The 72,089-nt window shown below is 37.6% G+C and overlaps 2 protein-coding genes across 3 annotated transcripts; both read right to left on the bottom strand.

The window, feature by feature from the left end:
• Window positions 1-1,599: 1,599 nt before the first annotated feature.
• IFT57 (intraflagellar transport 57) lies at window positions 1,600-54,354 on the bottom strand. 2 transcript variants are annotated; one of them, XM_028110626.2, is made up of 11 exons: window positions 53,921-54,353; window positions 51,075-51,237; window positions 50,155-50,273; window positions 47,625-47,715; window positions 42,980-43,048; window positions 26,641-26,763; window positions 7,357-7,428; window positions 6,227-6,358; window positions 4,808-4,870; window positions 2,871-2,937; window positions 1,600-1,875 (listed from the first exon to the last, which is right to left on the bottom strand). In XM_028110626.2, the coding sequence occupies exons 1-11, from the start codon at window positions 54,130-54,132 to the stop codon at window positions 1,697-1,699; spliced, it is 1,290 nt and encodes a 429-aa protein (XP_027966427.1). In that variant the 5' UTR covers window positions 54,133-54,353; the 3' UTR covers window positions 1,600-1,696. The 2 variants fall into 2 exon arrangements, with proteins under 2 accessions (XP_027966427.1, XP_087880530.1); XM_088024404.1 differs by lacking the exon at window positions 6,227-6,358 and having other exon boundaries at window positions 53,921-54,354.
• A 15,275-nt stretch (window positions 54,355-69,629) lies between these two features.
• On the bottom strand, window positions 69,630-70,172 carry LOC114214800 (prefoldin subunit 5). The gene has a single exon (XM_088026474.1). The coding sequence runs from the start codon at window positions 70,160-70,162 to the stop codon at window positions 69,698-69,700; it is 465 nt and encodes a 154-aa protein (XP_087882600.1). The 5' UTR covers window positions 70,163-70,172; the 3' UTR covers window positions 69,630-69,697.
• Between the last annotated feature and the right edge of the window lie 1,917 nt (window positions 70,173-72,089).

The following is a 72,089-nucleotide window of genomic DNA, read 5'->3' on the forward strand; positions in this document are numbered from 1 at the left end:
TCAAGCAGCTCAGTCCATGAGAGAGGGTAGGAGAAAATAGATAATTACCATGAAGTGCAATAAATTCTGTATTAGAGGTATTCAGTGTTCTATGGGAACGGGGGGGCGGGGGGGCAGCTACCTAAGCCAAACCAAGTAAACTAGATTGCTTTGGAGAAGAAAATAAAAATAGGTCGCCCACATTACTTGCTGGAAGAGTTCTTAGATTACTGCATGTTTACACAAAGTGAAGAGTGTGCTTTTCTTCTGAGCAAAAGTACACTTTATGGAGAGCTCTAATTTATCTAGAAGAGTTCTCTGCATTGATTGAATTCATTAAAAATCTGCAACCATGACAGTATCTAGGCAGGAAAGTTCCAAGGGAATCAGTGTTCACTTGTGAGACCCAAGTTGGGGTTTCCCCTCTTTCTTCCAGGCCCCACTCAATGGCCATAAAATAAGGGCAGTGAAAGTTTGGATTTTTTTCAACTGCCTATATCCCAAACTAAATGAACTGACTTATTTGCCATTACATTTATTGTCACCCTCTTGAGCGAGAGAACAGTTTACACATCCTGATTTTCTTTTATCTAAACTTAAATTCAAGCAGAGTATGAAGGAGAAAAGAAGATTTGTGTGCATGTGTCATCTACAAAGTAAAGACAGAGGCAGAAAATTGGGGGGAGAAAATATTAGGATAAAAATTGAGAAAGGGATTTTATTATTTTTGTTGTCATATATATAGTGTTCTTATCAAAATTTACCTCTAGATTTTTCTTCTTTTTAAAACATAAATGCGGGCTATCTTCTGGTTTGTGCTCTCTTTGCCAGTCTTCCTCAGTTGTTAAGTCTGGTCACTCTAATATTGCTTACTTCACCAATTTACAAGTCCCAGACTAGAAAGCTGCTCAGTACAATGTGCAAGTAAAGATCACCAGAACCAGGAGCCTGATCTTCACATGTCTTGCTATCTCCCGTTCTGCTGCTTTAGTACAGCCAATACCGCAGAAAAAAGTAGAACCGAGACATATATATGCCTTTTTTGTCACTACAGAGTCAAACATGACTGAAATGTTTGTTTGCTTATTAGGTGGCCTTAGATCAGAGAAGATATAAAATCATTCTGGTCATGAAATACTCCTGATAAATAATAAACTTCAAATGTTAATAAGGACACTGAAGTTTTCTCATATGCTTTTTAAAAGAAATGTAATTTTAGGTAACCATAAAGCTGAGGCAAAGGTAGTTTGGGTTCTTAGAAAGAATCCCCAGTCCTCATTAGGGGCTGCCGGGTGCAGAAGGACTTGTGCTCACTGCAGAGGTGGATCAAACTGAAGGTGCCAGGCTTGTGTCAAAGGTCCGTGTCGCTTGTGAGACCCAGCAGCAGGAGTCCCTGCAGAAAACATGGGTCATACACACTGGCTTCCACAAGGAACAACAAGGAAAATATGCCACTGAGTGGGGGTTTTAACATCTGTAATGATTAGTGAAAGCTTCTTTGAAAGTGAGAGTTTTTAATTACTTTATTATATATTAGATTCAATTTAAAGGCTTTAACCATCCGTAAACACCATGATACAATATGTATGTGTATATACGTAAAAAAATACCCACCGAACATGCTTTAAGAGGTATAATTGTGTTTTGAAATCTTGCCACATGAAATATACTTTGATATAAAAAAACAACTAATCAGAAGCATGAAAAACAGTATGTTTTAATAAGAGCCTATTGCAGATTCTGGAATGATTGTTGCATGCATGTCCCTAGTCATGTTGGACTTCTCCTTCAGTTTCGACTGGAGTAATGTGTGTTCCACAACACCAATTCTGATGTCCATCTGAACGGTTTCTTGCTTCAGCTTTGTTAAGCTCTGTTTAATCTTTACCAAGGGAGCTGCAAAATGAAAATAACATGCAATAAAAATGTTCATTTGGAGTATCAGTGTATTACAGAATTGTATGACATTCTCCTCACTTTGTCTTAAGCCAAAAATAGGGTTGAAAACACAGCCAACAACATACTGACATTCACAGAGTTTTGCTGTGGTACCTGAGATTTAGGGTGGGAAATGACACAGCGTTTGATACTGAGGTTGAATTTCCTTCCTTTTCTCGGGGAAGAGTTACTAAAGGGGTATTTAAGGATGTCTTTAATAAATTTTATGGGCTAGAATATTTGTCTGAAGGAAAGGGGATACAATGTGAGAAAAGAAGGAAGAAAGAATTACCTGAGAGGTAGAGATAATGGGCTCATTCAAACATACTGCAAAACCTTTAAACGTCCTCTTTTGAACGATCACTCAGTATGTATCATCAGAACTCTGGAAAATCTTTCTAGAACGCAGAAGGGCCTTAGGCAGTGAACTAGGGCCCTGCCAAAGTAACTAGCTCATGATGGAGCATGATTACTAGAGAATTAGTAATTCTTCTCTATTTGACCCCTCTGCCCGGTCAGGCCCACGGGGGGAAGAGAAAGAAAAACAAAGGTCATCCCATCGCTGTCTTCGTGCCATTTGGGCACACACTTAGTGCTCTTTTGCACATAAAATGGAATAATGAAGCTCCTTTGATGAAAACAGAAAATATTATTTTTTGAAAATTGGAATAACAAAGTGTATATTTAAGTATTTCCCACGCTATCTCTGAATCGACTCAGTTTGAATCAAAAAATCCTAAATAAGGGTAAAAAAAGTATGACTCTCCTAAGCTGACTGATAAGGAAAACAGTACATGGATTATCAGACATCATTTTTGCACCATGTACCTACCTCTCCTCAAATTCATTTTAAAAAGCAGACTCCCGATTTATTAATAGTATTTTGTTAAATAGATTTCTTGAGAAATACTCTCCTCTTGCTCATTTTCCCCTTAGGAGAAGTGTGTACTCACCGCCATCAGTCATGCTGCTGCCTTTTTCTTCCATTTCTTGCTTTACCTTCTCTAGTTCTTCTGTCACCTTTAATTAAAAAAAAAAAAAAAAGTTTTCATGAGCTCTGGATTTTAATAAACTTTCACAATTATTGAATGATGTATTAAGAAAATTTAGACATAATACATCTGTAAAGGAATGCAAAAATATTAGGAGTGTTCTGGATGTAATCTGAATAATAAGATAAAGTAGGCAGATACTCAAAGCTTTTTATCTTCTGAGAGTGTTCCTAACATTAAACTTCACCAAATGATGTTCTCAGGCTGTCACATGACAATGAAAAAAACGATCTAAGTTGTGGTTTTAGGACCCCAGACACGCAAACCTTGCAGTTACCTCCTAGCAGCTACCGTGCCAGTCCTTTCTGGTTTTTTTAGAGAAGGGTGAGCGGGGGTGGGGGTGGGGAGGGGCAGACGGGGAGGGAGAGAATCTTAATCAGATTCCACGCCTGACACCGGGCCCCATCTCACCACCCCGCGATCATGACCTGAGCCGAAATCCAGAGGAGGCCGCTCTACCGACGGAGCCACCCAGGCGCCCCCAACCATGCCAGTCTTTAATAATGAGTCATTAGTTAAAACCATATACACATCTTGAGAAGATTTTGGATTTCTAAGGCTTACTAGGTATCTTTCTTAATATTATAGTTTTATAAGAAAGACGCCATCTTTTCCTCTATAGGACGCTAAAAATAATGTTTATACCATATGGCTGTATATAAAAATATTCCAACTGCTCTATCCAAACCATGAACTCCAGGAGGCATATTGTGCTGTCACATTGGCTCCTGTCTGTACTCTACGTCATACTCAAAATTATACTACTACAGCCTCTATTAGCAAAATTCCAACCTAGCATGTTATCTTTAAAAAATCAAAAACTTTTTATATGACCTAGAACTAAGCCATAATTATTGTAACTTAGTAGGCTTTATTTTTATCATGCTGGTGAGTAAAAACTTCCTTGGGAATAAAGTGCTCATCCAAGTAAAGCAAATTAATTTTTTTTAGGCACCTGCAATGTTCCAACTGGGGATAACTGCCTCCTCCAAAAGAACTAAATGGGTCCCTGGACCCCCTTCAAGTGTTAATTTAGCTAACGTAAGTGAGCACTTTACTTCTACGTAACATTCTATTTGCCTAGAAGCACCACAGGGTTAGGGTCTAAATATTTCTGAAGTTATACTTCCAGTATTCTAAAATAACTATGCCTCAAATAATCTCTATAAAAGCTTAATTCTATTATATAGAAAAAGTCTGGGACAATTACCGGAGATAATCTTGTACATTGGCTATGGACCATGTTGTAAGATTCTTTTTTTCTCTCAGCTCTTCAGTAAAAAGTTGGAATATATATTAGATCTTACCCTCTTGCCTGATGATGAAAATCAATACAACAATATATGCAAATATTTCAGAAGTTCCCAGAGAGAAAGAGTTACAAGCCACTTCCAGTTTGTGGACAGAGAAATACTCAGGCTCACATACATCAGCAGCAATCACGAAAAACAAATCTTACATCTTACAGACTCACGTTAAAATTTGTATAAGACATTTAAGCCAGGGCTTTACCTACTCTTCTATATATTAATCATAATTATTAGGTTTTTAAAAAGATTAAGGAAGATTATAAATGTGCTAATATTATCAGCAGGTTCTATGTTGAATTTAATAAAACAACTTCAGGCATTTTATGGAAACAAACAGTATATAAATACATAATTGGGTCATTGATAAGAAAACGAGCGATTTTCTCGGAAGGAAAAGGACGGAAAGCCACGGCAAGCGGTTCCTGAAGTCAGCAACGCCTGGCTGTAGCTGTATGGAAGCGCCCGCGGCTCTGCACGGCCCGGGCTCAGCCGACACTGAGGGAGCAAGAACAAGAACACAGTGTGTACCTCAGACAGGAGCCTGGTCCTTTCCGTCACCCCGCCGTTACCCTGCTGGTAGCGCTCCCTCGCCTAAGGGAGAAAACATTGCGTTTAATGACAAATTCAAAACAGAAGCAGATTACTTAAATGTGACCTCTTTGTGTGTGCAGTTTCTGCATATCATTTTATGACAACCCCCCTCCTCATTTGTGAATATATTTGTGAAAGTGACATTTAACTGTAGCTGTTTTATGTCCCTAACAGGCACCATGTATTTAAACGAAGGCACAATAAAATGATAAACTACCTTAGCCTTCATAGACTGACTGTGTAACTCACACAGGCATGGTTCACAATAAAAACTGTCCTCAGCTGTTCCTACAGTTTAGGAGAGTAGCTCTTGGTTGATCTAATTTGCATGCTATGCAGAGAAAACCAGTTCTAAAAAATCAATCATAATAGAGCATCAGGATGAGCAATTAATAAGGATTAACAAATGGGTATGACAGTACGGAATATGTTCTTGGAAACTAATTTAACAATTATTTAATATCAATGTTTGACAGATACACAGTGGCTTTCATCAGACTTTTACAGCATTTTGGAAAGTAAAAACATCCACGAGTAGATGTGTACATGAGGGAATAATTTGTTAAATAAATGACATAATAAAAAAGTGAAGATTATTTTCTGTTTGGTCTTTGAGAACTTCTGGAAGTACAGAGGTATCTCAAGTTTATTTCCATTTTTTTCCGTTCTTGCAACCTTGTTCGCTAAAAGAAAAAAAGGTCTTTAAGTGACATTTGCAAGTGTTCTTACTAGTCTTCCTCAGCATCAGGAGAGAGGGGGCATAACTCCCAAGGAAAGCCTTTGGATCCCTACGGGGGTACAAAGAACTGCTGCTTTCAAAGGCTGAAGGCTTTATTTTTTTTGGTTGAAATTCTAAAACCTTTTTGAAAGGATTAAAAAATTTGTGCATTAAATTAATTAAACTGCTTGTCTTTGAACGTGTCTTGCTTTCATATTCCTTATTATGTGGCTGTAAGCCATTAAGGCAATGATGTCTTTTCCCTCTGACACATGTAAATGCATACTATTCTTTTTCCTCCTACTCATAGGGTAAATTAACAGCAGCCTTAGAAACAAAACCAGGTGTCCTGACACTCTGTTCCTGTTCTAAGCAATGTTCCCCAACAATACAGGCCTTCATTTATTTAAATCAAAAGAAGAAATGCATTTCAAGACTTCTAGAGGATAATTTCTATTACGTGTAACATGGAGATGGCAAGTTCTACCGCCTCACGTGGCTTCCTCAAGTGGGCAGAGAATCCATGTGTTGCTGTTTGTGAAAAGCACTTCATGATTCTCAAATGCAAAGTGCTGTGTCATGTTTGGGAATCAGGGTCATTAACTGAAATAAATCCCTGGATATTATTCCTAAGTTACCTCACTCAGTTGGGCTTGAGCTGCACGATATTCTTGAACCAAGTGCTCAAGCTGGTTGTTGATGTACTTTTCTCGGCTGCCGATCTTTTCCAGAGTCCTACTAATTTCATTATGAAGTTTATCCAAAAATCCCTAGAAATTCCATAGGATTTTAGTAGGTAAAAGAATTCACAAATCTATTTTTCAAAAATAGTCTAAAACGGGCTAAATCTCCTTCAGTTCATCCCACAAATTCTCAACCACTTGTGAAAAAGAAGATAGCTTGAAATTTTCAATAGCAAAAGAAGTCTGTAATGAGAAATATTTTAGTCACACTTGGCAGAATGTTAAAATAAAAAAAGCACCTGGTAGTGTTAGTCAATTCATTCGTCCTTATGCAGATCCAAATTGTATGTGAGTAGAATTTGCTTTATATAAAGTTCGCAATCAAAGTAGGTAACGGAATAACATGACTTTCTTGTAGTACTGTTCAAAGATGACTAGAATGTTCCCATTGGAAGTCATTAAATTTATAGCTCTAGCCTGGGACCTGTAACTTCTCATTCCAACTTTGCTTCCTTGTGGCATCCTCCAAAAAGTCCTTATTTCTGTCAGAGCAGCAAGCTTGGGGAAGCTGTAGGTTCTAAGCCTTGCTGGCCTGGTACTCTTTTATCCCTTGGGATTCAGAAAGAAAAGAATGATGAAATGTTTCTCTAATATATAACATGTAATGTATTAGAGAAACATAATATATATAGATACATTAGATTATCTATCTATATATATATTAGAGAAATACTTCATCATTCTTCCTTTTCTGAATATATTGTATAATGGTATATATATTGTATATATATTATACAATATAATGTATACAATTTGTATATTGTATAATTTGTATATATACTGTATAGTTGTATAGTATATTAGAGACATATCTCTCTCTCTATATTAGGTATATATTATACTGCTTTGATTAGAAAGTTACCTTTCTTTAAAGTGTTAGGGCTGTTGAAATATAATATGGTACATTCAATCTGTACGTTCCTCAAAGGCAAGGATTGCATCTTTTTTTTTTTCCATGTTCTCCTTTAACAGGTGTTCAACAGATGGGTAAATGGACATTGATCCACCTGAAATAATTCACATACCTTGGTCTCCTTTAGAGCAGATTCTATTCCACTTTTGTGTTGGTGCATTTGGTCAACGTGGATTCTCCAATCCTATAGGCATAAGAGCATATAGGAACAAGTAAAATATACATTTCCTTCTTTCCTCTACTTTTCTGAAGTTGTATCCTTTATTTTAATTACTTTGGTTGCTGCCCTATTTCAGGTAGGGAAGTCCTATATATAGCTTGCAATCAGATTATAAAGAAATATGTGTAGAGCATGTTAGGATTAAAGGTTCTAAATAAATGTAGATTATTTTATGTGTTCACAGAGTGATGTCTGACAATTTGAATATAAATTATTCCTGTACTGCTGGTGGTTAATATTTATGACTTCCCATCAAAATGAAAAAAAAAATCTAATTACTAGAAAAGAAATACTTGTTTAAATAGTAACAATTGCCAGAAGCAACTCTGGAATCAAGTATCATATATCAAGTATTAGTTTGTCCCCTGAAAATTAAGATGGGGCCCTTGTTTTTGGAAGACTTCTCCTTCTTAAAAAAGGAAATCTATATGGATTATTAGAGTTCATATATTTTGAGATACATCGCATTCCTATTAGGCTGACCCAAATCAGTGTGCATATTTGAAATCTATGCCAACATTTTAATTTCTTACAAGATATCTTCAAAATCTTTTGGTTTACATTACTAAAGATAACAATTTTAAGACTGGAGAAATACGCATGATGAGAAAAAATATTATGGTAAGTTGAAGTGATGGAACCAGGATATTCCTCAATTATACATATCTGTTTGCATACCCTGATGCAAAGTATTGCTATCTACACTATTCTGTGAAGACAAAAATATAATGTGAATTGTCCTCTTCTACCGATTTCTTAACTTTGAAACATGGGCTAGTGACTATAGGGGAAAAAAAATCCTGGGGTACATCACGCATACCGATGATAAGATTACAATAAGGAACCTCAAAGAGCATCTAGTCTCACCTTTATCATTTCACAGATAAGCAAAAAGAGGCCCAGTGACAGAAAGGGGCGTACCCAAAGCCACTCGGGTAGTGGTGCACCTGGATCAGAAGCCAAACGTATTATTTCCCACAGAATATATTTTGGCAGGTCCGAGTTAATAAAAGGAGCAACCTGCTACTCGACACCAGTGAAGGTGCTAGAGCAGAGAACAAATCAGCACTTCCCTTTGTCCATAAGCATTTTTCTGTCTCATGAGCAAAAAATATCTCGAATATGAGAGCTGGGAAGGACCTTAAAGATCATCTACTCATCCATTTAACAGTCATCTGGTGCAACGTTTTCATTTTACAGTTGAGGGGACTGTTCATCACCCGTGACTATGACTAGACAGATTTGGCAAGGAAACAGGCCTCTCCCAACTCAGCCAGTCAACACTGGAACAGGGAGGAGAGCTGACTGGCTGGCCTGCTGCAACTGGAGCAACTATGGTTAAGCCCCAAAATGGAAACCTGTTTAAGCCCAAGCAAGCATCCTTATGAAAGAAAATGAACCTAATAGGTATCATTATATTAGTAATTTTTCCAAAACAGTACTCGTCCGGCCTGATTCCAAAAAAAATTTCATAAGCTTAATAAACACCAAGTACTTCTACACTCTCTGTGCCTGTAGATATACGCATGTATAAACACACACATATATACGTACATATACTTTATATAGATAGCATTTTATTTATAGTAATCGGTGTTTTAATATAGTTTGTGTTCTGCTTTTTTCTACCCAGCATTATCTTTTACCCAGCAAATGTAAAAACTCTATTTTTTTCATGTTCTGATAAAGTATTTTGAGAGAATTAAACATGCCTGACTCATCTATGTATAACTTACATTGATGTTAAACTCCGAGGAGCTGGCACTGCAGTGCAAGCTTGAAGCATGAGTGGCATTTCAACAGGCTGGAAAGGAGTGGGAGAGGAAGGGTATTTTAGGCTGAGGGAGTAACAGGAACAAGAAAAAAACCGGAAAATATATAGGGAACAAGAGCCCAGGCTGGCTGGAATATAAAACACAAAGTTCTTGGGGTGGGGTGGAGTGGGGCAGAGGCGGGGCGGGGCGGGGTGGGGTGGGGCAGGGTGGAGGATGAATCATGAAGAAGCAAAGCTGGAGAGGTAGGTTAAGTTAGACGGAGGGCTTTCACTGAGGAATGTGCATTTTATCATGTGGACAATGGAGAGCTATTCAAGATTTTTGGTTTCAGTTTTAGGACAAGTTTGTGTTTTGAGAAAGTTAACAGAGAAGGCCTAGAAGGCCAGGAAGAATTAGAAAGGCAAGAGACTGAAGGCAGGTAGGCAACCAGTTACGAGGCTGTGTAATGGTCCACGTGGTACATGAGCAGGGTTTGCGGTAGAGCAGTGCCTGTGAGAATGAAAGAGAAGGCATGGGCTCAAGGGACATCGGGGCCACCGAACTCGCAGGACTCGAGGACTAAGGGCAAGTGCAGGCTGGCTGAAGTGGAGGTGGGGTAGCAGAGAGAAGGTGTCTTTAAGGTTTCTAGGCTTAGGAACTAAGATATTAGTATCATCACAGGGTGAGAAGAACAGATTTTAGGGAGCCAGAAATACTGAGGAATTTAGTTTGGAACTTTTTCATATGATAACCCACTGGGACATATTTACGTATTCTTACTGCCTTTTAAAGTGGAAAGCTAATAATGATTTATAATTATCTGCCACATAAACCTGAGTGTTTGTTTTATTAAAATCTAGATGGACACATTTCCTGATGTACAGTTATAAAAAAAAAAAAGGCTTAAAACGTTCTAACCTTTTAACCCAGCAATTTCACCTCTAGAAGTTATTCTCAAGGAAACATGCGGGGATACACACAAAGATGAATGTACAAGTTCTTGGTAAAACAGCTCTCTAAATATTTAACAGTAGAGGACAGTTTAAACTAATTTTGTAATATCCATTTCACCACTAAAAATAATGCAGTATGATATCATTTTTATAAAGCTCACAATGAAGCACAGCTCAGTGATCCATTGTTTGGAGATATACACATATACAAAAACACGAAAACAAAAAAGGAAGGGGGGGAGAGAAGAAGGAAGAAGCGGAGGAAGAGGAAGAGGAAGCAGCAGCAGTGGCTAATGGCAATATATGATACGCAAACGTGAGGACAGTGGTTCCCCACGGGAGGCCAAGGACAGCAGCAGAATTACACAGGTAATTTCAAGGGCACGTAATGGTCTAGTTCTCAAGTCAAGTAGTGGGTTCACGAGTGTTTGTTTTATTATTGGGCTTCATAAATATATATGTATTGCATATCGAAATGTTAAATTCATGTTTTCAATAAAAACTTACCCAGCAAAAATGCACGTGAACAACATATAGTAAAGTGGAAAAACATTCCCCAAGGAATACATTATTATTGGTCCAATTTAGTAAAATCTAACATTTGTGTATATTTGTATGTGTATGCATATATTAAGCCAGGAATTTGGATACCGATGTTTAGAATTTCTTCTTTATTCTTCCAAAATTTTCCAAATTTCCTACAAGACAATTTTTAATCATCACTTTAATCATCAGGGGGGAAAAAAGTCAAAAACCTTCTGGATGCCCAAGCAGTTCTTGAAAGGGGTTTAATACAGTTACAGCAGAAAATATAAGTGATCATACTTGTAACATTTTAAAAACATGAATATAAAAAGGCAAAATACATAGCTTTTAAAAAACTACAATGGAGATGGTTAAAAAGTTTACAAAGGTTTGTGGTAAGAATGAAGAAGTGATAAAGGACTTGATCCCCAAAATAAGAGTAAAAGGAACTGTCCAACAATGCTAGCAATCCTTATATTGGTAGAGAATCCATTAGGTTACAATGCACTTTTACACACCGTTCCTTATTTGAGACTCAGAAAGGTTTGGAGTGCTAAGTCGATTTCGCATCCCTTCTTTTTCACTTCTACCCTTCCCTGTAAGAGGGTTATGTGATTTGCAGGCCAGCTGTGGGAGGAGTATACTTCCCTGCTCCATCGATGCTGGCCTTGGCCATGGGATTCTCTCTGGCCAGTGGAATAGCAGCAGACATGGCCTAGGCCAGGCCTGTGCACACGCTGTAAGAGGCCTCCATCAGCCCGCTTTCCCTTTCTCCCAGCCATGATAATAGGCATGCCCCACACAGGGGTTATACTTTCAACCTGGGTCTGGGAATAAGGAACATGGATCACAGCAGGCGTAGAGCCGCAGCTGAATCACACATCAGCAGACCTGTGTCCTGAGTGAGAGTAAATGTGTTGTTACTATGATTATAAACCACTGTGATTTGGGCTTGTTTTCAATACAGGAAAACTGTCTATGTATACATATTGTATAGGAGGAAAACGAAGAATCAAGTAAGTTAAATGACCTTTCTCAAGTTTCATGTCTGGAAAATGGAAAGCACTCCCAAACCAGTGCATTTTCCACATACCATAGACCGCTTTTCTTTATGATAAATGAACTACCACAGAGTACATAAGGTAAACCAAATTTTTTTTTTGTTACATATCAAGTGAGACTGCATGGGCCTCTGGAGTTTACTGGTCACCTGTTCCAAAGTGCTCTAAGTGTGTTCACTAAGCTCATTTCTCCTCTCTGTTGAAGTTGAGTTTTTCACTAATCCAGCACATTTCCTCTCTCTGAGGAAATGAGAAGACTAATAATGATGCAGTGTATCATTTCTTTAGACTTTCTATTTTTAAAAATCCCTTCATACAAAATCTCATATAATTCTGTCACTTTTGAGGTAGCCAGCAAAGGTACTCCTCCCCACTCCAAATTCTTTAGTGCCAAATTATATCTCTCCCTTTTTCAAAAACTGAAGAATTGTGATGCCATATCTGCAGATGGTGGTTCACAGCATACCATAAAATCAAAATGTAGGAGATCCAGCTGCAGCCGTTAGGGTGACCAGCAAGACTACATGGATCCCTGGGTTTTACTTCAACAGCACAACCCCTGAATGATTAACTTTACATATGATGCATAGACACTTGGTTGTCTGGATCTCAAACTCAATACTCCAAGCTCCTCTCTGAAATTGCTGCGGAGAGAGAGACCGAAACACGAGCTAGGATGGCAAATGGAACTTTTATCTGTGTATACGTTTCACTAATTTACAACTTGTAAAATGTCACACTCTCAGTTTTTTTCCCAAGTTTGAGCTTCTTTATGTGTGGAGAGGCAGAGAGCCAAAGGACTCTTCATAGAACAAAGCTAAGGAAGGCACCTTGGTGTATGCTGGGATGTTTTTTCTCGGCCCAGGAAAAGTCCCGGCCAGAGGACAGATGAGTCTCATAGTCCATGGACCTAGTGGCACCTTTGCTCCAGCCCCCAAGAACGGGAGCAGGGCCCCAAGGCTCGGATGTATTTTGAATTGCTCTCTATCACAAAAATGTTACTTCTGCCATCTACCCTCCCTTTTCCCTCTATTCTTACTGGTTCTCCCCCAACTGTGTTATGAATAATTACTAATGGAATCTTAATTTAATGTTCTGTTTTTGCAGTTGTGTTTTAGCGAATATGACAATATTTACGAGGGTTTTTATGGGCTCCCTGCATTTAAGGGGCCTCACTGCATTTTTCTCATCAGGCCTCTGTTCTACCCCTGAATTCACTTTCTCTGTGGATTTTCAAGATTACTCTGGGGAGGAAATCTTGTGCCTCCATTTCACCGATTGGGTAACAAATTGAGGTGGTATGATTTTTACCATGTCAATTACAAAAAGCCAAATGTCCTTTCTCTCACTTACAGATCTTCCATTACACCAACCTGCTTCTTTCATTTTCTTGCTTTGCTACCCAATTTCAATAAGGAATACAAGAAACTGACAACTTTCAATTCAAGTTTGCACATTAAATAAATGTTTCTTAGCTCAGTTGTTTTGCTAAAGCTTAGATGCTACAGGAGGTTTGCTGCTTCTAATCTGCTGTGGATGAATAGTCTGTTTAACCAACCTTGTTAGAATAATCTCTGAAACAACTATATGTAAATTCCAAAGAAGGATTTATCAGACTCTCCTATAAATAAAATGCATGAGATTTAGTACATAGTTTTTTGTGATTTCTATTTTGGCTACTTAGAAACCTTTTCTATTTCCTTCCTTGGTATAGAGTAGTTCCCCAATAGTCACATCCATTCTGAGATCCTCTTACATCTAATGATAGCTTCAGTGTTAACATTCAAGGAATGTCTAGTATGTGTCAGGCACTATGTTAAGCCCTATCCAAACATCATCACATTCAATTCTTTTAAAAACTCTCATTAGATGAGGAAATTGAGACGTAGCTCCTTTAAAGTAGACTGCCCAAGTTTACAGGCAAGTCAGCAGTAGAGCGCAAACTGGCAGAGACCACGATATCGTGACTTATCATTTCCCTGATGAAATGCAGTGAAGTATAACTAAAAATTTTAAGGGGGTAATGGTTAAAGGAGACTTTAGTTTCATCTGTAATATTTGAATATTTCCAAGAATATATTTATATATTGTATAATTAAAAAATGAATTTAAAACAGTTTTAGGATAAACACATGCAATTAAAAACTTTCTCACAAAGAAATATCCAGACCCCAGATGGCTTCATCAGTGAATTTTCTCAAATATTTAAGGAATAACAACAACTTTATACAAATACCAGAGAACAGAAAAGAAAAAAAAAAAAGAGAGCAATGGCCAACTTGTTTTATGAGGCCTAGACAACATTACACTAAAACCTGACAAAGACACCTAAAAAACAAGAAAAATTACAAATCAGTGTCTTTTGTAAACATAGATATAAAAATTCTCAACAAAATACCAGCAAATCAAATCCAGTAATATATAAAAAGGATAATATATCATAATTAAGTTGCATTTATTCCAAAATGCAAGGTTAGTTTAATACTCAAAAATCAATCAATATAATCCACCATAGCAAGAGAGGGAAAAAAAGAGGAAATAAATCATATGATCCTCTTAATAGATGAAGAAAAAAAATCATTTGAAAAAAATGTAACATCCATTCGTAGTAAGTCTTAGCAAACCAGGAACAAAAAGGAAGCTCCTTAACCTAGTAAAGGATATTTATAAGTCATAAAGTTAACATCATACTTAGTGGTAAAACTGAAATATTGAAAGCTTTCTCCCTGCTAATACCACTTATATCCAACATACACTAGAGTTCTTAACCACTGTGTAAGGCAACATAAAAGAAATAAAAGGGATAAGCCTTGTAAAGAAAGAAAGAAGATTGATGTTATTTGCAGATGATATAATTATATACACTGAGAATGCAAAACAACTTATAGGCCTATTGTTAGAATGAATAAGTGAATTTAGCATGTTTCCTGGAGATGTGTGTTTGCATATACACAGAATTGTATATTTTTTTAAGATTTTATTTATTTGAAGGAGAGAGAGAGAGAGAGAGAATCTCCAGCACGGAACCCAATGCGGGGTTCGATCCTATGACCCTGAGATCATGACCTGAACTAAAATCAAGAGTCAGACGCTCAACTGACTGAGCTACCAGGTGCCCCCATAATTATTTTTATATACCAGCAATAAACAGAAAATAAAATCTAAAAAGATACCATTTTCAGTAGTATGAAAGAACAACAAATAGACTAGTGCAATAAAACAGTGTCCAAATACAGACCCACACATACATGCTCATTTTTTTATGACAAAGCAGTGCACTGGTGAAAAGATAACCTTTTCAATAAACTGGGTCAGCTGCATACACACACGCACATATGTATACCAAATAAATCTTGAGTTCTACCTCACACCATACATAAGAATCAATGCTAGATGAATCAGAACTCAATGCAAAAAGTAAAGCAATAAAGCTTCAAAAAGAAAACATAGGAGAATAACTTCATAGCACTGCGGTAAGCAAAAATTCTTAAATAAAACATAAATATTAGCCATATTCCCTTCTCCCCAAAAAAGATCATTTTGAGTATATTAAAATTAGGCCACTGTTTATCATAATATACCAATAAGAGTGAAAAGAAAAGCTAAAGAGTACATATTTGCAATACATATACCTGACAAAGGACTCATATCCAGAGTATATAAAAATAATTTCTATAAATTAAAAGAAAAAGCAGATAACCCAATAGCAAAAGACAAGAGGATATCCAAATGTCGAACATATGTAAAGGAGTTCAACTTCAGCAGTCGTCAGGGAAATGCAAATTAAAATGGCAATGAGACCATAGCATATCTATTATGACAAAAATTAAAAAGATTCAATACTTAATGTTGATAAAGATGCGGAGCAACTGGAACTTTCATACCCTGCTGGGTGGAGTATAAATTTGTATAACCACCTTCAAACACTATTTGGCAGGGTCTCCTAAAGCTGAACATATACATACCCTAAGACCTAGCAATTCCACCCTAGTAGAAATTCCGGTAGAAATGTGTACAGATGTTCACCAAAAGACATTTACAAGAATTTTCAAAGCAGTATTATTTATAATACTTTAAACAATTCACATAAGTCCAGATGTAGGCTACTCTGGAAGGGCATGACCCGGGCTAGGAAGCTCTCTGCCATCAAAGGAGCAGACAGCTAGGGGTTGTCTACTGACCACACTCTGTGGCTGGGCAGCTGGACAGTTCATCTCTGTTTCAACCACAGGGAGAGAGACTTAGTTGTTAAAATTATAACTATAGCTGCAGTGTTAGAGAGGTAGGGCCAAATGTGAGCGGCAGTCCAAAAGTGATCAGTCTCAAGATTTCAGTGTGGAATACTGATGTTCCTGTAACATGTTTAATACCCCATCCATGGTCAATGATAAAATTCTTTGGAAATCTGATGGCAGGGCATCAGGTTAAGTGAAAAAAGTAGAGAAGACAGCTTGATAGAAGTGGCTGCATATGTCTTCAGTTCACTGTAGCAAATGTTGCTGGGACAGGTCGATAATTCATCATGCTTTCAATGCAAGGAGAAGAGCAGCGGATTTCCCTCCTCCACCCACAACACTCCTTTCCCTAATAATAGAACATTATCTATATTCTCTTTTTGCCACTTTGCACAAGAGGTTTTGCAATCTCTTCTTCTTGTTCTAATTGTTAATTTGTAGCTTCACCATGGCTCACATTTGTACACGTTTGTGTGTATGTGTGTGAGAGAGAGAGGAGAGAGGTGAGAGAGATTGTTCATCAAGCATTTTTTTCATGAGACTGAATTACTTTCTGAATGAAAAATGCCCATCAGGTTGTGAGGTAATTACAGAATGTCACTTTCTGAATTTTTTAATGTGACCTTTTTCTTTCATTGCCAGCAGCTTAAAGTCTTTTGTGGTACACACTTGTGGTGTGAAAACAGGATTTTTCTTTGTAAGCATTCAAAGAACTGAATATATGACTTAGGAGGGGCTGAATATGTATGTGTGTGGTATATGTTGTATGTGTATATTTGTTGCAGGGAATATGGGAATCCACTAGTGCTGGAAATGCGAGTTTCTTCAGGAAAGTTCTTGCTTTCTAGATATTCCCCTTGTAGAGAAGAGGAAGACAGTGTGCATAGAGGGTAAGCAAAGACTGTCATAACAACCACTAGTATTCTCACACCTGCCTGTAACTGAACTGAAACTGGAGATCCATAATCTCTAAATAAAATACCTTGTTAGTTAAAGAATTACATTTCTAATTTTGTGCTCAAAAATGACCTTTACTGGGGCGCCTGGGTGGCTCAGTTGTTAAGTGTCTGCCTTCGGCTCCGGTCATGATCCCAGGGTCCTGGGATCGACCCCTGCATTGCTTCTCCCTCTCCCACTCTCCCTGCTTGTGTTCCCTCTCTCGCTGTCTCTCTCTGTCAGATAAATAAAATCTTTAAAACAAAACAAACAAAAACAAAACAAAACAAAATGATGACCTTTACTGACTACCATCTGTTACTAAAGTGTTTTCATATGTTGACTCTAACTTATTATTCGTGCTTACTCCATCCACACCCCTTTTATATGGCCACAGAAATCTCCTGAGCGAGGGTTTCTAGACTTTAGAAGGAGTTACAAGCTCAGAGAAGTGATCCCGCAAGGCAGATGGGGAGCGGGTGGGGGCCCCTCTGTGAAGGCAGGGCACTCTTAGGCCAAGTGAGAATGTAATTATTTCACAGGATGCTGAGTAACCACAATGCATAGCCGGAAGAGAGAGCCTTGACATTCCTGCTCAACTTCAAGAATCTACTAAACAAAACCTTGATCTCATGCAATACTCAAAAAACAAAAAAACTGAAAAAATAAAAAGAGCCATCTGCATATTTGAAAAATCAAGAAACATAAGTCATTACTTTGGCATAAGGAAACAATCAAATATAATGGGATAAAGGCTATGGGAGTAAAATTTGTCCACATATTAAGAAATTTAATAATAAAACACTGTGATAGTGAGAACTACTCTAATATCATTGATTGGAAAAATGAATCAAACCAATTAAAAAGTACATTTCATAGGAAGGTCTATATGACAAATGGTTTCTGTTTCAATTCATATTTTTACATTAAGTGATTTAAAGGAAACATTAAATCATACTTTGCAATAATGAAATATTTAGGCAGTCTAGAAATTTTAATTATAATCAATATATATTAATTCACTGCTCTCAATCACAAGGGTCTATTTGAGGTATATCTGCTGTGAGGCATTAGTAACTTCCCTCTGCAGTGTTTATATAACATGCGGTCTTCATTGGTTATCTCCTTAAAATCTGCTACACTGTTGATGCTCTTAGAGTTGATGGTAATCTCTAAAGCAAAAACACTTGTTCTCCTATTTCGATCTGTGATAAATGAAACCTTTCCCCGATCCAGTGGAAACATTACCACGTTCAGGGTAAATAGGAAGGAAGGCATCATCAACTATCTTTAAACAGAACATCCTGAATGTTCAACAAGACTGTGACAGAAGCAGCTAAAAATCGTTTTCAGTTGCTTAAGGATGGCTGGGTTTTTCTCCACCCCTTTGCAGTAGTTTTACATATATAATTTTAAGCACACTATTCTTTTCCACAATCCTGATATCTGTCCATGACCCATATGCTAAAAAGGAAAAAAAAAAAAAACATAGTTGACCAGCTTAAGAAAAAAAAAAACAGTGAATAAAACTTTAAGTCCACAAAATAACACCATGTTTTAAAAATAACACAAAACTCCAAAGCAATACTCTGTTTTTTGTAGTCTCCTTTAAAGAACGCTTGCCTGTAAATGTCCATCAGTGAATATTTCCCCTCATTCTTTGAGACAACGCGGCAGTTGAGTAATCATGCAGGCTGCTCTAAAAATGTATGTGTGTCTAGTTAATTTAGGCAGTTTATTTTGATAGCATTCACCTCTTTTTGATTATAGCAGGTGTTTCAAGGATAAATTTGCTGAAAATTGTATTTTGTTTAAACAACAGCAGCATGTACATTTATGGCCTTACTATATTACAAAGCATTTATTGTCTGGCAGCAATAGATACAATTACAAACATTTGTGACAGTAATTGGAGCTATTACTCCTGCATGGAGCCTCATGGAGACCAACTTATTGCCACCTGTATTTACATTTGTTACTGGTAATTGTGAAAGCTGGTTTTTTTTTTATTTGGTGCCTTATTTTTTTATTTATGTAGATATTTCTCAACAAAAGGTCTACCAGAAAATCTTAAAAAATTATAAATGTAGTTTCTCCATTACTCAAATAACAGGCAGAATCAAATTTTAATGACTAATATATACATAAGCTGTATTCTTATATCCTAGCCCATAGAATATATTATACCTCTTTGCTCATGGATGCAAGAATCTTGTCAATATAGCCTATCCAACAACCAGAGTACAAGTCTTAAGAAATGCTCTTTATTTCCAAACTATAACAATTCATAAATCCCTGCAGGTCAAAAATATTTAGAAAGCTAAATTTTGTTAATATTCTTCTTATACTGCATCCAAACACAGCAATGGCAGAAGGTCAAAAAGCAAGTTACTCTCTGCACTGTTTTGGAATGAGAAAAATACCCTCCTTCGTCTTGCTTCCAGATACAGATTTGTCTATAACAGTAAAAAGAGAAAGCCTACTATTGTAGATTTTCTGCAGGATTTGGCTTCCAATTTGAAGAGACTTAAATCTAATATAGTAATTCTGTGGTCCCTCCAGGTTCATTTAAATGGAATTCCACCTGCTGATTAATAAAGGCCTCTCTTCTGCCTCTTAGGTTTTAGCTCTCACAGTGACTAGAGAGCCCAAGGGCTCAAGACTATTGCAATGATTCCATCCTTAGCACAATGACTCTTGCAGAAAGGTTTCTTGCTGTGAACTACCCAAGGCAATACGTGTATGGTTTATTTACGTTAAAACAAAATCCAGTTTGGAGTTGAAATTTAAAGTTTAAGGTTCTTTTTACAGCTACACCCTGAGAAAGTTAGACACTGAAAAATAGGTAAGGATGTAAAAAAGCAGTTCAGTGAATCAAAGGCTTGAAATAATTAGAAGCACATGCTGTAGTACTTCCAAAGCCTTTAAAAAAATATATAATCTCTTTATCTAAATTCTTGTAATGAACCTTAAGATTTACATAATGAGTAGGAGACATTTTGGAGGAATGAAGGGGGTGTACTTAGCCAACTATCTTTTAAAACAACAAAGCAGGAAACATTTAATTATAATTTGGAAAAAAATCAATTTCAGTCATTAATCAAAATTTTAATTACAATATCCAGGGCATGAAAGCATGATAGAGCATTTGTTCATTGCATTAAACACCTCATATTAAATCATTTTAATATACAATTGTTTAGGAATAAATACTGTATAATTGAGGAAAAGGGTCTATGTAAGGTTTAGTTGAAAACTGATTTCACACTTTCTGCTCTTCCTTATTTCTGGAGAACAGGAATAAATATTATTAATGTTTACTTGGTTTCTATTATGGTAAAAACCCTTGACTTGAAAAAAAAAGAAGTCATTCTGATAAAGACTGATAAGACTGATCATTTTAAGAAGCCACTTTCCCTCGGTTCAATGGATGAAGCTGAGAGACTGAATATATGAATCCAGAACAATGTCCAGGCCATTATATAAAATAGAATTCTGACCTATTGGGATGCCTGGGTGGCTCAGTCAGTTAAGCGTCTGCCTTCGGCTCAGGTCATGATCCCAGGGTCCTGGGATCAAGTCCCACATCAGGCTCCTTGCTCAACAGGGAGTCTGTTTCTTCCTCCGCCTGCCGCTCCCCCTGCTTGTGTGCTCGCTCTCTTTCTGACAAATAAATAAATAAAATCTTAAAAAAAAAAAATTCTGACCCACAATCTGCAGCAACTAGTCCAGGAAGTCAAACCATAACCTCTGAGTGAAATTGGCCAAAAAACAGTCAGGACTTAGTAACTGCTGGCTTCCCCAGTTTTTCTCCTCACCCACCTGCTTCCAATGTACGACCAACCAGACAAAGCCACATATCCTCTCCAAACCAGACACATAGGAGGCCCTGCTTCTCGTTAGCCTGCCTCCAAATCTCCAGTCATATCTGAACATTGCTGAAGGCTTCTCCTTCTCCCACAATAGATCTTTTAAATATTCCTGCCTGCCTTTAAGTCTCTGCCAAATGCAGGTGATGGTGGCTAACTCCCTCGCTATAGCAAGCTCTAAATACACAGTCTTTGTTCCCATTTAGGTGATCTCCTTTATTTCCACGAAGTCAAATGTACGCTTGTTTTTTTAATAATAAAAAGAAAACTAAAAAAGAATAATTTTCTTTGAGAAACAGCATTATTTAGTGATTCAAAATTAGTAAAAATTACAGAAAGTGAAATCTATATGAATATGCAACCATGTCTTTTATTTCCTCAGAAATTATGGAACAGAATTCTTTGGCAGCTCAGTCTCAACTACCATTATTATTCCAGCCAGCAATTGTCAACTGGTTCACTTAAAAGTTTTAAAAAATTACTATTATGGAATTAAAGATATTTCAATCATGAAGGAAAATATTATCTTTCAATAAATGTCACCAAGTACTTCCACCCTCAATAACCACTTGTTTCTCTAAAATGACTCACTGGTGGGTGCCTGGGTGGCTCAGTTGGTTGAGTGACTGCCTTCAGCTCAGGTCATGATCCTGGGGTCCCGGGATCGAGTCCCGCATCGGGCTCCCCGCTCAGCTTCTCCCTCTGACCCTCCCCCTTCTCATGTGCTCGCTCTCTCTCATTCTTGCTCTCTCAAATGAATAAATAAGTAAAATCTTAAAAAATAAAATAAAATAAAATGACTCACTGGCGGGTTTCATTTCTTGCTATTGGTCTGTATTCTCAGATCTTAGGGTCCTTATGCTTGCCCATATTCTCACCATCAGCTGTTGCATGACTCTGTCCAGCCGGCCATTCTTCCACCAAGATCTTAGACCTCCTGGTTTGACCCCAACCTGCTGAGCTTGGCCAAGCCATCTCTGCTACCTACCACTCAGCTAAAGTTATGGCTTATAAGTTTTAAGGATGTGTGGAACTGCTCATGATGTACTACGATATTTTTAAAAACAGAGGTGTAATCTCAACTGTATACACATAAAAGCACACAGAAATAGTAGTCAACATATATTAAGCAATTCTTCTGGCACCATTCTAAGTGCTTAAGATATGTTAATTCATTTAATCCCTTTAATAACTCTTTGAGGTAGGTTTTATAATGAACTCCATTGTACAGATGAGGAAACTGAGACAGAGTGGTTGAAACTTGCACACAGGGTCCAACAGCTAGTAAGTATTAGAGCCAGGATTTGTACTCAGGCAACCTGGATTCAGAATTTGTGCTTTTAACCAGTATGTGGTATTGTCACTAGTGGAATAGGTAAGAACCTGGGTTGTAGGTTCAAATATCTGTCACTTGCTAGGCAAAAGCAAGTTACTTCACTTCACTGTGTTTCAGTCTCCACCCCTGCAATAAAAGATACCTGTATCCAACAGGGCAGTGGAAATGATGAAGTGAATTAATAATATGTGAAGTGTGTTAAGAACTGCACTCGGCACACAGTAAACACTTAGTAAATGTCAGTTATTATTACCATAACATATATACCTTTACTAGGGAAAAAAAACTGGAAAGATTTACCAAAGTGAATACTTCGAGCCTGATTACTTATGTGAGTCTGATTCTATTCCCATGTAAGACTATCATGCTGACGCTTTAAAATATTCCCTTAAATGATGGAAGTATTAGTACAGAAATTTTGTAAGCTTTTCCAGAATACTGATACAGGCACTGAATATAAGAGGGCCAGGATAGAACATAATAATATTATAACAATACTGTAATTTAACATTAACATTTATTTATTAGGCATTAATTATGTCTCAGACACTGTTGTTGGTGCTTTACAACAACTGTGTAAGGTAAGTAATATAATTAGCCCCTTTCTACAGATTAGGAGAAGGAGGGACAGAGAGGTTTAGTAGCTTGCGCTGGATCACACATCTAATAAATGGTAGAAATGTGAATTCAGGGTACCAAGGGAAGATGTATGAGACAGGCTCTACCTTCCCTTGATCTTTGTGGCTACCACAGTTCCACTAGGTTTCTGAAACTCTGGCCCAATAAATCAGGAATTGATAGTGAAACTAAATGTGGGATCACTAGCTTCTAATTCATAGCACACTGCCCATCCCTTTTCCCCCTGAATTGCTTCCATATTATTTTTATAATTAAAAACAGAAGTGTATTTTTAAAAAGAGAGAGGGGCGCCTGGGTGGCTCAGTTGGTTAAGCGTCTGCCTTCGTTCGGCTCAGGTCATGATCCCAGAGTGCTGGGATCTAGCCCTGAGTCAGGCTCCCTGCCTAGCAGGGAGCCTACTTTCCCTCTCCCTCTCCCTGCTGCTCCCCCTGCTTGTGCATGCACGCTCTCTCTCTGTCAAATAAATAAATAAAATCTTAAAAAAAAAGACTCAGATTAGGATAATTCTTGACCAGTTACAGATTTAAGTCTAGTCTGATTATAATCACAGATGTTTGCTCTTAGTTCTAAATTTCACCAGAGTACTTATGTAACACTTGTGGGCACCAACTGCTGGTCTAACAAAAAACAATAAAAAAGACATAAAAACACACAAGAAGAAAGGGAAAGAGATATAAAGAGAAAAAAAGGAGGGAAAGAACAAAAAGTGCAAGATATATAGTCACAGTGTACTAATAATACACATAGATGATTTTATTAGGTGGCACGGATATCTACTCTAACTTAGCTGTCCTCAGACTGCCCTTCTAAGGAAATGACTCCAGAGCTTTACTCACTTGGTCATAACTGAGGCATTAACTAGAATGGAATGACCCAGGATTTGGCTGGATTTATTGACTTTCTTGGCAGAACTTCTGACTGTGTTGTTTAGACACATTATTCCAAGTTAGGGTAGATCTGAGTTGGTCGCTGGGTATATCACACTCTAGAAGTAATGACCAGGAGCATTCTCTATAACCAACCCTAAAAAAGGAACTACTAATATGGTCCATGCAAGCTAACATATGATAGAAGTCCTTCAACTTGGTCGCTGGGTATATCACACTCTAGAAGTAATGACCAGGAGCATTCTCCATAACCAACCCTAAAAAAGGAGTTACTAATATGGTCCATTCAAGCTAACATATGATAAAAGTCCTTCACCTTCAGTTGTGGAACATATTATTTGTATTTTTGGCAACATACGTATTTTCCCAATTGTAATTTGTTTAAGCTAATATTAAAATTTGTTTGCATTCTTTGAAAACTGTCAACAGTAACAAGTGGTGCCAGAAAAAAGGATAAGCTAGCCCAGCAATAAAAACCTAATTACAACATTAGGGAGAATATAAAATAAAATATTAGTATATGAGAGGATCTCATCAAAGCATACATACTATAATATGCAAAAAGAACAGAAAAGATTTACTTTTTTTTTTTGAAATTACCTGCCAGGAAGCATACAAGGAATAAACTGAATTCGTGAGAAAAGAAAGCAAAACAAACATTTGATCCAGTGCTAAATAAATATGGGACTTATTTTCTACTAACACAAGAACTTATAATGGATTTTCAAGAACTTTATAATGGATTTAAATAATGGAGGCCCTTTATTACTTATTTCCCACATCTCTATGCTACTTAAAAATTAATCTAACAGTGATCAGTAAAGCACATTGATCTGAAAAAAACTCATTTTCCCTCAAACACAAAGTTGAATTCTCCGAATGTCCTAAAAAGCCTGTGTTGAGTGAAAGATCATTGTTTTGGCCAAAAGGAAAGAAGAGGGTTTGGTTTTGGTAGAGTCAGGAGTTGAGGAAGAATGTGATCTACCATGATGCAGGATAGTGAGCCTGTGAGAAACCTCATTCATGACCAGATTATTTTTATTTCTGAGGCATGAAAAACATCTCTTTATTCATTAGCCCTTTATTTTCTCAAATCAATGTATAATTTTATTTTTCTTAAGTAAAGCTGAATAAAGAATTGACCCAAAACCTGTATTTCCCATTTGATACCTCTGAAATACTTAGAGTTTGTGAAATACTAGACACAAAGGCCAAATGATCTAGAGAAGAATTCTGAAAAAGCACTGAAATATTACTTTAGGTCAGTATATTTTACCACAAAAATCTAAATTCAAAATGCTTTTCATGTAAAGAGAAAAACCTTCAAAACTTTATCTGACATTTCAGAATGTTGCTTGTAAAATCTGACTATATAATTAATTTGGCACAGTATATCCTCATAAGATCAAGGCTGGTAATACATGGCACGAGACTAAGAGGCCAACTTTCACCTACTTAATTCTTCCTCAAATCAGGAGATAATTGGCTCTCTAAGAACCCAGGATTCTGATTATTGTAGTAGAATTTGACGTGTACTTAGTTTTGTAAAACTGTATGTGTTAGAAGCTACATTTATATTCTTTCTTTATTCAGTTAGTCCTATTACGTAGAGATCAACGACCATGCTTTAAAGACACTCCTGTGTGATCCTATTAGGCTCTAAATGAGATGTTGGATTTCAAGAGTTTACTTAGCTTGAAAGTAAATAAATTAAACTTGCTTCCTTGTGGGATTAAGATGTGCCTGAGAGTTCCTCACTACATGGTTATTTTAACATGTTATTCTAACTAGAATCACAATAATAGTGATTTTTAATTTTATTAGATTTCTTCTTATAAAATTAAAGAATTAGAAATTACATTTTTACCAAAAAAAACCACATTTTTGCAAATTATGGCTTCCAGCAGAGATCAAATCAGTGAAGAAATCTGTATTAATACGTATTTACAAATGAGATATGCAAACAAAGAATTCACCCCTAATGTAGTCAAATAATGGCTATCCATAATGTTTGAGTAAATACATGGCAAACAGGCTGTAGGATTTGCCCACTTACCTTTACAGCTGCTCAGTCTAGTAAGACCTTTGCTGCCCTTATCCAATTCTAGGACTGCCCGAGGAGTCTAGGCTGCTTCTTACCCTCTCTAGGACACAGTTTTACAAGCTCAAATCCAGACATTCCGAGAATGAATTCATTTCCAAGGCACTCGGAAAACAGCAATCTTTGGGGGTAGATACAGAACCATATTTTCAGAGTAACAAGCTTCCTTAGAACCTTGTTCCATAATGCTGGTGCTCTTCTCCAGCCTCCAAGGATAAAAACCCCTTTAGTTTATTTACCAAGATGTCTCTCTAGTCCCTTCTGTGTCTTATTATAGTATTAACGAGAATGGTATTGTCTAGTCACCTATTAGTTTGTTCTGAAGTTCTCGTAAATTGTAGGTAAAAAGGAAATAGAAACTTGATTAAATGGATCAGTTCATCTGGGCCCAATCCCCAAATCTTAATGCAAATGCTTTGATTATTTGCTTACTACTTGACTTTTAATCATATATAATGAATAGATTATGTAAGGCAACTTCAAGGATGTCTTCTGTTCTGCCATCCAGCAGGGTTCCAAAACCATTTTCTAACTATGATCAGTTGGTATATAGTCATGAAATTCCAATTTTGTTCACTATTCACTTAAACAAAATATGACTTCTAAGAAAATACATCAAAATGTATTGAAAAAATGCCCCTCAATCCCAAGGAAACATGACAAGTGTTCCAAACGACTTTAAAGATCTATTGCTTTCCGTTTCCTTCTTTAATATTACACTATTGATTCATTCAACAACAATCTGCTAAATCTCTGCTAAGACTGAACACTGGAAGCTGAATCCTACCACCTTAAATCATTTGTGTAATTGAGAGTACCCCTGACCCTGAAATTGCCTTATGAAGTTCTATTTGAACAGAATGTATTCTGTCTTCTATACCTTATTGTCAGTCCTAATCGTGACTTTCAGTTGTGGTAGTACACGTTCTACTTCGAGACTCCATTCTGCAGCATCTGTTGTGGATTCCAAAATATCTTCTTGTTTGGCAGACTCGTTCATATCCTAAGAAAGGAAAGATATCACAAGATTGAGAGTTTATAAAAAGAAACAGTAAAATTTTGAGGCATTTTAGCAGGACTGCACAATTTAGATCAAGCAGGGTAGTGTCAAAATTACAGTGGCAAAAGAAGTTCTTCTCTGTCCTCCTAGCCATGTTGCAAGAAAACAAAGCACAAACCTGGTAGAATGGCAAAATTAGCATTTTTAAAAAGAAGCAAATATATGATTCAACCGTTTTGACAAAAAACAATGCTTTTGAGATATCAGAGTGAACTCAATGGGAATACTATCAAATGAACAAGCCATTTAGTTATGTTAATTGGTAACAGTAAAGGAGTACAAACATTCACACATTTGGTAAGAAAATATTGTCTCAGTTTGAATTTTCTATACTGAAATACAAACCCCAAATCTGAAAGACAAAAAAGATAAGATCCCAGAAGCCAAGGGGTCACTACTTAGGAATTTTTTATTCATAATTAAAGCAATATTTTGGTTAAGTCAAACTATAACATAGCTTTAAAATGTGATTTAATACACCTATTTGAACTCAAAAAGGGTGGGGGCCACATTTCTGCACTTAGTTTCTGCTGTTGAGTAATAAATTCAATTCATGCCTGTTTTTCAATTACAAAAGGAAAATCTTTTTTTTGTGTGTGTGTTTTTGTTTTTTCATTTTCCCAGTCTTTCACATTTTGGCATTAAGTATATATGGATCTGAAACTGTAAAGAATATACAAATTGATGATTTAAAGATAAAGCCTAACACATTAATTTTGGTAGCAATTTTTCCTTTAAGCTTCCTTGATAAATTAAAAGAAAATGTAGAAACAAAAATTTATTAATACAGAAAAAAATGAAACCTGAGAGATATAAACAGCCAAATACATATGTACATGGATTCCAGTTTGAACAAGCAATTTGTAAAAAGATGTTTTTGAGACAATCAGGGAAATCTGAATGTGGAAGATGATGTACGGAATTACTACTAATGTTATTGGTATTATAATGGCATGATGGTTATGTTTAAAAACAAGGCCTTATAAATGAGAGACAAATACTGAAATATTTACAGGTAAATGGACGTGATGTCTGAAATTTAAGATGCTACAAAGCAAAGGAAAAGGAGGGGGCCCCTAGAGGAAACACAGTTGACAAACTATTAACTGCTGAAGCTGGGTAATGTTACCTAAGAGTTCATTATCTTGTTCTCTCCACTTCTGTTTATGTTTGAAATTTCCCATAATATGAAACTTAAAAATAAAAGATTATATAAAAAAGCCCATGGTGAAATTTCATTCTCAGTGTGAATTTATGTCACTAAAAGACATTTCTTATACGAAAGCTCATTAGACTAGTCTTTCCAATCCAGCCAAAGCTAAGTAGAAGAATAACCTTATATCGGGATTTGTATTTTGGTGGGAGATTGAGGTCTTTAAGGGCTTTAAACTCCTGACTGAGTCTCTAGAGCACTGCTGGCATTAGAAAGCCTCTCTCTCCTACCTCCTAGCTCATATTAGCAAGTCCTGAACAGACTCAGAGCCCTAAAAGGAGCATATGTTGATTTTCGTTCAGAAATTCAGTGGGCTATATAGTTCTAACCACACAATTAGAGGATGGATAACTAATACATACTTTCCCATTTTACAATATATGGTCTGAATTTATTCAGGTACGTTCTACTTAAACAACCAGAAGTATAAAAAATATAAGCCTTAATATAAGTAAAATGTGGAAACCAAGTGAAAAATGCTCAAGATTCTGCTTCAAACATTAAGGTGCTCACTTTAATATAGAAACACTGTATTATTTCGAGTACTAACAGAATGCTACATGCATCTATATAAAGTGAATCAGGATAGCACAAGAGCACCATAGGAGAGGGGGGGCAGTATTCACAAAGTAGACACCTGTGATGTTTTATGAGACAAATGTGACAGCAGGAGAAGCGAGACTGAGTCTCCCAGTTGAAACCTAAAGCCACAGGGAAAGTTTTCTGTTCTGCCACTGGGACAAAGGGGCATGTCCTCTCAGCAGCAATTCTGTATGATTCTTAATAGAATGTAGATGTTCTGGTCCCTGATTTACAAGTAAGTTTCGCTTATGGAACCACCATTTGGGTGAACTGAAGTTGGGTACTGCTGATTAAATACCGAAGCCAATTCTCCTCAACTCCAACCCCTCATTCCCATTCCTTCTTTTTCCCTTCCCTACAGGAGGGGGGGAGTCCAGAATCACCAAACAAGGCTGGAAAGGGTACTCATCCGTAGTCCCACTTTCTTCAGGCCTCAACTCATAGATAGGATTGTTCAAGTTGTACATAACATACTCAAAGATTTTCCTCAAGGAAGGGCACATTTTTCTAATTTTCCCAAAGGCAAATGGGTTAGCAGTGGCCCTATCTGAATCAGACTCAGAATCTAAGTTACTAAGGTACATGGAGATCAAACACTGAATTAAGACATCCCAGTGCATAAGCTGCTATTTCGCTTATATTGGCCCTAATTTAGTAAGAACTCTTAAGTTCTTATTTGGTTCCCTTAAGCAATGATTTGTAAATTCCTATTCCCAATGTCCTAAAGTGATTTAATATAGCAGCTCAAATGACTTCACTCATTCCTAGGCCACAGTTAAGATATTGGGGGGAAATGGCCTCGTTACTAAATGAGGAAGGGCAAAAAGAGAACATTAGGCTTGGTAGAGCAGCATAAACTTAATCAAACTATACAGTCTCCTTCTGTTTCCATGTTTGCACTTCTATTTCCTAATTTCGTTCCTCAGTCAAAATTTCCTAATGCCTAATAAGTGGATACATTAACTGAGTGAGCCCTACATATGAAGTAGAAATCACTTTAAAACTATATCATGTCTTGGTTATAATAACTTGAGAAAACCTTTCCTTTCCAATTGTACCTCCATTTAACAAATGATATTTTATATGGAGATATTAGTAAAAGAGAAATAAACTGTTGTTTCCATTTAATCAAAATTTTATATCAGCATGACAAAATCCCAGTCCCTCTCTGAAACAGCATTAACTAAGATAAAGCATAGCTCCTGGGAAATTGCGTTTTCTAGCTAATGCTGCTGAAGAAACAACTAGAAGCTCAATAAGACATAAGCTATCCAGAAGTCTCATTTATAATTAATTAATTTACCAGTAAGCCATTTGTAAAGCTTCTACAACATGCAAGGTAAGAATCCAGGCACTGTGTTTGGTGTGGGAAGATAAAAGCATTTAATCCCTGCCTGCAAAGAGTTTATGGCCTATTAGGGAGAGTCTCAGGCTAGTTTATAGAGGTAATAAATGGACCAAAGGAAAAAAAATTATGAAAACTGACTCTAAGACTGCCAAAGGAAGAACTGAAGATAGTCTAAACCATCCTATAACATAAACCTGGGCTCAAATAGTAGGGCATACCACCAAAGTCCATTCAAGGAAGTAATCTCCCCTTTCCAGGTAATACTAATGGGATGGTTAAGCATCTGAAGAAATACTATATTCCGTATATCTGTTTATATATATATAATAAACACATAAAATTGGATGTATGTGTGTATATAAATGTACATATGTGTGTATATATATAAAATTGGATGTGGCCAGTCTTATAGTTACAGAGGTAGAATAAGGGAAGGCCTCATATATCAACAAGGGAGGGTAAATAAAGCCCTTTGCAGCCTCTGAGGTGTTGGGTAGCCTACAGAGTGCTGCGAAGCTGTTCTGTCACACTAGGTTAAACGCAGTACAAAATTTGATACACCTTCAAAATATCTTCACCTCTTAATTAACACTGGGGACTCCAGGTAGGCCATGACTACCAGCAGCGGAAGTAATGGATCTGATATTAACAGAGGGAGACTGGCCCATTAACAAGTATATTTTTTAAAATTTAAAATCAATTAATTAACATATAGTGTATTATTAGTTTCAGAGGTAGAGTTCAGTGATTCATCAGTCTTATGTAACACCCAGTGCTCATTACATCACATGCCTTCCTTAATGTCCATCACCCAGTTACCCCCTTCTTCACCTCCCCTCCAGCAACCCGCAGTTTGTTTCCTATGATTAAGAGTCTCTTATGGTTTATTTCCCTCTCTGATTTCATCTTGTCTTATTTTTCCCTCCCTTCCCTATGATCCTCTGTTTTGTTTCTTAAATTCCACATATGAGTGAAATCATATAACTGAATGGATAAAGAAGATGTGGTGTATGTATATATAATGGGGTATTACTCAGCCATCAAAAAATGAAATCTTGCCATTTGCAATGATGTGGATGGAACTAAAGGGTATTATGCTAAGTGAAATAAGTCAATCAAAAAGACAATTACCATTAACAAGTATTAATGCAGAAAACTGTCACAAGTGATACAGTAGAAGCACTGGTCACATTTTTGGTATACCTGATGAAATACTATCTTAAGCAAAGAATTAAAAAAAAAAAATCTCTTTGGAGCGAAACTGTTTCTAGTATGTAGTACATACTCATTATTGGAAAACTCCATAAGGGAAAGGGGACTAAACATTACTGGACAAAGCAATGCTGACTATGACTTCCTGATACCAGCAACAGTTACCTATTCATTTCAGTTCTGCTATAATAACAAAAATCTACTGCTATAGGATCTTTTGATCCCAAGGGTCCAAATCAGGTTGGGCATTTGGCTCTGGTTAAGACATTCCACTGGGAATGAAGAAGGAAGAAAGCTAGAAGTAGGGTGAAGTAGAGTTTCTAAAATTTGACTAATCATGGATACCCTACAGTACTTTCCCTTATTGCTGGAGAAATACCTTGTCTGGTAAAGGGAACATATATGGCTGCAGGGGCAGGCCCAAGAGTGAAGCTCAAGGCTCAGGCATCCATGAGAAGATGTTTCCTCAGGAATGGGGACCCTGCATCAGAAGTTACAGAGAGACCTTAAGTTCAAAAAGGAGCCTGGCCAAGTAAACATAGATCGTGAGGGCCTGGGCAGAAAATGGATTCACAGACTTTCTGGTGAAAATGGGAGAAAAAGGGAGGACCAGCAGATCCTGACACTGAACTAATGAAGCAAGAGCAAGTAGAGGCTCTTGAATCTTCAATTACCAAGCCCAAATCCCTATCTCTTATAAGAATGAGATACCACTGTCAGACTAGATACTGGAAACTGGTAAATGCTGACATTTACTAACCATAATTTAATCTTTTTATGCTGTCTCTTATTATACTAATTCTGTAATACAATGATGCTCTCAGGACTGAGAAACCTGAATTGCTTCTCGGCCTTTTGGCTAAGATCAAGTGCAGGACTGAGAAACCTGGGTATGACTGATCCTGCATTAAATGATGCCAGATAGCTATACTTTTTGCATTCTTATGTCTGCTTTTCAAGTTTTCCTGTAGCCTTTCTTGGTATCAAATGCCAGTGGTCACCTCTGGTTGTCTGCTTGATTGCCTGTAGCACCTCCTCCTCCTCCTAAACTTCTATGGGCTTAGAAACCTAGTATCCAAGTTTGTTAGAATTTAGGCAAAGTGAGAATACAGGGGAAATATGTGAGAGCTGGTGAGAATGGTGGTGGTGATGATGACGTTGGGACTCTTCATAGATTTTTTTTTTTAAGATTTTATTTGTTTATTTGAGAGAGAGAGCATGCACACATGTGAGTGGGGGGAGGGGCAGAGGAGGAGGAAGAGGGACAAACAGACTCTACACTGAGTGTGGAGCCCTACACTGGGGCTCCATCTCACCACCCTGAAATCAAGACCTCTCCCTAAACCAAGAGGTTGATGCTCAACGGACTGAGCCACCCAGGTGCCCCTTCATAGACATTTTTTTAATGGAAGTGGTTATACTTATTTTGGTTGTTCAGAGGCCTTTTTGGAATCTTCCTAATTTGATACTTAGACCCATATAGGAAGTAGGATAAGTGGCCAACAAGCTAAGTACTAAATATATATGGCATTACGATTATTTTTTAAAGATTTATTTCTTTGGGAGAACGAGCAAGTGTGGGGGGGGGGAGGCAGAGGGAGAGGTAGGGAGAGAATTTCAAGCAGACTCTGTGCTGAGCGAGGAGCCCAACTTGGGGTTCAATCCCAGGACCCTGAGATCAAGACCTGAGCCAAAATCAAGAGTCAGACCAAATGAGCCACTGAGGTGCCCCTGGCATTACTATGTATTAAACAGGGTTTCTCCTAAGGGTATCTAGAGTCCCTCTTTCTTTATCACTGATCAATAAAAAGCTAGAGGGATAAATAAGGTATTTCAATCAAGAAAAGTGTTCTCTTGAAATCCAGTGATTTTAATAAATCACACGGAAGGCACAGAGTTAAAACCTTTCATGTCCCTACAAGTCAATTCTTCTTCATGATTAAAGAAGCATAAATCATGAGTCTGATTCACTATTTTCTTTTCAAATTAGGTTTTAAATGATTTAACACTATATTACTATGAACAAAAATGTTTAATACCATACAAAAAGTATTTTCAGATTTGTTCTGAATAACTAAATTAAACCCTGGCTATAATCCATCAAAAGAAATAGATAGATGGTAACCTCTATCTTTAAATATATGAAGTTCATAAAAGTTTTCAATTCAATTTTAAGACTATCAAAAGAAATTTTATTCTGTTATAATGTGGACTAAGATTTGAATAAATTATGCTCACAAATAAAAAAAGTTAAAAAGCTCCCTAAACACAAAATCAATTTAATTTTCTAATAAGAAATCTGAAATTATTTTTGAATGAGAATTCAACTTCTAGTAATTATTCCTGTTTAATATCTCAAACACCTGTCTTTGTTTCTATTTCAGCTATTTTAATGTACATTGAGTGCTAAGGTAAAATCATCCCTGATTTTTAATTTTCTCAAGATAAAAACCAAAAGAAAGCACCCCAAGAAGTATGTATGGAAAAACTACCATAGACACTATAGTTGGTGTTACAGAGTATACCAAAGTAAGTTTAATTCTTTATGGAATGAATTTCTATAAGGCATCTTTTCTCTGAGATGGCAACCTTATGGATATACCAGTGCCCAAATACATTTGAAGAGCTCAACTCATATACCTACTGTGAGGGACATGAAAATCCAATTAACTGTCAAGATTACAGAGTCCCAAGACTCAAGGGAAAAGGGAAAGGGAAATAAATTGTCTTGAGAACGGCCATGGTGTGGTGTAAAATGTCAAGAGGGTGGGTCTGGAATCCCATCTCTGTTCAAATCCTACCTCTATCACTTATTAGCTGTTGGTCAAGTTACCCAACCTCTCTAAATCTCAGGGTTCCCATCTGTAAAATGGGGATAATGGTACCCCCCCCCTCACTGGAAGGGTTGTGGTGAGGATTAAATTATATGATGTATTTAAAAGGCTTGCACAGCACCTGGCACATAGTAAGCCCCAGTGTATTTTAGCAGTTACTATTACTATTATTATATGCCAAGCATGATACTAGATGCTTTCACCTATGTTAAAGGCCGATAATAGCACCATGAATCAAGGGAGACTTATTCCCATTTTGCAAATGAGAAAAGTGAGGTATAGAGCAGTTAGCTAATTTTCCCTATGTCTCATCATTAGTAGAGTTTAGGGCCCAGGCAATGTTATTCTAGAACACAAGCTCTTAGATACCTTACCAAATGCCTATCAATCCTTGTTATATAGGTTACAACTATGTTCCCCCAGTTTATCACTTGTCTTTTTAACTTCATGGTGTTCCCCATTCCATCCTTTTGTATATAGGCTTTAATTTTTATGCATTCAGATTTATCAGCGCTTTTCTTGTGCGGTTTTTAGTTTTCTTGCCAGGCTTTACCATGCCAATTTCAACCCATGCATATAACGCTTGTCACTCATGTTTTTGTTTTTGTACCTCATCATTTTCTAATTTGTTGATCCATGTGGGGTTTATTTGGGTGTACAATATGAGGGAATAGCCTATATTTTTTTGCCAGATGGACAGCCTGTTATTCCATCACCCTTTAACTGAACAGTCCAGTTTTCCCCACTTATTTGCACTGCTTCCTACATTAAGACCATTATATCTTTGTATGATTTTATGAACTCTGCACTACTTCATCAATCTATTTCTGTTAGTATAATTTTTTTCAGACTTACAAAAAAATTACACAAATAGTACAAAGAATTTCCATATGCCCTCATCCACATTCACCAAACACTGGCATCTTACATAACCTCAGGGCAATTATGCATAAAGTGATATAGTGTTGATAGTATAGCGCTGAGATTTGGGGATGTTTTCAAATTTTTCTTTATACTTTTTTGTGCCTTTGTTTAAAAAAAAACAAGGAATATATTTCACTTTAAAAAAGAATAAAGTATTTTCAATAAAAGCAGGTAAAAATAATAAGTTTCATTAACTTCCAGAAACTAGCTGGTATGGGTGTAAAGGCTTTAGAAATTTGAATGAGAGAGAGAAGTGTGTTTTAATGGAGATGGTGAGATCTAAGTTTAACCTTATAAGGATGTATGGAATGCAAATAGGCAGAAAAGAGACAAGCCAAGTGTTTATAGTCAGGAAAGCACCATAAGCCAAGATACTGAAATAGAAATGCACATGGCTTGTGAAAATCTTATCAAGAGCGACTAGGGGCTTAGAAAGGCAAATATCGCGGAGCAAAAAAAGAGTTAAATACTTTTTGAAAGACCTCAGAAGCTAAGCTGAGGAATATGAATTTTGTCCTCTAAGCTAAAAGGGAAGTCAAGAAGAGTTCCAAGCAAGGTAAAATTACTTTATTTACCCAAGAAATCTTTCTTTTGCACCTACTATATGCGAGGTACTATTCAATACCAAGGACAGTTAATAAAATGTTAAAAATCCTTATGAAAGAACATTCTAATTATGTTTTATGAAGATTTATGAGTTATAGACTTGTGGGTCATAGAATTGAATGGGGCTGGGGTAATTGGGAAGGTGTCACTAAAAAGGCAGAATTTGAGTTGAACTTTGAAGGCTTAAAAGTCAGGTAGAGAGATGATGAGAAGACATTTTAGATAGGAGACAAAGATGAGAACAGATACGCTCATAAGGTGTTTGAAAACCTACGAGAGGATCCATTTATCTAGAATAAAGTTATTCCAGCAGAAGAAAATAAGGTTGGCTATATGGACAACTTGTCAAATTGCTAAGAGTCTGGAAATTCAGACCAAAATATTATTGTTTTATAATCTACATAAATTGACCTATAAACAGTGAAAAGCCATCAAAAGTTACTGAACTCAGAATGACCTTTTAAAAGTCGTTTGGTAAGTAAGATAAAGAGTAGTGAAAAATACTGTGCAAAAGGTGAGGGTGGAATTGAAAGAGGAGGATCAAAGACCATTCAGGCCATTATTGTTACATAATCCAGACAGGAGATGAAGCGGACATGACCTTGAAAGACAGCTGAAGGGATACATATGAGAGAGATTTCAAAAGCAGCATCTGCAGGTCTTTGTGACCAACTAGATGTCCTGGATTAAAATGAATCATTAGACAAATATTCAAAGCACTAACACTGCTAGAGGTGGATGGGTGGGGTTGGGTGGATTTAAAGAATATAGGTTTCTGTAAGACTGAGAAAAGCGTACATTCTGGGTACCCATCTAATATATGGAATTACATAATAAATATCTGCTATTGGCATTGATTCAGGAAATATAATCTATCCATTTATATTCAAAAGTAATATGAAAAGATCATATTACTTTTCATCAAATTCCCCTTGGTCATTTCTGTAGGGGAGACCTTATATGACAGCAGATTTAGTCCAGTGGGCCTTCAGTAAGAATCCATGTGACATATTACGAAAATAAAGACATGGTATCACCAAGACTTCCTAATTTATATAAAAATGCAAGCTTCTTGATAACTTATATCCTATGTAAGCTTCTTACTCAAAAACACTCATGGCTTATATATATATGTGTGTGTATATATATATATATATATATATATAGAGAGAGAGAGAGAGAGAGAGAGAGAGAGAGAGAGATTGGGGCTTTTTCTACTCTCCTACAGCACGTAAGAATGTTGATAACATTCTAATCCCAATCCCTTAGTTCCAAACTCTAGGAAAGGTGAAAAATTATACAAAATAAGAAATGCATCAAGCTATGTGCTGTCCACAAGTTATCTTAATCTCAAAACAACCCTGTGAAGAATTGTGTCACCACTGTACAGAATAAGCAGAGTCACAGGTTAATTTACTAAGGTTAAGTGTCTAGTGATGTACAGTCCCAATAGATTCAAGGATTATTTTCCACCATGGTGTTGACGTCGAAGGTATGGACTCAGATCTGGAAAGGACCTTGAGAAGTCCTTGCTTCCTACTTCTTTTTAGGCTCACAATAAAACCAGGACAGAAATAAGGATCTTTCCCATTCCAAGTGTGGATTCAAAAGCTACACTAAAGATCAAGCAAAACTCTCTTTTACACCCAGCAAGAACTGCCATTTGAGCTTCTTCTGAGCAATGCAGAGTACATCTTTTTTTCTCTAACCTACATTTTCTATTTACCTCCAGATGTAAAACTGATGGGGTGGTACAGGTTAGTTACCAGAGAAATAAAAGCATTTACTCAGTCATAATGTGCTCCATCACACTCAGACATGTGGTGCTTTAATTGTTTCTCCTCTGAAATACCAACCGCAGACTTCTCAGTCACAACACAGGAGGACAAACAAATGTTTTAGAAAAGGAGAGGAAAACCATTTTCCTCAAGCAGGAATCAGAACAAGTGATAACCTAGGGGACAAGCTATATTGCAGAACACAACAGTACTTTTTCCCATTTTACTCAGAAATGACGTCTTGTCAAGAAGTGAAATGTAAATCCAATGTAAAATGAAGAAAATTTAAAGTATTTAAGATATCAGCCAAAGTAGATCCATCTTCTTCCCTTTTTTGATTATAATCTTGCAGACTTGCCACAATGACACTCTAAATCTGAGATGACATTTTTTTTCTAAGCCCAGATTTTTGCTTCCTTACAGCTTTTGCTTTTTAAGCTAAAAATTCTCTCATTTTTGGTACAATGAATTTTTTGCTAAGTAATTAAAAACCAATTGTGCTTAAACGTTTTGAGATAGTTGGTTTTATGCTGTCTAACTCAGAATTTGGTTTCTAAAACCTCAAATTTAGCATCTCAAAGAAGAATGGTATCTATGGCATGTTTGAAAAAACTGTTTTGAAATGAAGTGATGGACATTTAAAAATAGAACTCAGAGCGCACAGCTTCCCTCCCATCTTTTCTCCACTGGGGGAGGAGGACACATCTGCGTTACACTGCCACAACACTGCTGCTATGATTCTGAGCTTCAGAACCGAGGGGAGCTACAAAGACCACCTGTAATTACAGTGTAGCTGCCACAACCATGCAGGCACTTTACAGTTAACATACTCGAGATAGAACTAGAAATGGCCTGAACAACTGCCAAACACCTCACCACCAGTGCCTTCCTTCCCTGCTCCCACCCCTCACATCTCTGACATTCTATTGTACCCCTACCCATCAGGGGCTCTGCCCAACTGTGAGAGCTTTAATACAGCACCAGTGTCTTCCCCCATGACCACTCTCAAGGAGCCTTTGGCTAAATTTTGTATTTCAAGAATATTCAGGAATCAGAGGGACAGAGAGAATGTGGAATCTTGTGGGCTAGCCTTGAAGACTAATATTTATCCACTTTTTTCTCTTCTAAGAAAAGCTCTATCAAAATTCAAATAGCTAACCTACAAATAAAATTTTGGAAGATAAAGTAATCCCTCACTAATTGCAAAAGTTGTTTTCTTGAAAATATTATATTTGGCAAAACAGTAATTGCAGTAAGAGATAAATAAAAGGACATTAAAATGTACTTTTTAAACCTCAGAGTAAATAAATATTCTGAAGGACAACTGCTTCCAATACAAACCAGTTTCAACCCTGTAAGCATTCAACATTGACTGGAGAAACCATTTTCTTAGAATGTCATTGTCAATGTTCATGAAACACTGTTGCTATGTCATGATCCAAGCAGGCAGACACTTCAAAGTTTAGTCAGTGGGCACCTGGTAGCTCTTTACAAATTCTTCAAATTAGCAGTTACAGGATTCAAATATGTCGTGGTAGTCAGGAAGACCGACCACCAGGTCTCCTTCTAAGGAAAGACGTGCTGCCTCGCCAGCTGCTGGCTACCTTAGGCTGCCTTACCTGCAGAGGCCACCTGGCAGTATGTCCCCTCCAGTGACTGAGCCAAGCAGGCAACACTTGCTTCATCAGGTTGCCCGAAGCTTTGTCAGGCCTGAATCACAGCCAGACTTCTCCCTCAGCCCAATTTCTTCCCCCTTCCTTTCAAAATGAACATCCTGCACCCCAAACTCTGGTCTCACTGTCCACTTCCAGAGAACGTAATCTGCAACATGTCTTTTCCATGTACATTCTCTCTCGCTCCATTTACCACAAATCTCAAGAAAATTCTGTGTACGCTCATCTTCTTGCATTATTATGATACTTAAGAGCAAGCACACTTTTTTAGGATCTAGACATCAATTTATTTAATGAAAGAAAGAATATATTAGATTCCTCCTGGCATCATCCTACTTGGTACACAGAAGAGGTCATAATTATTGTTGAACAATTCTTTTCTCTATGAAGATTAAACTTACCTTGCCTATATAAAATAGCCTTCATTTAAGCATGTATTCATTCAATATTATTCAATACTGAGCACTTTCTACACACCAGGCACTGGTGAAAAAGTACTGAAGAAAGTTTCCACTCTAGAGGAGAGTGCATTCTAGTGATTGAGATAGACAACAGATAGAAATTGAGACAGATGGGCGCCTGGGTGGCTCAGTTGGTTAAGCAACTGCCTTCGGCTCAGGTCATGATCCTGGAGTCCCAGGATCGAGTCCCGCATTGGGCTCCCTGCTCAGCGGGGAGTCTGCTTCTCCCTCTGACTCTCCCCCCTCTCATGCTCTCTCTCTCTCTCTCATTCTCTCTCTCAAACAAATAAATAAAATCTTTAAAAAAAAAACAAAAAAAAAAACAAACAAAAAACAAACAAAAAAAAAGAAATTGAGACAGATGATAGATATTAATACATTGCCAGGGTCTGTAAAGAAAAATAAAGCAAGGTGAGAGAATAGAGAATGATTGGAGAAGCATCTGTTGTTTCAAAACCACAGGTAGAGAGGGATTGCTGTAATCCATAAATGGCTGGGGAGGCATAGTCACATCTACATTTTGTATATCAATTTCCTAGATCGTACATAACATTTTTGTTCTAGTGAAAAACTCATTGCATGCAACTTTGCTAAAATAATATTTCCTCTGCATTGTGAGTCCACCTGCTGCATGAAACATAAAATCTTCAATCTATGTTACTAACCTATATAGCAGTTCTGTCTTGGGGAAAGAGCAATCTAAGCCATCATAAGCTAGAGTCAGATACAGCTGTCTCAGGCAGATGGCTTCAGTGGGCAACACCATAAGCCTGCCAGATTTTTTAAAATATGAAAGGGTTTTCTCCCTCATTAGTACTTCACGGCTGACCATCTACAAACACCTGGTGTTCAGACTTCTTCCTCTTGTGAAAACGCAACCATATATAGTCTTAGCTCAAAGGGGTTTATGTTATATAATCTTTGTCCAAAGGATCTAATACCTAGAAAATCTATAAAGGCACAGGTAGGGGAAAACTTACATAGTTCAATTAAGGTGAAAAATTGAAATCAGAACCTACAGGAACTTAAGAGTAGTGGTAGAGGCAAATTAAATTACTTTAAGTCCTTCCCAATTCTCAAACTACATTGTCCAGAGGGAATCTCAGGTGGCCTTTAGAGGTCTCTATTTATACCATCAATGGAAGAATAAATAACACAAATGACAGTTTTGTTCTGAGAATAACTGCATATTCATCTCTTTTGTTTTCTTCCCTTATACTTTAGGAGAACTTTGCTGTCATTTTCAACACATATAGGAACACTGAGCACCCTAGTATCCTTGCTTAACATAGGAATCAAACCATACCTACCCTGCTGAAGTTTAGAGCAAACTTAGTTCAAATTCAGCTACTGTAGTTTTATTAAGTTTTTTAAAAGAGTATATTGTCCCAAGGTTATAAATTTCAGTTTTTGTATCTGTAAAAGGGAGATAACAACATCTACCCAAATACTTTACAAGGTCAGTAAAGGATGTGTTTTAAAGTACAATTGACCCTTGAGCAATGTGGGAGTTAGGGGTGTGGACCCCCAATAACCGAAAACCTGGATATAACTTTTGACTCCCCCAAAATTTAACTTATTTTTTTAATTAAAAAAAATTTTTTTTGAGAGAGAGAGAGTGTGCGTGTGCAAGTTGGGGGTGGGCAGAGGAAGAAGGAGAGGGAGACTCTCAAGAAGACTTCCCACTGAGCACAGAGCCCAATGTAGGGCTCACTCTCATGACCCCGAGATCATGACCTGAGTCAAAATCAAGTGTCAGATGCTCTCAACTGACTGATCCATCCAGGCGCCCTTCAAAAACTTAACTTCTAATAGCCTACCATTGACTGGAAGCCTTTCTGATTAATTAATACATATTTTGTATGCTATATGTATTATATATTGTATTCTTACAATAAAGACAAAAGAAAATGTTACTGAGAAAAATCATAAGGAAAATACATTTCCAGTATTGTATTTATCAGAAAAAAATCCATGTGTAAGTGCACCCGTGCAGTTCAAACCCATGTTGTTCAAGGGTCAACTGTACTTTGAAAACTACAGAGGGGTGCCTGGGTGGCTCAGTCGTTAAGTGTCTGCCTTCGGCTCAGGTCATGGTCTCAGTGTCCTGGGATGGAGCTCCGCATCAGGCTCCCTGCTCCGCAGGAAGCCTGCTTCTCCCTCTCCCGCTCCCCCTGCTTGTGTTCCCTCTCTCACTGTGTCTCTCTCTGTCAAATAAATAAATAAAATCTTTAAAAAAAAAAAAGAAAGAAAACTACAGAGTGATTTGCAAATGTACTGTTACAACTGGAGTTTATCTGTTTGGATTTAAAATGATATACTGTATCAGATTATATTATATTCTCAAATTTCAATTGAGCAATAAAAATACATTTATTTATTGGGCATCTTCTGTGTTACACTACGGAGACTATAAAAAATGATAGTTATCTCCTATAATCAAGGAGTTTATACAAATCAGATTTGAGAGGGGGAATGTGGGAAGATGTGGTTTTGGTTTTTGCCAACACTTATTGAGCACTTTCTATGTGCCAGACGTCATTATAAATGCTTTATATGTAGTAACACTTTTAATCTTTAAAAACCATATGAAAAAGGTAGTATTTTTATCCTCATTTTACAGATGAGGAAGATATGGCACAAGAATTTTTGGAAACCTGCCCAAGGTCAGACATCTAGTAAGTATTAAGTGTATTAAAGTCAACTCACACATTAAGGCAAGTTAGCTACTATGTTACTCATTATGTTTTATTGCATCTCAAGTTGGGCAGAAAACAACAAATGTTTCATTAACAATAACAAATAATGCTGACTAACATTACTAAGGCAGTAAATGATAAATGAAGTGATCATCCTGGGATAGAATGGCCACTGAAGTCTTCACGATATGCGCCCAAAGCTATATCCAAACTTGTTTGTAGAATTTAGACAAGAAAAACAAAGGGAAAATGAGAATATTATATTCTCTATATACCTTTTTGAGCAAGCAACAGGTATCCCTTTATTGAAAATACAAAAATCCCTTGTACTTTTGAAATATCTCATTGAGCGGGTTCTCATTTATAGACTAGATTTCCTAATTAAAACAGAGCAAACATTGACCTAAAGCAATGTCTAACTACCTATCCATACACCAGTCTTAAAATAATCCATTTTATTTCAGACAAAAACCAATTAAATATTTTCCTGTAATCAAGACCGTTCAATGCTAGCCAATTACAATGGAAAATAACTTGAAATCAAATAATGTCTTTCTATAATAAAAAAAATGTCAAATTATTTTCGGCTTATGTGAGAAGCACTGTGTTGATTTTCCATGGTACAGACATGAGGCCGTCCAACTTGTCCCTCTGGGTTTTTATATTTGCTACAATTGTAACATTTCATATATAGGAAACAATTTTCTGAGAGCTACTTTTCACATGACACACAAAACAATGGCAAACAATGGTTTCTACTTGTTTCAATTTCCAGCAGAACAAGTGTACTGATTGCTTGTTGGTCCTGTGCGTAGCCCATGTAACTTACCAAGCGATATGTCTGGGCCTTTAAGACGTTGAGATCAATAAAGTTTTCTTCACTGTCTGTCTCCTCTTCCTTAGAAAAAAAGAGTTTTAAAAGTTAATAATTATAAAAAGTTATAATTTAAAGAATGTATTTCCAAGTTTTTACATGCATAATATACTAAGCTCAACACAAAGACTAATGCATGAGAGGGTATTTAAAAGCCTAGTGGTGTGCATAAAGTAGGGCATAATGTTATTAGCAGCTCATCTGTTTTTTGAGGTTTTGATGGTACCTTTTAAAATAGGGCCTTTTTATAGTCACTGAAAAAAGAAAAAAAACAGGAGAAGGAAGGGCCATTGCTGTTAAACTAGAAATAAACATAAGAATAAAACAAGAAACACTGCAGAATGGCATATCTAAAAGAGAGAGATAATGGAAGGAGTTAATGACAACTTTGAGAACATGACTAAAACGGACAAAAATGAGGTTCTGACAGACACAGAATATTTTCACCTGCTCCAGGGACCAATCCCATTAATGCATATTTTTGACATCTCATCTCTTATATGCTCAAGTTTAATAAATTAGTAAGATTAGTCATTAGTACTGCTTGGCTCATGGCCCCTAAAACTATTTAAAGATATTAAAATATTAAATCTATTTAAAGATATGAAATATATATTTAAGATACTAACCATGTATCTTAGATATTAACTATCTTAAAGGATGGTTCGAGTAGATTCCAAGCTGGTCCTGATCCCTGGGCCAACTGGTATGGGGGGTAGGGTCAGAAGTGACCCTTTGAGAGGCAATCCCTTTCCCAATATACAGCAAAAATGGAGTCTGAGCAGGTTCTAAAGCATGTGGAACAAAAAAAATAGCTCCCCTTTCTCTTCAAAGATCTTTGTGGTGACAAGTGACATAGTGGGTGAAACAAATTTAACAAGAGACTTAAGGACATGGTAAGACAGTGAATGGAACTTGGTCCTCAAAAAAAAAAACAAAACAGTAAGTGTGTGTTATTTGGTGGACACTTCCACATGCACAGTTCTCCAAAGCTGCAATGGAAGATTGCAAAGATAACCCTTATCTTCAAAAACTTAGAAGGATGTAAGACAGTGGTTCTCAAAATGTGGTTCTGAGATCTGCAGCATCAGCATCAGCATCACCCGGGAGCTTGTTAGGATGCAGATTCTAAGGTTCTATCCCACCCAGATCTACTCTGAAACTCTGGGGGTGGGGACACTAAGGTAAGCTATGAGAACTATGCTAATCTTTGGGGAATTGGAAAGATTTTATAAAATAAGAAGCAATATAAATGCAGAGTATAAATACACTCAAGTGACTTTTATTTATTTTATGTTTACATTTTTTTACATTACTTTTTCAGGGAGGAGGGACAGTGGAGCACAGAGGTGTAGACAAAATTGATGTGACTGTTTACATCTTAAATCTTAACCATAAATGCAGAATGCACACCTTTGAGATCCAGCTCAGTTTATTCTGTGTTTGCATTGATGATGACCTACTTAACAACCAGAGTAAATGATTGAAATCCCAATGACTCAATGCCCATGGGAGAAGAGACAAGTTTATTATGCTTTTACAATAACCTAATCAGTACTGTTTACATAGGGAATCAATAAATACTTGTTGAATTAGTACTGGATTAAATGTTAATAGGTAAAAAGCTTTAATAGTAGGCTGTCAAAAAAGGATTTAAGTTACTAAATATTACTAAGAGAGCATTCAAAAGGAATTCAAATATAAACAGACTTAGAAAAAAGTTTTAAAATAAACTAAGAGGATTCTGATTTCATTAATATAGAAGACACTCAACAATTTCCTACCATTTCTTCGCCTAATATGTACTATGTGCCCTCTTAATTCTCTAGCTGCCAATTACTAAGTGTATGATTATACACAGCAGTTGAAAAACTTGTTTTGTGACCAATACTTCTTTTATCTTTTTTTAAGAGTTATCAAATGTGTCCTATCTTGACTTGACAAGTCTAAATCTGAGGGATTCTAACTTCTAGATGATTATAATAGAACTTTACTCTGTCAGAAATAATTTTTTCCATGCTTGAGCCACCTCGCAAACTCTGGCAACAAAATAATGTAACATCCCACAATCCAAATGCTTTTTGGCACTCATCTCCTTAGCAAGAGGGATGAAGAGGTAACAGAGGGCTACTCAGAATAACATGATGACAATAAGAAAGAAAGAAAAGGAAAAAATTCAAGAGACTTTTTAAGTAAGGGAACCAGCAGCCTCAGAGACAACCCTTTGAGGAAGACCTTCCGTTTGGTCTAATGACAGTAGAAAGTCTTTACCTTACAGTTGGGATAAAATATGCAAAGAGGCAGCTTCCTAGTTTGTTTCTCTAATTTACACACCTAATGATGCTGCTTTGGATTTTAAAGGGTTCTCAGAAAAAAATTAGCTATAATTTCTAAAAGTTACATAGCAATTTGCTGACAGCTGAGTTTGAGTCCAATATTTAATGAACACCCACTTTGCACTAGTAACCTGGAGATACAAAAAAAGTGCAAAATTGGTTTCCATCCCTACAGAGTCTTCTTTCTGACTAGTAGGTTTTTGTACTTTTTTTCCCCTGACTGGAAGTTTTGAGTCATGTCTCTGAAGCTTAATGTTGATGTACTAGGACCGGGTTTCTATCGATAAACCATTAACTAATAAAGTTACTAAAAAGAGAAGATGAGGAAAATACCTGAGTAAAATAAATGAGGTCAACGGACGGGAATATGTGAGAACTTAACATTTCCTGAGCCTGAATGGAAAGATCTATTACACAAAGAATAAAGTCAAAACTCCTTAAAATGGCCAAAATGATCTGGACCTGGTCTATCTTTCCTGTGAATCGTAAACCACACACATGCATACACCCGCCTTACTTAGGAAATCTGACCCCAGTGGTCTTCTCTCAGTTCCTTTATCAAGCTAAGCTCCTTCCTGACTCAGAGCTTTTGTACATGCAGTTCCACCAGGGTCTTGCCCAAAAGGTGCTCAATAAAACACATGCAGAAGAATGAACATATATTTACCTTCACTTTTAAAATGTAATCATATTTTTAAAAGATATCTCTTAAATTGATTAGTTTTACAATGGTCTTTTTCCTTCTGTAAATAACAGAACCAGCTTTTTTCTATTTACGGCTTAAAATATTTATACTGCTGATAAAATACATGTTAAAAACTTTGACAACACAAAGAAGCATAGAAAAGGAAATAATCGGGGCACCTGGGTGGCTCAGTTGGATGAGCATCTGCCTTCAGCTCAGGTCATAATCCTGGAATCCCAGGACTGAGCCCCGTGTCGGGCTTCCTGCTCAGTGGGGAGTCTGCTGCTCCCTCTCCTGCTTGTGCGCTCTCTCTCTTACTCGCTCTCCAATAAATAAATAAAATCTTTAAAAAAAAGGAAATAATCATCCATAATCTTTCTACCCATATACAACTAATGTTAACATATTATTTTTTCTTTTTTGTGTATTTTACATACTTGGGTTTATGTACAGCAGAAATTATCATCCCTATATCACTAACATTTCTTTGTAAATAATTTTAATGGCTACATAATATTCCACTATTAGGATATAGTCTATTTAATGGTTAGTTTCAGCATTTGCTAAAAAACAATGAAGTGATTCTTTGTGGCATATAATAGCTTAAATAAATTAAGCTGAAATATAGAATATACTTATTATCTAATGATTTATTTATTTACTTTTTAAAGATTTTATTTATTTATTTGAGAGAGAGGTACAAGCAGGGAGAGCAGCAGAGGGAGAAAGAGAGAAGCAGGCTCCTGGCTGAGCATGAAGCCCAATGCGGGGCTTGATCCCAGGACCCTGAGATTATGACCTGAGCCGAAGGCAGATGCTTAACAGACTAAGCCACCCAGGCGCCCCTTATCTAATGATTTAAAAATTCACTTGGAAAATGTAATTGGCTTATGACAATAAAATACACTTTAAAAAAGGGGTTTTTCCCCTGCTATTTCAATTTCAGATCATAGGTATATTTCCTAAAACACCACAGTCAATCCATCTCTGGTTCTGAGAAAGTGCTCTTTTTCTCTACCATTTTACTAGTTTAATCTGTTATAGAGACTTGATCATTTAGTTTCACAATATGAATGGAATGTTAAGAATGGTAAAGGCCCATATGCTGCCAAACAATTTAAGTAATGTTGGTATTTATAAGTATTTTTAAAAATTCCTAAAGGGTAGTACTTATCCTAACTTTAGAAGCATACAGGAGTTCCTGAGAAATGAACAGTGTTCTTAAGAAGTAGAATATATTAACCCTAAGCCCTACTATTCTTTTTCAAGTTCTTTATTATTTATGGCCTATTTCAAATCATGAATGGTTGCTAATAAAATATTTACTCTTATAACTAGCAGTCCACTATTTCCTGTCTACAGTTTAAGAACCTCTGCTATAATTCAGACTTCAATCATTAGAAAACATGAGCATTAACCAAAGGTCTAAACAACTGATTCTTGGTACTCTATTTAAAAGCTTTTCTTCTCTAGAAACAATGAAATGAAATATTTTCCTAAAAATGAAGTCTGGGGGAATTAAGAGAGGGGAAAGGAATTCAAAGGTAAAAAGAAACAAAAAGTTCAGCAGCACACATACCACAAATTCTTCATCCACTTTATTTAATGTTAATTCTGCATCATCTTCTGGGACAGTTTCTTCTTCTAACTCTTCCAGTGGGTACGTTGGTCTAAAATAACAAGGCTTAGTATGTGATGAGAGTTAAGAACAAAACATTTTAGCAAGACAGAAAGGTATAATGTGAATTTAAAGAATCCCCACTACACCAGATCTTGTCCTTTTTTTACCCCCCTTCCATAATCACGGTTACATGTTTGATGTGTTCTTTTTGAAACTTTCTATGTAAAGAAGCAAAAATGTCTATCTCCAAATTTAAAGAATAAATATACACAATTGGGATGATACAATGCATATTGTTATCCAACATACTTTTTCACTTACTAATTTACCACATTTAAGTACATATACATTTTTCTCTTTTTTTTCCCATACCTGCACTGTATTCTACTGAACAACAGCACCATAACTAATTTAATTAGAAACTGAGGCTGAACACTGAGGTGGTTTCTAGTTTTTTTACTAAACAATATTACAGAGATCATCCTTGTACATTCATCATTATGTCTATCACTTAGAATAAATTTATATAATAGCTGGGTCAACAATGTTGTACATATTGTTTTTCTGTATGTTACCAAAAACCAATTTCCAAAATGTTACCCTAATTTACACCCTCAACAACGACTCTATTTCTATGTGTTCACAAATACTGCAAACAAACTTTAATCTTTGCCAATCATATAAGTGAAAAATCTCATTTTAATTGCATTTCTTTAAGAGAGTGAGTGAACATCTTTTCATGTTTTATTTATTTTATTTTTTTAAAGATTTTTATTTATCTGACAGAGAGAGAGATAGCTAGAGCAGGAACACAAACAGGGGGAGTGGGAGAGGGAGAAGCAGGCTTCCCGCGGAGCAGGGAGCCCGATGCGGGGCTCGATCCCAGGGTCCTGGGATCATGGCCTGAACCGAAGGTAGCCGCCCAACCGACTGAGTCATCCAGGCGCCCCTGATGCCTACTTTCCATATTTTCCCCCTTATTCTTCCCTATGTATTTTAACGGTCCTTATAAATTATCCAAATCACAATGCATGGTCAAGAATTAGATATGCCTAGAAACAAAGGAAGTACAAAATTGAATATTGGTCGAGATACTAATGGCTTCTGGTGAATTTAGAACACATTGGGCAATAAATTTAATAATATTTAAAAATGCCAAACAGGGAGCCTGGGTGGCTCAGTTGGTTAAGCGATTGCCTTCGGCTCAGGCCATGATCCTGGAGTCCCGGGATCGAGTCCCACATCGGGCTCCCTGCTGAGCAGGGAGTCTGCTTCTCCCTCTGACCCTCTTCCCTCTCGTGCTCTCTATCTTTCATTCTCTCTCTCTCAAATAAATAAATAAAATCTTTAAAAATAAATAAATAAAAATGCCAAAATGGAGTAGCACATTTCATAACTTGTCTTGGAGTCTAATAAAGAAGTAATATGAATCATATAGTTACTTCTTATATTGCATTAAGTGGTTAATACTTAAGTTGAAGCATATGAAATTGCCATTTTTTAGTTCAATAATAGGTGAATATCAGTAATTTCATATGGTTCAAGTTGATGATGACCTAAGTCAAGTACATTTTTTTAAAGTACTTATTAATAAGGGAATAGATTATTTATAAGAGAATATAATTGAATAAACATTAAGATATTAACAGGGAACAATATATACACCTTTCCAAAGAAATGTTTTCTCATCCCAAAGCACTGCTTGCTCATGTTTTACCTAAATAATGCTTTCCACAATCTCTAACCGGTCAATAATTCCAATCTTCAAAGAACCAAATTTATGTATTTCCTAACTATATCTTATATAAATTGACAGTTTCTGAATATTTTATTCTCTTATCCATGTGATCAACATTTATTGAGCATCTATGATATACAAAGTGCTATGCTAACTTCCATACAGTACATATGAAGAGTTCATAGTTTCTTGCAAGAAAGCCAGACCTGTAAACCAATGTTTTTAATACCAAGGGATAAATACAATTATAGAAATATAAACAAATCACTCTCAGGTCAGAGAAAGAAGCAATGAACAATGCCTAAGAAAGTGTCAAGTGGCTTCTTCAGGTGGCTATTTTTCTTGCCCAGTATCTATAAGCAAAAGAGAATATCCCATTTAAAGTTTTATATTAATTTCCATTTTTTCCTTAAATCTACAGCTATCAGTTACCCCCATGTATATACTATCTTTGTGTGTATAAATAAAGAGACCTTGAAGAAATTTCCTACATTAAGAGACTCAGTTATAGTTAAACATTTAATATTATATATTTGAACTAGGAAGGGGCATGATAAAATCAGAACTGGTTGTGACTATACCAGATATTCCAATTTTGTCTAGGCAGATATTTGTAATCATCTGTGGCATTTTCAGTTTAGAAGAGTCAAGAGGAAATATTTCTTGTCAGTTCAATTAAATAGCTCCAAACCCATAGAGGAAAAAGCTATCCACATAAAATTACTATTGCAAGGCTGGGTAATTTTTTACCTTTTCCAGGTGAAACCAATATATTTTAATGCTTCTTCTGCTAAACAGTCAAGAACATAGCATACATGTTCTCCATAACCTGACTTTAATTTTGAAGGAGGAAAATCTGCAGTTCTGCCCTGAAATACAAAAGATAAACAGGGTATTACTTGTTATTTATATTCCAAATGTCAAAGTATTTTAAGCAAAGTACTGCTGAATAAATGTATCACTTCTCTACTTTTCAAATAGGATTTAAAATAACTGTAATTATATTACTTCTTAGAAATCCATCTTTCAATCCACTGATACATAAAAAAACTAAAGGCAAATGAAGACGTTTTATTGTCAAAGGTATCAAATTGAAAGTCAATAACCTCATGACAGATCAAGTAATTGATCCTGTTAGGGTAGAAAGAAAAAAACCAGTAAAACTACTAGCTAGGTATCCTACCGTTAAACAACCATAGGAGGGACAGAGTGAGTCACTTGTCAAAAGTTAATAACATGTGTGCCAAAAATTCTTACTGCTTGTCCCCTAGGAAAAGTCAGAAATGAAAAGTACAACTGCTATCATGGTATATTAAATCAAAGCTCCCTTTCAAAATACAATGTTTCAGCTTCCTAGTAGCATTTTTTTAGAAGGAGAACTAAGTATCCATAAATTTACCTCTGAGACATAACAAGATTAAGAAAAAATACATTACTTTGGGCTATAAAAAGTACATTGAACATTTTTATAAGTAGCATTAATATTATAATATCAACCATTATGAGGTTTTATCTGAAAAACCCAGATATAATTTTATATATGTATGTGTGTGCACAGACATAGTTATTCACAGAAAATTCATCTAAAAGGGTAGTATCTACATTGAACAACCAGTATTAAAATTCATAACTTGACAATATTCTGAAAGAAGAGAGTTGTTTACACTTACAAATGATCGAAGCTCAGATAATATGTTAGATATAGTTGCATTAGGGTCATCATATTCTTGAGGTTGCTCAAAGGGGCGTCCTGCTCTGTTAATCAACCAAGCAGCAAGAGTGCAAAACATGTAGAACTGTTCACCAGGGTTGGTAGGCAGTGCGAAATAGTGTCTGTTTCAAAACAAAGTGGGGAGGATAGAATATAAAATATTGTAGCAAGTCTATAGTAACTAAAGGGGCTAAGTCCAAAATTGCTGAAGAACTTTTTTTTTTTAATGGCTTTAAAATCAAAAGGCATTTATAATTCACTCTGAAGTTTCTGGTAATCCAAAACACTCATATTAAAGTTTTTAATCAACATGACTAGAGCAATTGCTACTATACACAAAATATTAGATCAAAGATCTTACACCCACTAAATGCAGGGCATGTTAAAAAACCGATCATGTACAACTTTTGCCAATATCATTTATATGTCAGGAATAATGAACAAGAGAGTACCTCTTGAAAATGGTAATTGGGAATCAAGAGAATTTCAGAGTTTAAAAGAAGACTTCAATGATTATTCACTATGCATTTTTACAATGTCACTGGTATCTTTACATACTGTTCCTAACCTATCAAGTATGTTAAACAGTTGTTCTCATCTTGGCTGCATATCTGAAGCACCTGACGGAGCTCGTCAAACTATTGCTACTGGACCAAACATTGCTTCTTCCCTTATGAATTAAATCAGAACTTCTGGGAGTAAAGCCCCAGTACAACTATGTTTCAAAAGCTTCCAAGATGGTTTTAAGGTACCAGGATTAAGAACCACTGAGAATCACATCCACAGTCTAACAAACATTTGTTGACTTTTGCTAAATCCCTAGCCTACTAAAAACAGTCCTACGAAGACCAGTATATGATTTACACTTAAATAGGTTAAGAATAAAACTTGCTAGTAATATTCAAGTCAGTTTGATCAAAGATCTTTGTTTTATGTGCAGTTATTAATTTTATGTGCAGTTTATAATTGTATTTATGGCTATTATAACTATTTTTCATAAGAATCAGCAGTCCACCCTTTCATGTTTCCCAAACTTTTTCCTGCAGGGTAGTACAAATGTTCTGAAAGATAACAGCTAGGAAGAAAAAGGTCAGGAAGTCGTTCCAGGTATGTGTTCACAACACTTTCAAAGTACCCACTAAAACTGCTGAAAACTCATCTTTTCCTTCCAGGCTGATACCAACTCCAGAACAGAGAACTGAATACTGACATATCCTCCAGATGTAGGACAGTGGTTCTCAAACTTAAGCATGCATCAGAATCACCGGAAAGGCTTGTTAAACAGATTTCTAGGCTCCACCCCTAGAATTTCAGATGCAGTATACCTGGAAAAGGGCCTGTGGCATTGCACTTCTAATAAATTCCCAAGCGATGCTGCTGCTGGTCTGATGACCACAGTCTGGGAACCATTAAATTAGGATATTGCCACGCAAATCCATGATTCAAAATATCCTGCTGGTTATACCACTAGAATCTTAAGGCCATTATCTTTTAGTTTGAAAAATATACTTGGGGACAAAAAATGCATTTTTATCATAGAAAATGTTGGTTGTTTATACTATCCTTAATGACTTATTGAAGTAATAACTCCTAATCCCAAAATTCCTATCATAGATCAAGCAACACTACTCTTTCCTCTAACTTTTCTCCTGTTAGGGACTGACTTAGCAGTATGGGCAGGTTACATAGAGCCTACATATCTTAAAATTCAAGATTTTGAAACAAAAACTGTCAAGGGAGGGGCGCCTGGGTGGCTTAGATGGTTAAGTGTCTGCCTTCAGCTTGGATCATGATCCGGGGGTCCTGGGATCCAGCCCCACATCAGGCTCCCTGCTCAGCGGGGAGCCTGCTTCTCCCTCTCCCTCTGCCGGCCGCTCCCCCTGCTTGTGCTCTCTCTCTCTGTCAAATAAAAAATTAAAAAAATCTTAAAAAAAAAAAACTGTCAAGGGAAATTATTTAAGCCAAGGTATAGTCATTAAAAGAAAGTATTACAGATTTTTAATCTAAATTGCATTTTACCCAATAAACAAATATAAGTATTAACTTATTCATCTGGCTGTCCCTAAGCTACACTGATTGTGAGAAAAAAGTGCTAGCTGTGCATGACCCTCAACAACTAATGGCACTGACTTAAGGATACAATGGACTTTTCCCCATCACAACAAGGGCAGAACTTGAGGTTGTATGATAGACACAGTTCCCATTGTTGTCATTTGTCTTTTCCACTTCTCAGTTTCTGAGAGGACTTATTGCAAAGGTAGAAGTCTTTTAAACCAAAGCAATTAGTCAACAAGTTTACTAACTTCATATAAAGTCAAGCAAGGTCCTAGGTACCCACAGTTACCAGTTGTAGGGACAAATTATAGCAGAGGAAAACAAAAACTAGAAAGAGAGCTAATATGATAACAGTATTCATCTTTGGGGATGAGATTATGGGTAATATCAGTATTTTCTACACACTCGTGTTTTTCTGAGTCCTCTACAATAGGTACTTTTATAACTTTTATAATCAGAAAAAAACAGTTTGTGTTTTGTGGAGGTGCGTATGTGCTTTAAAGACTAAGAAAGCCAAGCCGTCTTCCGGTCCTTTCAGAGATTTTGAAACTTTACTCTCTCTAAAAAATACCAAAGCTAAACTCTGTAAGCTCCGTGGCCTCTGTCGCCAAGTTTGGGGTGAAGTGCCCTTTCCTGGCTAGGAAGATGGAGGCAAGCGCTAATTCGCGTTCAAGGTTCCCCAGAAGGCCAGAGGAGGGAGCTCCCCGGGGTCCGGCCGGCACCCAGGCGCTGGAAGACGGGGGCACCCACCTGGACGGGGGCTTCAGGTTGTTCTTCCGGAGGAGTTCCTCCTCGTAGTGGAGCAGCTTCAGCTTCTCCACCAGGTCTTCCATCACCACGAACATGTGGTAGGCCGCGCCGGGCCCCCGCTCCACGACCACCTCCCCTGACCCTTCGCCGCGGGACCGAGACACTCCATCCTCCAAACCTGCCGGCGTGACCACTGCGGCCGCGGCCGCCATCACAAAGCAGGCGGAAAGCGCCCCGCGTGGGCTCCGGCCCACAGACCTCCGCGGCCTCCGCCGCCAGAGCCGCCGCACCCAGGACCGCCGCGACCGGTTACCAGGCGACCGCCGGGCAACCCGTCACCAGGGAAACTAGACTCCGCCTCCTTCCCGCCCTGGTTTCTTCTAAATTCCCTCCAACCAGGGCGGGCTTTCTGGACGACGTCCCTCCGGGCCCGCACCCCTCCCCCGCCTCAGGGGAGGGGGTGGCTGGGAGGCCGTCCCGCCCCCTCGTGGGGGCGTGGCGCCCCGCCTCCACGCCGGGTCACGCCTCCTGGCGGAGGAGGGGCCGAGTGCGTTTCTGCGGGCGCTCCCGGTGGCTGGTAGCTGGCGGGGGGCGTGTTGGGCCTGGGGGTTACCGACCGCTGCTGAGCGGGAATCTGAGTCAGCGGGTAGCGTTGAAAAAATTAAGGGGGAGGGAAGACGCGCAGTCTTGGAGGCTACGCTAGCCCACTGCTGTATTTTCACTATTCTCGAAATTGAAAGTTTTCACGGTTGCAAAAATAGTCGATATCGTAGTTTCCCTTTACCTCAGGAACTTTCCAACAAGAGGTTTCAGTATTTGCAGAACATTATAAACCTTAAAGTATTATAATTCCCCCCTGTTACTCCCGCCCTGGAAAAGGAAAGGGGTGGGGAAAAGAAGGGCGGAGGATGAGCAAAAAGGAGGCCCTAGGAAGGATTAGTTCTACCTCCGAAACAAGAATTGTAAATTCACATCCTCCTGATTAGTCTGTTTCAAGCCCAGTACATGTGGCATAAAATTTGAGGGTTCCTTGTTAAGATCAACAAAATAAAGGGGATTATCTTGAATTTCTCTGCACGACAGCTCTAAGTGTGGCTAAAAAGAGGTACTACCGTACTTTGCAGCTGTTAGGAAAACAAGAAAGGTGACATAACTGACCACAGCTTTACAGTTCTCAAAACAGGCTTGTGTATCTAGCAGTTTTCCAAAAAGCTGCATAAAATATGAGGGAAGTGGTAGATGTGTGAAGGTTTCACGGGAGAAGAGAATGTGTGGGAAGAGGTTGAAAATGTATTTGTGTTTATGACGTGATTTGGGGGAGATCTCTGATGTATCATACCTGCTACTAGAGAACAGAAGAGTCACATTTTTCTTGACATAACTGAAGTTTTGAAATTTATCTAATATATTTTTGTTTTTGTTAGAAAATGGGTGGAGGAGCACTTTTCATTTTAATATCAGTCTAGGCCTAACTTCTTTCTGATACTAATAAAGTTATTAAAGTGAAAAATCAAAAAGGCAAATATCTTTTTCCATTTACCAGAGAAAGGAAATACATAAAATAATTTAGAGAGTAACCAAAAGGGAAGGGCCACAGAGAATTGCTTTTTAAATAAATAATGTTGCGGGCGCCTGGGTGGCTCAGTTGGTTAAGCGACTGCCTTTGGCTCAGGTCATGATCCTGGAGTCCTGGGATCGAGTCCCGCATCGGGCTCCCTGCTCAGCAGGGAGTCTGCTTCTCGCTCTGACCCTCTTCCCTCTCGTGCTTTCTATCTCTCATTCTCTCTCTCTCTCAAATAAATAAATAAAATCTTAAAATAAATAAATAAATAAATAAATAAATAATGTTGCTTTCCTACTGAAAGTCATTAGCCACCTGCTTTTAATAAAGATAGGTTGGAAAATTGGATTTGACTGTACCCTACTGCAGATTTGGTCTTTTTCTTTGCTTCCTCAGAAGAGTGTTTCTCACCTGCCCATCGCCACCCCAGCCACCACATTTGTGGGTGAGGGATATTGTGGTACGTCTGTCTAACTTTCAGAGTACAAGATAGATGCATAGCCTTTTATAATTGGAAAAGAAAAATGAAAGCTCAGATACATGCTTTGAGATGCTTGGTTAGTCAGCAAGCAACCTGTGGCTATTTAAATGACACTCAAAAAGGTTTCAGACTTTCCAGGTAAATTGGTTCTACCCAGGGACGTAGATGTTCACTCAAGGCATGCTGCCTGCATAAGATGTTCTGACATTTTCAGAAAGTTATATATGGCACTCAAGATGAAATAGCCAAACATTGTATTTTGGCTGAGAAAATCTCTAACAACATATGTATTTTGACTGGAGGGGAAAAAAAAAAAACCACCTGTCCCAGAACCTAGCCATTTTCTTCCTGGGTACGATACTGATGCATCCTGGCTTGAAAGCAGTATGAAGAATTATTTCTCCCCTTCATTGTTGTGAAGAAAAGAGACTAAAATAAAATATAAAGTGTGCCGCAGTAACTATGGCACAGAAAGAATGAAAGAAACAAAGGAAAAGCCAACTGCTCAACATTTTGTGTTTTCCCATAGAAAAAAAGATGGGAAACAACATTGAAATGTCATTTCATTTTTATAAGGCCCGGGGATGAGTTTTACTGAATCTTTGTTACCCAGCATAGTTGATAACACTTCTCTTTCCCTGCTGGAAGTATTTCCTTCACATGTGTGAGAATGCACATTTAAATCCTCTTCCAGCTGTTTCGGCCCCTTGGAAGTTCTGGGGTACATTTTTGTTAGTAGTTTTGCCGGACTAGCTCCTATATTGACCAGGGAGTTAGAGAAGGTCTTGAAGAGAAAGGAATGTTGAGGCATGTGCATTCTTTCAAGAATCTTAAGAGATTTATCTCTGGCTCTATGTGTTGACCACAATTAAATAGCCAGGCTTCTGACTTGTACTTTTATCTCTTGCAAACTGTGAAATGATTGGAGGTAATTTTTAAGGCCCTTAAGATCTTTTTGTGAGTGAATGGGCTAATCTCTGGAAACCGAACAGTATTCTGATCAAAGGGAGATTTAAACTAAATGGATTTCCCGAAAGAAGCTGAGCAAGGCCAGCAGTAAAAAGGAGGCAGGTTCAAAGATGGAGGAAGGCTTTCCAGCTGCAACTCCAAATATAAGAATAAGTCCTTCAAGGCTGGGCATGCTTAAAGAACAAACCTGCTTTGTGTTATAAATGGCTTCAAGATGTTAAAAACTTAGGAAACCACTAATTGAATAAAACTTTCTTAGCCTAATAGAAAGTATCTGCCAAATATCTAAAAAGAAAAAGTCATGTTTAAATGTGAAGCATTAGAGGCAATGTCTTTTAAAGTCAAGACCAAGATGAAGACACTCACTCTTCTAAACTGTACTAGAGATCAGAGCCAGTACACTGGATAAAAATTAGTAAATATTGCAGAAGAAAGTGTTGCAGGTGATATGATTAAGTAAAAAATTCCAAGAGACAGCAAGTTTGCCTTCTACAACGAGATCCAAACTAAAGAAACGTTACTAGAAAAACAAAAACCTCAAAAATAAGCCATATATAGAACACAGGAATAAGTCTATCATAATCATTATGGAGAAATTATTAAACTTTACTGAAAGTCATAGAAAAATCCAAATAGGGTTACGATGTTCATGAATGAGAAAAATTATCTTTGCCCAATCTTTAAACTCAATGCAATTTTGAATAAAATTACAAGAGGGCTGATACTGAAAACCATATGTAAAAGTAAATTTAAAGACGACTAGGGAAAGAACCATGATATCAGATAGCGGTCTCCTAATCAAAGTATAACTTAAAATAATGACATCACAGTAATAAATAGAAAATAGAAAGTCTGGAAACAGGTGAGAATTTATTTGAAAATTCAGTATATGACAAAATTGGTGTTACCAGTTAGTGGAGAAGGATGAGCTAGTCAGTAAATGCTCTTGAATTTATGGGTTATCCATATGGAAACAAAATTACATCTCTGAATTCCAACACATAAATTCCACTTGGGTTGAAGACATAAATGTGAAATACTTATAGGATGTTTAGAAGGGAACAAAAGAGTATCTTTAACCTTAATGTAGGGAAGGATATCTTGAAGGAAATAAAAAACAAATTTTAAAGGAAAGAGAAACTCATTAAGATTTAAGAACTTAAATAAGAAAGAGAACTATATAAACAATGAAGAAAAAAGATATTTGTGACCCGTTTAATGTCAATGGATTAGTCTCCAGAATATACAAAGGTCATCGCAAATCCTCTGGGCCATGTTGAAGGATTTTAGATATTTTCTTCTAGGTCAGGATTTCTTGGCCTTTAACACTATTGGCATTTTAGGCTGGATAATTCTTTTTTGTTGGGTACTGTTCTATACATTATAGGATGTTTCACGGCATCCCTGGCCTCTGTCCACTAGATACTAATAGCATCCACCCATAGTTGTAACAAAAATGTCTCCAGGGGTGCCTTGGTGGCTCAGTTGTTTGAGCATCTGACTCTTGGTTTTGGCTCAGGTCATGATCTCAGGGTCCTGGGATCGAGCCCCATGTTGGACTCCTTGCTCAGTGGGGAGTCTCCTTGAGAATTCTCTCTCCCTTTCCCTCTGTTCCTCCCCCTGTCCCCACCCCCGCTTGCATGCTCTCTTTCTCTCTCAAATAAATAAATACATAAATCTTCAAAAAAAAATGTCTCCAGACTTTGCCAGCTGGGCCTTGGGGGACAATATCACCCCTGGTTGAGAACTACTTCCCTAGATGCATGGGTTAAAATGGGAAATGCTTTTATAAGGACCAGGAATGTAAGGGTAAATGAGTGACTAAGCGATGTGGGGGGTCAGGTGGGGTGGGGTGGGGAGCAGTGGGGAAGACTGTGGTGAACTAGAAAACTCATGTACCATCTCAAGGAGGGGGCATTTTTGTCATTTAGGAATTTGACCCAATTTTGTCATGTATTATGTGGCAAGGATCTAAACGTGGATTTGTATGTCAATGTGAGGTCCTCTTGAGGATGACCTCTCTACACACAAAATATTACTTCAGGGGCTACTTTAGTTGTTAAAGATATTAATGCATCGAAGTTCAAAATTGAGAAGCCTCGTTCTTAACTTTTATTTTGATTTTCAATCTTATTCAATTTGTAAATGTAGGAAATTTGTTATAGTCAAGTTAAGGGGGGACATTTACAACTTAAACTTCTATAGAGGTTTTTAAACTGTTCATAAACTTTTATTTGTTTTAACATTGTCTGACAAATCATTCCAGATACTGTAAAATCTACTGAATTTAAAGTTTAAAAAAAAATGGTGGGAGGGGAGGGAAATATATTGTTAAGTATTCCAGTACTGTTTGTAAACCGATTCAATGTAAAACCAAGTCTAAATCAGTTACACAATTGCATATTATAAACTAGGATCACAAATCAGTCGGTTTCTCTGATGGGCTAAATTTCCAAACATTAGATACTTAAGTATCAAACATGTACAAATTATTCTTTAGCATAATTATTATTATTGTGGGTTTGACTTTCATCCTTAGTGTATTTAGTGTTGCAGTTTTCCAGGATTAAAATATACTCACCGACCTGGGAACCAAACATCATCCCAACCAGAACCTGTGAAGTTTCCCATGCAATGTACCAAGAGATTCCTGGGATAGAGGTAGAAGAGATTCTTGTCCAAAACACCAGTGGGACACACTAAGTCCTAAGTTGCTATAACAGACTCCCTAACTTAGAAAGGGAAGTGATTTTGTAACCCATTCCCCTGGGTTTACTTCATTTTCTAGTTCTTCTGTACTGATGGAAGTCTTCTAACTCCGTTAAGATCATAGTTATAACTGCTTTAGCTAACTTTGGTTCTCAAGGTAAATAAATGCCATACAATTATATTTCATATTTCAAGGCTTTGCTTTGCTTCATGGTCTCATTTTCTTGGGAGAGAAACACAGTGCATGTATGAAATGAGTTCAGTTTATTACCTCTGTGTAAGTGATGGGGATAGTTAATGAAGGGTATAAGTAGGGGTATGTGTGTTGGAGGAGGGGGAGCAGAAGATTAGATTCGTATCTTGGAATGTTCCAGCAATATTGTAGAGAAGGGACTATAGGAAGGTGCATATTGATTCAGAAGGTAATTTGAATAGTCAGGTGAGAGATGGTCCTGAACTGAGATGAGTGAAAATTGAAATAGTTAAAAAATGATACTTAGATATTAGAAGAGAAATTCAACAGAACTTTGTAACAGGTACCATGAGATGTTCTCTAGGGCATGAATGGCACCACAAAGATGCCCCACTTTATGGCAAGAAAACTGGCCTTTATATCCCTGTCTCACTGGGTCATTGGCTATGGGCTCTCCCAGACATCTCTGGGTGAGGTAGCTTCTTTTGGCCAAATAATTTTCTGGAGAAGGATATAGCTGTGAAGACTGAGTGGTCAGTGTTTATAGCAACGGGGGGATGGGAATATCAGCCTGGTAAAAAAGGATCTGGGTAGGCACCAGCAGCTTTTACTACAATAGTTGACATTAAAATGCAACACTTTAGAATTTCTTTATGAAATGTGTATGAATATGAACTGAAGTAGTGAAGATGGTCTTAAGCTAAGGTTTTCAAAAAAGTAAGGCTGCTAAAGGTATAACTTATTGACCAGCTGTAGGATAAACTGTCAGATAGGAAAATGGCAGATAAGTAACCAAAAATATTGAAACAGTCTAGTTTTTAAACAAGAGTTCTATTCCATCATATACGAGAGTAACATGATACATACCGGGTACTAACAAGAGGGATTGATCTGATTTTTCAGAATTTTGAAGGTTAAATAGAAATGTTTATTCTTTAAGGTCTAGATAAAGAAAATTCAATTTATTTTACAGGCTGAGATGGCATTTTCCCCCAAGGAAAAATTAAATTCAAGCATAGAGTAAACAATAAATGTCCTAACAACAAGCTTTTTTAATGGGGCTCTCTAGAGCCTAATAAAAGCAAAATCTGCCAAATGCTACACCTTCATGGTACAACTCTGCCTCTCAATGCATAGTACACCAGCTTTTCTGACAACCAGTTTCTCAAATGGTTATTGGCACCTTGTCGTGGGTTTTTGGAACCTGGTGCCCAAACCATTACATGATAATAAAACATTGAACCCAATTGCCTTATTTTTATTCTTAGCTATTTAGTAGAGACCATTTCTACTCTGTATCTACATGTTTTGCTTCATGAATATAACAAGAAATCCATTCTGTCTTTACATCTAGTAAGATTTTGATAATGAGAGAATTTTTTTTTCTTTCTGAAGGTGTGAATGTGACAGCCCAAACTAATAGATCCAAAGATCAGTGTTTTGCTTTTGACAGCCATGGAGAGTATTTTCTAGAATTTTTTTGCATGGCAAATATTTGAGTACATATAATGTGTTAGGCACTATGTGTGGGCATAGCGATACACAGGCTTACAAGCCTGGTGTCTGTGCTGAAATATCTCCTACCGTAAAGCAGGATACACATGTCAATTGACAGGTGCAACCTATGATATAGAGTGTGCTTTTGAAAAAGGCTCTCCAGACTTCTTTCATTCTCCTCCTCCATAAGACAGAGTTGGGTTGGCCTTCTCTGTACCCCCATAGCCAATGATACTTTCTCTCTCTCTCTAATACCATTTCTCTCCTAGGATCTGAAGTGTTGGGAAGAGTTAGTAAGGGGACACTAGTAGGAGAATCAATATGACTGTGATGGATCTCTGGCCTGGGGAGCCAAACTGCAGAGCAAAGGTGATGGCTCCTCTCTTTTGTGTCTAATGTGGGGGCTGATGCCTGTTGGCCTTTTGCTTACATGTGCAGGGGCATGAGCTAACTCTCTTTGCCCAGGAACTTTAGCAAGGGGTCTGTCATATATAATCAGATATTTTCAGAATCTGGAGAAGAATATGCACCTGTGGCCCATTTGCTAAGAATTCAAATTGGAATGTGTTTAAGTAAATCCCAAAGAAATCATCCCCAAGTAGTCCTGAATCAAGAGCATATACTAAAGACTATTTCTATGACTTTTTAGCAGCTTATAATTTTCAATACGTCTTTGTGCTTGATCTACACACCCAGTGTGTGTGTGTGTGTGTGTGTGTGTGTGTGTGTGTAGCTGCAGAATTCAAAGGAATACTCATAAAGTTAGTGTAAAACTTTTCTTCCTTCTTCCCAGTACTCCAAGGCAGAGTAGGATTTTTCATAGTATCTTTCTGAGGAAGAGTAGACAATTGATGGTATATAGACTGTGTGGTTGTCTGGCCCCCAGGAAGAAGGGGAGATCTTTCCCACAGTTCCCCCATGGAGTGGACTTGATGATTTCCCCTTCATTCATAGTGCTGTGAAAGAATGACTATCCACTTACCAGCCCATTTTTTTCCCTTATTGTGACATGTTTATGCTTAATTGGTCCATTTCCAGAGTCCAAACTTTGAACAGGCTTCTCCTTGCTTATTCTCATGCCTCTAAAACTGTTTTTGTTTTCGTGGCTTTTAAAATAAGATTTACTCTCTAATAGAACAACTCACCTTTCTCAACCTTGATTATCATGTATTTATTCTTCTGGATGAAGAATATTGTTTAATGTTAAAATGTGTACTCTTAGGATATTTTTCTAAAGATTTTATTTATTTATTTGAGAGAGAGAGAATGAGAGATAGAGAGCATGAGAGGGAAGAGGGTCAGAGGGAGAAGCAGACTCCCTGCTGAGCAGAGAGCCTGATGCAGGACTCGATCCCGGGACTCCAGGATCACGACCTGAGCCGAAGGCAGTCGCTTAATCAACTGAGCCACCCAGGCGCCCCCTCTAAGGATATTTTTAATAATAGTTTACCATCCAGGGATATAGCGTATGCTCTATTTGAATCTCTTACTAGATTAAACAGGTTTCTGAAAAACTGTTCTATTTTCAATTTTTAAACTGACAGTCAATTTTAAAACACAAATTCTTGCTATTTTCCTTATGCTAGTAATTTAGCACTGTTGAGTATGAAAATACCATATTTTACTTTCTGAAGGCAAGGACAGACTGTTATACTGCAATAGATTTGAATCTCCTCAGCTTCTTGGAGGAAGAATAATACTTCTGAAATGGGAGGCAGAAGCTTTTATAAGTAAAATTAGAAATGCCCCAGAGGATCTTGTTCTTTCAAAGGAAACACCAAGTCCTTTTATAAAGTAAGAAGAAAAAGGTCTTTATTCTTGCTTGGAATACAATGATGGCTTCCTTATAGTTTTCCCTGCAGATCTGGTCCATTTTCACACTTTTGTCTACATTGTTCTCAGAGTAATCTTTCTAAAATGTGAATATGGACATGTTGCTGTCTTACCTGATATCTGTATATGGATTTCCATTTGTGACAACATCCAAATTTCTCAGCCTGCCATACAAGCCTCCTGGGACAGTCCCAGGCTTTGTGGGGCCTGAAGTTTATGCAATTTGTGGGGAGTGAAAAATATGAAATTTTGATTTCAAAATCAGCTATGGGACCTTAAAAGGGGCAATGCAAGTGAGGTTCCCTGAGCATAAATTTCACTCATTTCCTGGTATATCTGCCTCTACTAAGGGAATTATGTTATCATCTCAAACAAGTTGAGGTTACTGGCTCAATAAATAATGACCAAAATAAAGCATCTGACAAGTTGAAATTGAAAAATCTTTTTCCTCTACCCTTCTAGATTCTTTGGCTGTGGCCCTACAAATTAGACTGACAAAAGGCAGATTAACAAGAGAAAAATAGTTTATTAACATGTGTCATGAGCATCCATGCGAGAGAAACTCAGTAATGAGTAACTCAAAGAGGTGATTGGAACTTGGGCTTACATAACATCCTAATAAAGAACAACAAATTTGTAGAGAAGTGACAAAACAAAGGAAAAGGGTTTTAGGCTTCCAAGGTAAATATATGGGGGAAACTAATGGAAGATAAGGGTTGTTTTGGTAAGGCATGTCATACCAATTTCTCTCAGTGCTCTTTCTGGGCTTGTAAGAGTCTTCAGTGATTGAGAGTCTCAATTTGATTTTAGGGAAATGTGAGGGAAGGCAGAGAGCCCTTTTTTGGCCTCTGCTATTTCTCAATTGTCTTCAGTTCAAAATAATCCTTATGCCAAAGTCGCATATTTTTGTGTGTCGTATCCTGATCACCTACAGCCTACAGATCTCTGACTAGAACTCAAAACTAGGTTGGCTGCCTGTGGCCAGGATGGTTCTTCCTAACATGAGACAGACATGGTGAGCCCTATAGTCATCACAATAAGGAGAATATTAAGCCCATAGTTTTCAGACTAGGTTGTTTATGATTAGGTTCAAGGTTGAGTCTTAAATTACTAAATTAAATAAAGTTAATTAAGTTACTTCCCTGTGATTGAAGATTGTACCTCTCGACCTGGCAGTAACTAACTTCCTTCACTAATCCTTAACTACCTGGTTGAAACATTTATTTAAGTGATTGTGACTTTGTTGGGCAACAACTCTCAGCATCGTGCTCCTCTGTTCTTATTTGGTTGTAATGTTAAGCAACATCCTTGTTAGCTGTCCATCTGTTTTGCCCCGAGAGACACTATGCTCTATTAGCCATCTCTATAACTCCCTGTGGGTCAAGCAGCCTTGGCTGCCCCGCAGTCTTGCCAGTCATTATGGTAATTACAGCCTCCTAGCTCCTGATGGACAAGTGCTGCCGTCTGGCCTCTATTACTTCAAGGCCCCATCATCTCCGGGGATACTAACCAGCCCAGTTTATACAACTGTTTCTAGTATCAGCATTTCTGGCCTGTAGAGGAAAGCCATCACAGAATTTCTCAGTGGTGCTGGTTTCCTTCTTACCAGTGCCTTCCTGATGGCCTTAGTGAACTGTGTACTATCTGGGCCCTCCCGTGGAACATAATCTTCTGGTGGGTCTTCTGGCCTTGTGTATCCATACCACATGTTCATTTCCTTCAGCTACTTAATTCCTTCATTTGTTTTCTGCTAGGAAAATTTGGACATTTCTACTTTACTGAGAGCTTCTAGGAGCTACCCCAGTTGTGAGTTTACCTATCCTCTGGGTCCTTGCTGGGCTTTTCAATCCTGAGTCTTAATAAAGTGTCCCCAAGTCAATGAATTCTGGCTTTTTCAGTTGCACTTTCTGTCCCCACCAATCAAGAACTTTCAAAATCGGGGCACCTGGGTGGCTCAGTTGGTTGAGCGTCCAACTCTTGGTTGGCTCAGGTCATGATCTCATGGGTTGTGGGATCAAGCCCGGGGTTGGGCTCTGCGCTCAGTGTGGAGTCCACTTAGGATTCATTCCCTCTTCCTCTCTGTCACCCCTCTTCTCCTCCCCCCATTGGCACACGCACGTTCTCTCTCTCTCTCTCAAATAAATCTTTTAAAAAAAAAGAACTTTCAAGATCTACTTCAGGAGTAAGATCCTGATTCTTCCTATCATATGTCAGTTCATTCATACAATTCTTTAGGGTATAGTCCCTTTCCTCCCTTGTAGGGCTCAGCACATCTCCAGCTGTGTTATGCTGAGATTTAATGCTAATTGTTGTCCTGACAAACAAGAAAGGCAGCAGGTGTGGCCCTTAATATGACTTTTCCCAACCCCAAGGTGTGCAATCACTTGCTTCTCATAATCCTGGGGCAGCAAGGAACAGCAGGCAGCAGCTCTTTCTGCCTATAGGTCCTGTCCCCTGTGCTTTAATAAAACCACCAACTGAAGACATCTCAAGAAGATTTTCTGGGCTGTTGGCTCCAGACGCCACCAACCTCACCAACACACTGACATTCAAAAACTACATCATTTGGTGCCCAATGTGGCCCAATGTGGCACCCAACATGGCACGAAATGATCTAGTTTCTGAATGTCAGCGTGTTGCTGAGGAGCAAAATGGTGATTTTATTAAAGGGAAGTTCCAAAAAGACTTTCATATGCTAAATAAGACTCATAGGATCCTGGAGGAAGGTTATAATCTGCCTATCTCAAGTATTTGTCAATGGGCTGCAGGGATAAGGACATTTAATTTAAACAACATTCCCTTCTGCCTTAGTTTCCCACATCACTGACTCTGACCTTAAGCTTTCGTACAGAACTTAAGCTTTCTTCAGCTTCCAAAGAGCTATAGATAAGTAAGATTATACAGTGCTTCTATCCTAAATGGAATGTAAGTTGCTAGTAACCAATCACAACAGAAAACAATGTACTTTCTCATTCACGCTTTGTAAACTGAGCTGTAACTCTGAGACCTGAGTTTCATACTGTTACTGCATTGTGTGAATGGAGGTCTCAGTTCTTGGATTTGCCAGGAAAGGTTTACATGAAGATTTGCATTCGAATAAAGACAGCCAAAAGGAAAGTAGCAAGCACAAAGCAGTTTATTAAGGAAGTACACTTCAAGGTAGGAGAGAGCGGGTAGGCTCAGAGGTGGCAACTGTCCTGAGGCTACAGGGATCCTTTCCTTTTATGTGAGTGGGGTCTTTCATCGTGGACAGCGTGGTCTCTAATGGAGGCTTCTTCCAAGCATTTGGGGAACTCTTCCCACAGGTTGAAAGGGTAGTTTTTGACCCTATAACGTTTATACCAGAACTGTCATGGCAGCCTTTTCTCCTGGGATGGGGGAGGGAGCTGTAACCACAAAGTAACTGTATTATAATGAGTTTAGGAGTTACGCTGGGGCAGAGGCGGAAGGGGAGAGTGCAGGCTTTGCACCCATGGCTCCTGATTTGTCAGCTCCAAGGTCTGGGAAACTGCAAGGTCAGGGTGTTGTGCCCTCAGGCTTCTAATGTGTAACCTGTTTATCTTTGTCCTTGCCTCCAGCCTCTGTCTAACCAAATGCCTACTCTAATCATTCTCCCCGCAAGGACTTGGGGCTCTCTCATCTTTCAGGTCAATGAGTGAAGCTCCTCAGGACGTTCCTTCCACTGCACAGATCTAGCTTCTACCTAACAATACCACTTTCAGTTTTAAAGTCTCCCTGTTTGCGAACAGTGTGTTTCTCACTCAATAAAATATTCATATCAAGTAAAACTCTTTGAATTTTCTTTTGATAGTAGATTCTATGAGCCAGGAACTCAAATACAGTGTATTAAGCACGGCTTGTCTTTGTAATGCTTAGGGACTCAGCTAGGAAAGACTCTGATGGAGGATAGTTGGAAAAAAAGGCAGGCAAGGACGGATCCCCGCCCTAAGAGGAAAGGAGCCTCCACCCTTTCCCACGTGATAGGTAGATGACAAAAACCTGACTGGGTGACAGGAGCAGGGAGGGCTAATCAGATTAAAGCAGCCCACCAACAAGCCCATAAAACCCCCTAGACTTGGAACCTCTGCGGGCAACTCTCTCAGGTCTCCTCCCTCTTCGGGAGCTCAATAAACTTTGCTTTGCTGCCCACCACTCTTCATCTGGTCTACCTCTTCATTCTTCTAAGCTGCATGACCAAGAACCGCGGGCACTAAAGGAAAATAAACAACTCCAAGGCTGGGATGACTCTATGCTTGGGAGCTGGATTCCTCTAAACACTTGTTCACTCGTAGGGGCAGCTAGGCTGGGAGGGTGTGATTAGGACTGCCACTACGCATGGCCTCTCCATGTGACTTGGCTTCTTCACAACATGATGACCTCAGAGTAGTCAGACTTCTTATAGGGTAGCTTAGGGCTCCAAGTGTAAGCGTTCTAGAAAACAAAAAACACTTTATGATCCAGCCTCAGCAGTATTGTATTGGTCAAAGTAGTCACAAGCCCACCCAGTGCCATGGTTAGGGAACAAAACCACCCCACCTTTTGAGGGGAGCAATGACATAATTTTGTGGCTTTTTTTCTTTTAAAGCACCACAACCGGTCAACAGGTTCCTATAAGGAAGACTTAGAAAACCTGCAGCTTAGGGGCCTGGGTGGCTCAGTCGGTTGGGCATCGGCCTTTGGCTCAGGTCATGATCCCGGGGTCCTGGGATCGAGCTCCTCGTTGGGGCTGGGGGTGTACTTGCTCATCAGGGAGCCTGCTTCTCCCTCTCCCTCTGCCCCTCCCCCCTGCTTGTGCTCTCTTTCTCTCTCTGTCAAATAAATAAATAAAATCTTAAAAAAAAAGAGAGAGAAAACCTGCAGTTTAATTTGTTGCCATTTCTAGCTTCCTGGATTTCTGCTCTTCATAACACTCCTCAGCTTGTGTTATAACTGCCTGTTTACTTCCATTTCAGTCTTCCTTGTTCCCCTGCACCTGGCACACAGGTGCTTAATAGGCACTCAATTAACTGTTCCTCCCTTAAACCTGGGAGTAAAACTAACATATAATAGTGTACAATGTAGGACAATAAAATTACAAGTTCATACGGTTCAAGTTGTACTATAAGAGTTAAGTTTTCTTTGCTCCCTCATCTCAGTGAAATCCAGATTGATGAAAAACAGGCATTATCCAAATAAGCCATAGGGAGCTATTTCAGGATTCTTCTTGTTTTTTTCTGAGGTTGTTGATAAACACTTTGACTATGGCCTGACATAGAATTCCAAAATAATAAAATCCTAACTTGCCTCCTGAAAATGGCCTTTCTAAACTGGGAATTAGGGAATGAGTTCCCATCCAAAAGCAATTACACAGCCTTAATAAGTAATGAATGACTTTGTTAGGACATCTTCAGTGTATTGAAGTGCAGTGTGTTTACCACTGTAAGAGAACTGTAAGCAAATTGGGAAGAATGGCAGTGCTCTATCCAGAAGGACATTCAGAACAACTCTCTAACTTTTCCTTACTCCTATCTCCCTTTAAAAATATTACCGAAAAGTAAATGAAGAATATTGGATGATAAAATTGATTACAATAGTTAATCTGTATCTACACAGTAGTTAAAATACAAAGTATCAGAAGAAACAAGGGGGAAATGAATGAGACTGAACCGAAATACTTTTATGGCTGTGTGTCAAATTACCCTGGAGTTTGTTTAATCTGTGTGTGATTTATACATGAAGAACTAGCTAATTTGTGATATTGTCTGGAGAGCTCAGAGGCATCAGAGTGAAGGCAGTTTCTCCAAACTAAAATGAGTTGGGAAGATAAGAAAATCCACCATTTAAAATAAATTGGCTTGGGGACTAGCACAACTCAGTACCAAGCTGTATCAGGAATGAAATCCTTATTGGAAACTTAGCTTTGACCTATCAGTAAATATAAAATTCTTATTTTAGTCTTGTGCAGCAATAGATATCACTTACTTATAATTTTGATTTTGCCTGTGACGATTTGCGTAGTTTCGTAACTTAAGAAATTTATAGTTTAGAAGAAAAAAGCAAAGATCCATTGAAATTAGAAAAATATCTTTCCTACCAATCCATGCTTTTCCTCATTGTATAGAATCTAATTATTGGTCTTGGGACTCTCTTTCTGGAAGATCAGTAGGATTAGACTGTTAATCTTTCTTGTATCCTCCCTTGGTTTTTGCAGTCAGGCTAGAATAGAACAAAGTGGCCTCCTTCCTCCATGGCCTCCCTGCCTCGCTTCTGGCAGGCCTGATCAGAGAAAGACTACGTATGTAGAGATGAGAGATAATTCTTTAGCTTGGCTTTAGCATAAATTCTATGGGGTTGGAAGCTTAAAATAATAGCGAAAATACCATGAATCCAGAAAAATCTGGTTACATAACTATATCTTTTTTTTTTTTGCCCAGCTGGCACATTTATTAGCATTAAACACAGGATCGTTCTCTTCCTGGACCCCAGGAAGCCACGCCCACAAAGTCCCAAGTTCCTGAAGCAAGAGTCCCTCTGCCCCAGATCTGAAACAAGCTCTCAGGCCTTGGCAGTAGCCTGAGCTGCCCCGAGGGCTGTGAGCTGCTGAATCTTCTGGCTCATCATCTCCATGACAGCCTGTTTCATGGCATGCTTCTCCTGCAGAGCTGGCTGGATTTTCTCCATTTGCTTGGTAAGGAAGTCTATCTTCCTCTTGAAAAAGTCCTTGGCATCCTCAGCTGTCTTTTCTACATAGTAGCCTGTTCCCACATCGATGAGTACATGTTCCACATCATGTAGCTTCCCAGGGACATACATAGAACTTGTCAGTGGGACGAGTAATTCTTTCCCCTCGTTGTTCTTGTTCAGCACGTTCAGACAGTCCTTGGCTTCCACATACTTGGTCTGTACCACCTTGAGCTGGGCAATGGACGTGGACAGGAACTCCACTTCCTGGTCCAGCTGGTTCTTGAGCATTTCTAGCTGCGGCAGGTTCAGCTCGGTGATGTTAACTGACTGCGCCATGTTGGGACGGAGGACTCTACATAACTATATCTTAATTAAAGATCAATTGTAGGAGTCATGGAGGAGCAGAGCACCAATGTCTGACATCAGTGAAGACTACAAAGCTAACGAGAAGGTTCTAGTTTGAGAAAGTAACTGACCTTATCTGAGTCTCAAGAGAACATAATCATGCAGTATACATCAGTAATCCATGTATCCTGTGTTACCTATTTGTCATTGACAGTTTCTGGCGATAAAGTAAAGGTAATTAACTGAGGGTTCATCCTTTCAGATGCCAGAGCTAACATTTGATGGGAGTCTTCTTAAATGTGTAGGGTTCATGATCCTGGTTTATTAAAAACTAGTTCGCTGGACAGCAATTGTGCTGCTGATATGCAGATGCCCATCCCCCAACCAATAAGGACATTCTAATTGACTGTGCTTGGGTGGAGCCTGTATATCTAAGTGTTTAAAATCTCCACAGATAAATCTGAAATGCAGCTCGTAGTTATATCATCTTCCCAGCAAAGTTACTGCTTCTCTCTTGCATCATGTTTGCTCTACATAAAAATTCAGAACTATCTTCTTTCTTTTTCACAAAATTCTGCTTGTCAGATTAACTACCCTATTCTGTGACATTTTGCAATGTGAATTTTCCTTCCTTAGTTATCACTTCACTCCATCCATTGTGGACTCCAACTTCCTATTAATAGTGTTCTACCTTAGAGTAAAGATTTTTCTCCTTTATGAAGAAGAAATGAAAGCAGAATTAAGCAGTTCTGCCTCCTTTCACTGGATGATTTTTTTTTTTTTAAGATCATATTCTTCAAGCAGTGGGGTCTATCCAGTCTTTTTGCTCTCTTCTTTTGCAAACCTAATTTTGACTGACTTTCTGATGCAGTCCCTTATTGTTTGCGGTTATACACCTGTTCCCTGAATCTATAATCTGCATTGTTGAATTTATGTACATGTTTCCCCTTTTTCTTTCCTCCATTACCTCCCAAATGATTCAGGTGCCAGAGTTCAGTCCGAGCTTGCTATCAGCTCCAGCCATCTTTCACAATAATAGACGGTGTGGCATTTGAATGTTCTGACTGCTTTGAAATAAACCTTCCTAATGTCTGGCCTACTTTTCAATGTGCTTGACATGCTTTTTTTGGTTGCAATAGATTCTGGGGTGTTTTTGGTTTCTCACAAAGTTTCCATTACTTCTACTTCAGAGAGCATTAATTTATGTTGGTCAGAGTGAAATTAATTCAAGGAGTGCGAATGCATTCTTCCAGAAAAGCAACTTCTTAAAAATCCTGCTTCATTCTTTTCTGAGGGATTTGGCAGGCAAATCAAGAATTTTAGCATGTATTCTTTTCCTCAATACCCCCTCTATAGACTATTGACTATATCAGTAGTTAACTTAGACAAAGTTTTATGTAAATAGAGTTTTTCTATTAGTTTCTACAATAGAAAGAAATTGGAATTAACATGTCCGGTGGTTCATAGTTAATATATGAGCTCTAATTAAAGCAACACTGAAAAAGATGTTTTAAGATATTTAATGACATGGAAAAATAGTCATGCAATTACAAAGTAGGTTTGAAAATTGTGTATAAACAGCACAATATCAGCATTCTAAAATATATTCATATAAAAAATAAGATTAATATGTTGACAAAGTTATTCTGTAATCATGATTGCATTATCTGTGTTTCTTTTTAAATTTTCCAGTCTCTGTAATCATATCCTACTTTAAAAATGAAGAAAAGTTATTAGGCCATTTTTAAAAAATCACATACACACTTTTGTTAATGGGTATTTGCTTAGTTGGGGTTCTATATCCCCTTTATACCTTGTTTTAGATCTGTTTCATAATCACTTATCAAGTTTAATACAAGGGACAGAAGAAACAGTTGCTTGCTAGATGATTGCTCTGATTCTGTCTACTTCACAATAG

The sequence above is a fragment of the Eumetopias jubatus genome, unplaced genomic scaffold (assembly GCF_037043125.1).
Source record: "Eumetopias jubatus isolate StellerSeaLion01/CBP00866 unplaced genomic scaffold, mEumJub1_p1.0 scaffold_1, whole genome shotgun sequence".
In the NCBI taxonomy this organism is placed as follows: Eukaryota; Metazoa; Chordata; class Mammalia; order Carnivora; family Otariidae; genus Eumetopias; species Eumetopias jubatus.

Coding starts and splice junctions, on each gene's coding strand:
- IFT57 (XM_028110626.2), bottom strand. CDS start 54,132: ATGGCGGCCGCGGCCGCAGTGGTCACGCCGGCAGGTTTGGAGGATGGA. Junction 43,049..47,624: donor AAGTGGATGAAGAATTTGTG/GTATGTGTGCTG, acceptor TTTTTTTCTAAG/GAAGAGGAGACAGACAGTGA. Junction 4,871..6,226: donor CTCAAGCCCAACTGAGTGAG/GTAACTTAGGAA, acceptor TTTCTCCCTTAG/GCGAGGGAGCGCTACCAGCA.
- LOC114214800 (XM_088026474.1), bottom strand. CDS start 70,162: ATGGCGCAGTCAGTTAACATCACCGAGCTGAACCTGCCGCAGCTAGAA.